Here is a 72,089-nt window from a genome sequence, read left to right as displayed (position 1 = left end):
TTTGGATTAGTAAAGATGTAGGCTAAGCTGTTATAGAAAAAGATACCAAAATAGAAATTTATTTTTTTTCTAAGATAATATTCCAAATAAATACCAAAATAGAAATTTATTTTGTTCTGAGCTAATATTCCAAATAAATTAGACTCTAAGAAACAACCCAAGGTCATAGGCTGGCAGAGTAGAGCTCTTATCCTTAATACATGACTATAGCTTCTTTTTCTGTGTCCAAGTTGTTATGAATTCCTTACTAGCTATAAGTCCACAGTGAGTAGTGAGTATGCCGTCTTTAAGGAGGTATCACAGAAGGTACACACATTACTTTTACATATATTTCATTGACCCAAATTTTGTCACGTCTGCACCTAGCTTCAGGGGAGTTTAGAAACATGGTGTGTAGCTAACTGGTCATGTCCCCATTGTAAAACTCTACTACTGAAGGAGGAAAGAGAGAATGAAATCCTGGAGATAATCAGTCACATTAATTCATTATTTTATATTGAGTGTGAAGTATTGGGATGAAGTTACTTTGCCCTTTATTTTTTCATAAGTAAACTACAAGAAGATAAGAGGAGAGAAATAGGCATCATACAGATAACCTGAATTTTGAACCAGCTGCATTAACAGAATGGGGCTTTGGGTTATAAGGGAAGAGTTTTGCTGGGGAGTAGGGGAGTGGGGGAGGGGGAAGAAATGCATGAAAACCTAGATGCCATAAAGGGAAAACTCAAGTATACAAGGGAAAATGTACAAAGATATTCATCATAGCATTATTTGGTGACAGGATGTAGAAGTAAATCTAAGTGTTAATCTCTGGGAGAATAAATACATAAATGTGGTAGATGTATATAAGGTTTACTATGTAGCAAACAGAGAGCAGCAGTAGATTAGATAAGTGGGAATATGGATGCATCTTAATGACAGTGCTAAGTACAAAAAAAGCAATTTATACCTTAATACAATTTATATAAATGTAAATGTACTTTAAAATCTAACAATACATATATGCCAGATTCCAACAAAAATATACAAATTAGCTTGTTACAATGGTTACCTATAGTGGGGGAAAGAAGTAAGAGTAGGGATCAAAAGAAAAATGTGGAAAATTAAAATAAGCAAAGAGCCTTATGTATATCCATGTCATTTTCTGACATAAACTGCAAAGGATTAACCATGCTCTGAAGCTGAAGTCTGGGGAAAAAAAAAAAAGCGACCATGGTGTTCTCAGAAGTGAAGGGTTTGGAAACATAGCCCCATCTGAGATAAAATTTTGGGGGGAGATGCCACCTGGCAGGCGTGGACACAGACAGTGTAGAAGTAGGGAGTGAACAGAAGCCTGAGACAAAGGAGGGGTGCTTGATTGCTGGTTGGTGAGAGCACAGAGTTCCTATGCCAGAGACTAGGAAGCTGGGTGACACCATTTTCACTTCTCCCGTGCATATATGTGTGTGTGTGTGTGTGTGTGTGTGTGTGTGCACGTGCGCACACACGGCCACATCCATCCACCCCAGTAAGCTAAGCAGCGCCAACTAGTGGAGAATGGAACCATTACACCAACCCTGCCCAACTGTGCCCTCCAAGCACATGCCTTAGAGGACCAGCACAAGTCTCTCCATTGGCTTAGTGTATGGACTATAAAGTGCTTCATAGTTTGAGTTCTAGGGGAAATTGGATGTAACTTCATTCAGGTTTCATTCTGTTTGGTGGTTCATCTATTTGTGTGTTTTTTTGGTTTTTTGTTTTTGTTTTTTTTTTTTTTGCTTTACTTTAAGTTGGTTTTCTTTTCTTTCTCCTTTCTTTTTCTTGGATACAAAAAGAGAAAAAATTATTTTTATGTTTCTTTTTTACAAATTTTTAAATTGTTTTTACTATTATTTTTTGTAAACTTTTTAATTCTATTTCATTTTCTTCATTTCATTTTATTCTATTTTATTGTATACATTTTTTTAAATTTTTAAACCTTTTCTTTCTTTTTTTTTCTTTTTTTCTTTTCTTTCCTTTTTCTCTATTCTATCAAGCTTCTCTCAGCTACCAGACCAAAACACACCCAGGATCTAGCTTCCTATGATATTTTGTGTTATTTTTTAATTTTTTAATATTTTAAATTTTATTTTTAATTTAATTTTATTAATTATTTTCCTTCCTTCTAAAGGAAAAAATGAAGGAATTCACCCCAAAAGAAAGAATAGGAAGAGACAACAACGAGGGGCTTAACTGACACAGATATAAGCAAGATTTCTGAACTAGAATTTAGAATCATGATAATAAGAATACTAGCTGGGCTGAAAAAAACATAGAATCCCTTTTTGCGGAGATAAAAGGAAGTAAAATCTAGTCAGGACAATATTAAAAATGCTATAAACAAGATATAATATCTAATAGATGCCTTGTTGGCAAGGATGGATGAAGCAGAACAGCAAACTTTTTTCCCCAGCAGGAAAACTTTCGTAACCTGGGGAAAGACACAGACATCAAAATCCAAGAAGCACAGAGAATTCCCATTAGGCTGAACAAAAAACAACCATCAAAAAGCATATAATACTCAAATTCATAAAATACACAAACAAGAAAAGAATTATGAAAGAAGCAAGGGAAAAAAATCCTTAATCTATATGTGAATACAGATCAGGTTCATAGCAGAACTATCCACAGAAACTTCTCAGGCAAGAAAGGAGTGGCAGGATATATTCAATGTGCTGAATCAGAAAAATATGCAGCCAAAAATTCTTTATCCAGAAGCACTGTCATTCAAAGTAGAAGGAGAGATGTTTCCCAGACAAACAAAACTAAAGGAGTTCATGACCACTAAAACAGCCCTGCAAAAAAATGTAAGGGGTACTCTCTGAGGGGAGAAAAGATGAAACAAAACAAAAAAGACCAAAAGCCACAAATACTAGAAAGGACCAAAGATCAGAAACTCCAACTCTACAGGCAACACAATGCCAATAAATTCATATCCTTCAGTACTCACTCTAAATGTTAATGGGTTAAACGCTCCAATCAAGACAGAGGGCATCATAATAGATAAGAAAACAAGATCCATCCATAATGGATAAGAAAACAAGACCCATTTTATAACTAAAGATGGCTTCAGATTGAAAGTAAGGGGATGGAGAACCATCTATCATGCTAATGGTCACCAAAAGTAAGCTGGAGTAGCCATATTTATAACAGAAAAACTAAATTTTAAAAAAAGACTGTAACAAGAGATGAATAAGGGCATTATTTCATAATTAAGAGGTTTATCCACCAAGAAGACCTAACAATTATAATCATTTATGCCCCCAATATGAAGTACCCAAATATATAAATCAATCATAAACATAAAGAAATTCATTGATAATAATACCATAATAGTAAGGGACTTTAACACCCCACCTACAGCAATCGACAGATCATCTAAAGAGAAAATGAACAAGGAAACAATGGCTTTGAATGACACAGTGGACTGGAAGGACTTAATAGATATATTCAGAACATTTCATCCTAAAGCAGCAGAATAAATATTCTTCTCGAGTGCACATGAAACATTCTCCAGAATGGATCACACACTGGGACACAAATCAGCCCTCAACAAGTACAAAAAGATCAAGTTCATACCAACAAGTACAAAAAGATCAAGATCAGACCACAACACTGTTGAAACTCAAAGTCAAACACAATAAAAAATTTGGAAAGACCACGAATACTTAGAGATTAAAGAATATCCTACTAAAGAATGAATGGGTTAACCAAGAAATTAAAGGATAAATTAAAAAGTATATGGAAACCAATGAAAATAACACAACAGCCCAAAGCCTTTGGGATATAGCAAAGGTGGTCATAAGAGGGACATATATAACAATCTGGGCCTTCCTAAAGAAAGAGGAAAGGTCTCAGATACACAACCTAACCTTACACCTTAAAAAGCTAGAAAAGGAACAGTAGATAAAGCCCCAAACCAGCAGAAGACAGGAAATGATAAATATTAAAGCAGAAATCAATGCTATTGAAATAAAAAAACAAACAAACAAACAAAACCAGTAGAACGGATGAATGAAACCAGGAGCTGGTTCTTTGAAAGAATTAACAAAATTGATAAACTCCTAGCCAGATTTATCAAAAAGAAAAAGGAAAGGAACCAAATAAATAAAATCAAGAATGAAAGAGGAGAGATCACAACCAACACTGAAGAAATACAAATAATAAGAGAATATTACGAACAATTATATGCCAATAAATTGGGCAATCTGGAAGAAATGGACAAATCCCTAGAAACATATAAACTACCAAAACTGAAACAGGAAGAAATAGAGAATTTGAACAGACCCATAACCAGTAAAGAAATTAAATTAATAACCAAAGTTCTCCCAAAAAACAAGAAGTCTATGGAGGGATGGCTTTCCAGGAGAATTCTATCAAACATTTAAAGAAGCGTTAACACTTTTGAAGCTGCTCCAAAAAATAGAAATGGAAGGAAAATTTCCAATCTCATTCTACGAGGCCAACATTACCTTAATTTCAAAACCAGAAAAAGATCCCCCTAAAAAGAACTACAGACCAATTTCCTTGATGAACATGAATGCAAAACTTCTCAACGAGATACTAGCCAACCACATCTAACATACATTAAAAGAATTATTCACCACTATCAAGTGAGATATATACCTGGGGTGCAAAGCTGGTTCAATATCTGCGAATAAATCAATGTGATACATCACATTAATAAAAGAAAGAATAAGAAACACATGATCCTCTCAATAGATGAGGAGAAAGCACTTGACAACATACAACATCCTTTCTTGATAAAAAAAAAAAAACCTCAAGAAAGTAGGGATATATGGATCATAACATAAGATCATAAAAGCCATACATGAAAGACCCACTGCTAATATCATCCTCAATGGGGAAAAGCTGAAAGCTTTCCCCTTAAGATCAGGAAAACAACAAGAATGCCCACTCTCACCACTGTTATTTAACATAGCGTTGGAAGTCCTAGCCTCAGCAATCAAACAACACAAAGAAATAAAAGGCATCCAGATCAGCAACGAAAAATCAAACTTTCCCTCTTCACAGAGAATGTGATACTCTATGTGGACAACTCAAAAGATTCCACCAAAAAACTGCTAGAACTGGTCCATGAATTCAGCAAAGTTGCAGGATATAAAATCAAAGCACCGAATTTGGTTGTATTTCTATAGACAAATAATGCAGAGAAAGAGAAATCAAGGAACTAATCCCATTTACAATTGCACCAAAGCCCATAAAATATCTAGGAATAAACCTAATCAAAGAGGTAAAAAATCTATACACTGAAAACTATGGAAAGCTTATGAAAGAAATTGAAGAAGACACAAAAAAAATGGGAAAATATTCCATGTTCATGAATTGGAAGAACAAATAGTGTTAAAATGTCAATACTAACCAAATCAATCTACATATTCAATGCAATCCCTATCAAAATAACACCAGAATTCTTCACAGAGCTGAAACAAACAATCCTAAAATTGTATGGGACCAGAAAAGACCCTGAATAGCCAAAGCAATCCTGGAAAAAAAAAAAAAAAAAACAACTGGAGGCATCACAATTCCAGACTTCACGATGTATTACAAAGCTGTAATCATCAAGACAGTATGGTACTGGCACAAACACAGACACATAGATCAATGGAACAAAATAGAGAACACAGAAATGAACCCACAAACATATGGCCGCCTAATCTTTGACAAAGCAGGAAAGAATACCCAATGGGAAAAAAAAAAGCAGTCAAATGGTGACTTCAGCAAATCATGTTGGGAAAACTGGACAGTGGCATACAGAATTAACCTGGACCACTCTTATACTATAAACAAAAATAAACTCAAAGTGGATGAAAGACCTAAACATAAGACAGGAAGCCATCAAAATCCTAGAGAAGAAAGCAAGCAAAAACCTCTTTGACCTTGGCTGCAGCAAGTTCTTACTCAACAAGGAAAACAACAGCAAAAATAAACTATTGAGACCTCATCAAGATAAAAAGCTTCTGTACAGCAAAGGAAACAATCAGCAAAACTAAAAGGCAACCAATGGAATAGGAGAAGATATTTGCAAATGACTTAATGGATCAAGGGTTAGTATCCAAAATCTATAAAGAACTTATCAAACTCAACATCCAAAAAACAAATAATCCAGTGAAAAAAATGGGCAAAAGACATGAATAGACACTTTTCTGAAGAAGATATCCACACAGCTAACAGACACATGGAAAATATGTTCAACATCACACATCATCCGAGAAATACAAATCAAAACCACAATGAAACACCACCTCACACTTGTGAGAATGGCTAAAATTAACAACTCAGGCAATAACAGTTGTTGGTGAGGATGCAGAGAAAGAGGAACCCTTTTGCACTGTTGGTGGGAATGCAAAATGGCACAGGCACTCTGGAAAACAATATGGAGGTTTCTCAAAAAATTAAAAATAGAAGCACCCTACAACCCAGCAATTGCACTACTAGGTATTTATCCAAATGATACAGGTGTGCTGTTTTGCAGGAGCACTTGCACGACAATGTTTATAGCTGCACTATCAACAATAGCCAAAGTATGGAAAGGGCCCAAATGTCCACCAACTGATGAATGGATAAAGAAGATGTGGTATATATACATATACATATATATGTACATATATATGTGTATACACACACACACACACACACACACACACATATGCATATGTGGAATATTACTAGGCAATCAAAAAGAATGAAATGTTGGGGCGCCTGGGTGGCGCAGTCGGTTAAGCGTCCGACTTCAGCCAGGTCACGATCTCGCGGTCCGTGAGTTCGAGCCCCGCCTCAGGCTCTGGGCTGATGGCTCAGAGCCTGGAGCCTGTTTCCGATTCTGTGTCTCCCTCTCTCTCTGCCCCTCCCCCGTTCATGCTATGTCTCTCTCTGTCCCAAAAATAAATAAAAAACGTTGAAAAAAAATTTAAAAAAAAAAAAAAAAAAAGAATGAAATGTTGCCATTTGCGACTAGAGTGTATTATGTTAAGTGAAATTAGCCAGAGAAAGACAAATGTATGACTTCACTCATATGTGGAATTTAAGATACAAAACAGGTGAACATAAAATAATATAAAAACAGGGAGGAGGACAAAACATAAAAGACTCTTTTTTTTAATGTTTATTTTTGAGGGAATGAGAGACAGAGCAAGAGCAGGGGAGAGGCAGAGTGAGACAGACACACAGAATCTGAAGCAGGCTCTAGGCTGTGAACTGTCTGCACAGAGCCCGACATGGGGCTCAAACTCACGGACCATGAGATAACGTCCTGAGCCAAAATCAGATGCTTAACTGACTGAGTCACCCAGGCACCCCAAAACATAAGAGACTCTTAAATACAGAGAACAAACTGAGGGTTGTTGGAGAGGTTGTGAGTGGGGAGATGGGCTAAAGGGTGAGGAGCATTAAGGAGGACACTTGTTGGGATGAGCACTGGGTGTTATATATAGGAGATGAATCACTGGATTCTACTCCTGAAATCATTATTGCACTATATGCTAACTAACTTGGATGTAAATTTTTAAAAGTTAAAAAGTAAAATAAAATAAGAGGATAAAAAGTACAGCATAGGGCATATAGTCAATAATATTATAATAATTGTGTATGATGACAGGTGGTAACTGCACTTACTATGGTGAGCATTTCATGTTGTACACATACCTGAAGCTAATGTAACATTGTATTGTGTCAGCTATAGTTTAATAAAAAAAATTTTTAAATTGAAATTACCAGGCATGCAAAGAAGTAGGAAAATATACTAAATATAATGAAGAAAAATGAATCTCAATAAAAACCAACCCATAAATTATATAGACAATAAGATTAGTAGATGAGGACATTATCATAACTATATTCTATATGTTCCAGAAACTAGAAAAATATTTAACATGTCAGAGATGGTGAAAAGTTTTTTTTTTAATTCCAAAATGGAACTTCAAGAGATGATAACTACAATGTCTGAAGTAGAAAATACAATGGGTAGGATTAACAATATATTCGACATCGCAAAAGAAAATATTAGTGAATTTGAAGAAACTATATAACAAAAAACATGGAAAGGAAAAAGATTTTCAAAATAAGCAGAGCATCAATGAACTGTCTGGTGATTTCAAGATGCCTAACATGTATTTTTTAGCCTGAAGAAAGGAAAAAGAGCAGAAATATTGAAAATTTGAAAAAAATAGCCAAAATTTTTCCAAAACTGATAAAAATTTAGTAAATACACAAGTCTAGGCACCTCAATCAACCTAAGCACAAGAAACATCAAAGAAACTCCAAAAAGACACATCATAATTAAATTACTTAAAACCAGAACTTAAGAAAAAATTTCAAAGGAGCAAGAGATAAAAGGCATATTTCATACGGAGCAACAAGATGAGGATGAGAGCAATTTCTCATCAGAAACAATGAAAGTCAAAAGAAAGTGAAGCAATATTTTTAAAGTATTGGAAAAAGGAAAAAACTGTCAAACAACCTTGAATTCAATACCCAGAAAATATATCCTGCAAAAGTGAAATAAAGACTTTTTCAAGCATAAAAAACTTTTAAAACTTTTATTACCTGCAGAATGTTGCCACACACACAGACACACAAACACACAGCCACACACACACACACACACACACACACACACGTACACACACACACGTTAAGGAACTCCTTTGGGCAGAATAAAAAGATACCAGAAAGAAATATGAATGCACACAAAGAAAGAAGAGCATCAGGTCTGGTAACTACATGCATAAATACAAAATACATTTTTATTACTTACATCTCTTTAAAAGACAGTTTACTCTTTGGCTAAAATGAACAAATCAGACTATAGATGCTGGAGAGGATGTGGAGAAATAGGAACCCTCTTGCACTGTTGGTGGGAATGCAAACTGGTGCAGCCGCTCTGGAAAACAGTGTGGAAGTTCCTCAAAAAATTAAAAATAAATCTACCCTAGGACCCAGCAATAGCACTGCTAGGAATTTACCCAAGGGATACAGGAGTGCTGATGCATAGGGGCACTTGTACCCCAATGTTTATAGCAGCGCTTTCAACAATAGCCAAATTATGGAAAGAGCTTAAATGTCCATCAACTGACAAATGGATAAAGAAGTTGTGGTTTATATATACAATGGAATACTATTTGGCAATGAGAAAGAATGAAATCTGGCCTTTTGTAGCAACGTGGATGGAACTGGAGAGTGTTATACTAAGTGAAATAAGTTATACAGAGAAAGACAGATATCATGTTTTCACTCATATGTGGATCCTGAGAAACTCAACAGAAGACCAGGGGGAGGGGAAGGGGAAAAAAGAAAAAGTTACAGAGAGGGAAGGAGGCAAACCATGAGACTCTTAAATACTGAGAACAAACTGAGGGTTGATGGGGGATGAGGAGAGAGGAAAGCGGGTGATGGGCATTGAGGAGGGCACCTGTTGGGATGAGCACTGGGTGGTGTTTGGAAACCAATTCGACAATAAATTATATATATAGATAAAAAGACAGTTCACTCTTTAAAGCAAAAGCAAAAATACTGAAATGTATGTCAGGGTTTACAAAATATGCTGAAATTAAATGTATGACAATATCACAATGATCAGAAATAGAAAAATAAAAGTATGTTTTTGTAATATTCTTAAACTATATATAAAGTGGTATAATTCTAAATATTTTTTTATTTTATTTTGTTTTTTTAAACATATTTATTTATTATTGAGAGACAGAGAGAGACAGAACATGAGCAGGGGAGGGGCAGAGAGAGAGGGAGACACAGAATCCAAAGCAGGCTCCAGGCTCTGAGCTGTCAGCGCAGAGCCCGATGTGGGGCTTGAACCCACAAACCGCGAGATCATGACCTAAGCCAAAGTCAGACGCTTAACCAACTGAGCCACCCAGGTGCCCCAAATATTTTTTTATTTTAATTTCAGTATAATTAATATACAATGTTATATTAGTTTCGGGTGTACAATATAGTTATTCAACAATTCTATACATTATAAAGTGGTATAATATTACCTGAAGCTAGACTGTACTACATTACAGATGTGTACCATAAACCTTAAATGAAACACAAAAAGATCATTGCAGATGAGGCAACAAAGAAGAAAACATGGTATCATTAAAATGTTCCATTAATCCAAAAGAAAGGAAAAAAACAGCTAAAAGAAAACAAAGAATAGGATGGCCCAAATGAAAAACAAACAGCAAGATGATAGATTAAAATTCAACCATATAAATAGTCATATTAAATAGAGGTGGTCTAAACACCCACATGGTTAAAAAAAAAAGCAATAACTAACTAAAAGCTACCTACAAGAAACCCACTTTAAACACAACACATTGTTAGAAGTAAATGCATAAAAACTACATATTATTCTAACACTGATCAGAAGAAACCTGGAACACAGCTTGAAAGGGATCTTGTTAGCCAAATTTGTGGCAGGGCATTAAAAAGAATAATGGCAGAACGTGGAAAATGAGGGACTTCTTTCCAATTCATTCTATAAGGTCACCATTTCTCTGATACCCAAACCTAAGACATTATAAGGAAAAAAAAAAAAAGAACATCTTTCTTTCCTTCTCTTTCTCTCTACATACATATACACACATATATGTGTGTGTATGTATATCTCTCATAAATATTGATGCAAAACGCTCAACAAAATTTTATTCAATCAAATCTAATAATAGTTTTTTAAAATGTTTTTTAATATTTTATTTATTTTGAGAGACAGAGAGAGACAGAGAGGGAGAGTATGGGCCGGGAGGGGCAGAGAGACAGGGAGACACAGAATCCAAAGCAGGCTCCAGGCTCCAAGCTGTCAGCATAGAGCCCAACATGGTACTCAAACCCACAAAATGCGAGATCATGAACGGAGCTGAAGTCCAACGCTTAACCGGCTGAGCCATCCAGGTGCCCCTCTAATCATATGTTTTTTAAAAATAATACATAATGACCAAATGGGGTATGTTCCAAAAATTCATGTTTGGATTAGCATGAGAACATTAGTTAATGAAACTAATATTAACAGACTATATGATTCTCTTAGTAAATATAGAAAATGTATTTGATGATGTCAATGTTAGTTTTATGCATCAACTTGGCTAGGCTACAGTACCCAAGTGTTTAATCAAACACTAATCTAGGTGTTACTGTGAAGGTATTTTGTAAGTGTGGTGAACATCTACAATCAATTGGCTTTGAGTAAAGGAGATTGCCCTTGATAAGACAGTGGGGGCAGGGGCCTCATCCACTCAGTTGAAAAGCCTTCAGAGTAAAAACAGATTTTCCAGATAACAAATTCTGCCTCAAGACTGCAGTATTAATTCCTGCCTGAGCCTACCCTACAGATTTTAGACAGGCCAGCCCCTATGATTGCATGAGGCAATTCCTTAAAACAAATCTCCTGATATTTATATAGATAATTTATGAATATAAATATATATTTATTATTTACTTAATACATTCAAAAATATACATTATTTATAAAAATGTATATTATTATTCAAATTCCATCTATATATAAGATATAGATAGATAAACAGAATATTAAGGATAAGTTTCTGAATTGGTTTGTGGGTTTCTGGAGTTGGTTCTCTAATCTTACTAAATTTAAAGGTAATAATGACTTTATTTCTAGTGGTAAAGACAGTGATAGTCTATGGCATGATGCGACCATAAAGATATATAAAATATCCTTACTGGATACTCCTCATCAAATACTTACAAAAGACAAGGCTCTGGGTGACCATCTGTTTGATACCTAGTTTATTTAGACTAATAAGTATAATGAGATAGACTAGTTGCTCCTAAGTGCACTGGAGAAAGTAGGAAAATAAGCAGTTGAGCTCAAGGCTTCAAGTTCCTAGCTCAAGCTCAGCATAAATCAACAGAAAGTGTCTATGCCATGCTACAAAAAAAGTCTTATGTCCTATAGCAGCAGAACTGAGACTTCTGAAAAACAAACTCGGAGTCTCATCCCCCAAGTAGCTGAATTACAAAACAAATAGAATTCTCAATTTCATAAGGTATATTTTGCTAAACGAAGGACATTGTCTAGGAAGGAATAGGATCCTGAAAACTAGAATGAGAAGATGTGGGCAGATCCTGATGAAGCTGGAGTTATTGAACCCCGAATCTTCTTTGCCAGCAGACTGCTTTGCTATCCCTGTCCGAAGAGATGACCCCACTTTGCCTGAGAGAACTGTAATAGCCTTTCCTGAGGTAGTTGACTTGCAAGACACTACTTATTCTTCTCAGGATCTACCCTCACATGACCTCTAATTGCTTCTAGACCCATAGCAAGATTCAAGTCCCAGCAGATCCTCAAGGATGAGATACAAAATGTGACCCATTAGGAAATGCATACACTCTAAAACACTGTGTAGTTTTTCCAATTCATACAGGGATAAATCTGGGGAATATGTGTGGTAATAGATATTAGTGGTGTGAGAAAATGGTAGAAGGAACATAAAATTGGATCAGATCAAGTTCATTGGCATGGTCCACTAAGCAGAGATTCTCATTTCAATGTTATAGCTCCAGGGGTTAGAAAGAGATCTAATAGTTTGTCTGGTTTGTTAGCTGAAACATGGACCAAAAATTGGCCAACACTAACTGAAATTGACATGCCAGAACTGCCTTGGTATACCATAGGGTAACATATCCCAAAGCTTAGGAAGATTTGAATGTTACAGGGATTTTATCAGGTAAGAACTGCTTTACTTCTGTGTCCAAGTGACTTGCCTTTCACCACAACTCTGTGAAATAAACTGTGAGGTGAGCCCTAACATTCTTAACTGTGGTCGCTTTTCTCCTTAGGCTAGAAATTCCAATGGGATCTGCTGCTCCAAACTAGGATACTTAAAAGAATGGATATAATTGGATCCAAAGGTAGCTGGGGGTCCAGTGGAGGCACTTAATCATCAAATACAAGGTGGGTGTGGTTACAAATGGACAGCATGATCAAGACAGCAATCAGAATAATCTGACACAGACACCTATGCTATTGGTTATTTGATCATTGTCCCTGGAAGAGAAATAGATGGGCAATCTACTAAATCAAGCAAAAGTGTTTTAGGTCAAGAGAACAGAAGTCTAATTTGAATCACGAAAACAAAAAGTATTGCCCCTTCAATCAATATTAAGACTTGATCAAGTTTTACCAGGGAGATTGTACATCACAGAAAAGAAAAATAATTATACTTTTGAGGGGTTATTGAAACATTGGCTCTGAACTGTCACTAACTTTAGAAGACCCAAAATGTCACTGTGGCCCACTAGTAAGAGCAGGAGCTTAAGGGGCTTATGCAGGTCAGATTATCAATATGGTTTTAATTCAAGTCCATTCCGCAGGGGGTACAAAGGGTCACCAAACACATCCTGTGGTTATTTTCACAGTTCAGAATGCATAATTGGAATAGACTTACTGAGCAACTGGCAGAATCCCCACAATATCTTCCCTAACCTGTAGAGGAAGGGCTACTGTCATAGACTGTAAGTCTAAAGTTCTCTTTTTGCCAGGAAGAGTGGATGCAGGATTAAAACGAGAGATGGCTTATGTCCAGGGAAAAGACAAGAGCCCATAATAAGGATCCTTGCCCCATATTTATTCAGATCAGAAGGCTTAAAAACGTGATGGGCGTGCACAAAGAGACAAAGAAACTGTAAACATTAACTTGGGGATGTGAGGGGGAAAAGGGGGTTTTGGAGATATACAATGTTTGGGGTTTGGGTCAGTGTAAAACAAAATCCTGGTGCTGGGCAGATGGGTAGATGGTTGTTAACAGCAGACAGGAGGAACCATCCCTGTTTATCTTTGCTAACCTAAGGGATGAGACAGACAGGGGAAATAACCTCAGGGTAAACAAGACACCTTTTCTTTTGTTAGCCATCTCAGCTCCAGGCTGCTTTGCCTGCAGCGCAGAGGTCCATAGCCCAATTCACCAATTTACCTAACCTGGCCCTCTTCTCCTATGAAAGCAGCCTTCTGCTATAGTACTAAATTTGGGGTGCTTTCACCCTGAATATCTAATCTTGTTATTCCTATGTATTGGCCACCTTTGTGCTGTTTCAGTTCCAGGCCTTTGCCTCTCCATTTTGGGGGCTCTGCACCCCCTCTATATTTTGAGGGTGCCTTTGCACCTCCATATTCCTGGCACCTTTATGCCTCCCTATTCTCAGGGTGTCTTTGCACCCCCCTATTCTTGGAGTGCCAATCTGGTTTACCCAAACTCAGGTGTGAACATTTTATGAGTTTGTATTTCTTTATGCCTCGTTAACCCATTGGTGTAAGCCCAAGAGATTGCTAAACTTATCCCCCACAGGCTACTATGGTGGGAAAGGCCAAGTGAAAGCCACTAAAACTGCTTCTACCTGGGAAAAGAGTAACCCAAAAGCAATAGCATACTCCCAGATGGATTTCAGAAATTGGTGCCAGCATCAAGAACTTGAAGGACACAGGGGCAGTAATTCTATCATACTCCGATTCAACTCCCTAGTTTGCCTGTGTGGAAAACAGATGGATCCTGGAGACTGACAGTGGATTATCATAAACTTAATCAGGTAATGATTCCAATTACACCTGCTGTTCCAGATGTGATTTCAGTGCTTGAACAAATTGACACATCCCTGATACCTAGTATGTAGCTATTGATCTGGAAAATCCGTTCTTTTCTTGATACCTATTAATAAAGACCACCAGAATCAATTTGCCTTGAGCTAGAATATACTTTCACTGTCTTAATTTAGGAGTATATCAGTGCTCCAGCCTTATGTCATAATTCAATCCACAGAAACTTGATTGCCTTTCCCTTCCACAAGATCTCACACTGTACCATTACATTGATGACACTGACATGCTAGTAAGCTCAAATTGGCAACTATTCTAGACTTATTGGTAAGAAATTTGCATGTCATAGGGTGGGAAATAAATACAACAAAAATTCAGATGTTTTCCAGTTCAGTGAAATTTCTAGAAGTCCAGCGTTGTCATACATATTGAGGTGCTCCTGTATCTCCTACACACAATGCCTAATGACCCTCTGGATTTTAGAGGAAACATATTCCTCATTTGGGCATGTTATTCTGGCTCATATACTAAGTGACCCAAAAAGCTGTTTTGAGTGGGGTCCAGAACAAGAAAATACTCTGTAACACGTCCAGGCTGACATGAAGGTGCCCTGGCAGTTGGGCTATATGCTCCATCAGGTCAGTGGTGTTTGAAGGATCAGTGGCAGAAAGGGATGCTGTTTAGAGCCTTTGGCAGGCCCTTATAGGTATTTTCCCAAGACAGGAAAAAAAAGGAATATCTCCATATAGAGAATTGCACACAAAGGTTCACAAGAGTTTTATTTCATATAGTCGTAAACATTAAAAAATCCAATGTCCATCAACAAATGAATGAATAAGCACATTATGACATATCCATACAATGGAATACTACTCACCTATAAAAAGAATGGATCAATTGTTAATTGACCCATGCAACAATATGAATGAGCCTCAAAACAATTATGCCGGGTTGCCTGGGTGGTTCAGTCATTTAAGCATCGGACTCTTGATTTCGGCTGAGGTCACAATCTTACCGTTCATGAGTTTGAGCCCCTCATCGGCCTCTGTGCTGATAGCCTGGAAGCTGCTTGGGATTCTGTCTCCCTCTCTCTCTCTCTCTGCCCCACCCCTGTTCTCTCTCTCTCTCTCTCTCTCTCTCTCTCTCAAAATAAATAAATAAATAAAAACTTTTTAAAATTAAAAATAAATTTGAAAAAAAGACAATTATGTTGAGTAAGAGAAGCCAGACACAAAAAAGTCTATGGTGTATGATTTCATTTATACACAATTCTGGAAAATACAAACTAATCTAAAGTGAAAGAAAACAAATCAGTGGTTGCCTGGGGGAAGGGGCAGGACAATGTTGAGTGCACAGAGGGAAAGTTTTGAATATGACAGATATGTTAGTTATTACTGTGGTAGTGGTTCCATATGTCAAAACTTAATCAACTTGCACACTTTCAGTATGTGCAATTCATTTTATGTGAACTAAACCTCAATCAAGTTGTTAAAAATATTTAAATATAAAAAATTAGTGACATGGGGAAAATGCTTCTCTGTTTCCCATTCAAAATGATACCGTTGCCCTCTTACCATAGTTCGTTTTGAGGGATGTTTTTATTTTATTTTATTTTATTTTATTTTACTTTACTTTTAGCCTCTTAAGACGTTTATATATTATATATATTTGGAATGACTATATTACATTTGGAATTGGTTTGGTAGAATTGGCTGGTAAAACTCTCCAGTGTTTTCTTTGTGGTAAACTTTAAAAATAGTATTAAGTTTCTTGATAGAGTAGATTTATCCAGACATTTTATTTCCTCCTGAAATTATTTTGTAATTTACATTTTTCTAAAAATTTTTTCCATTTTATCTTAGAGTTTAAGTTGGCTGTCATAAAAATTGTCTAGCCTTGTTCTCCCCTATATCTGTAATTATGTCTCCTTTTTCTGACTCAATATTGTTATTGTGTTTCTCTTTTTTGTTCTCAATTTATTTCACTTGATTTTTTCTTCTTTCTTATTACAATCAACTTTTGACTTTCTTACAATCAACTTTTGACCTTGTTGATCTACTTTATATTATTGATGCTTCCTGAATCTATGTGTGGATTTATGTTTTCATTCCAGTTTTAGAAAATTCTGTGCCAATATCTCTTTGATTCATCTTCTCCATTCTATTTTCTATACATTATCATATCTCCTTGCTCTCTGTGATATAGTCTAAGTAATATATTTAACCATATATTCCAGGTCATTAATTTTCTCTTTGGCTATGTATAATCAACAATTAAAGACATATATTAAGATGTTTATTTCAGTAGTGTGATGGAGGAAAAACTTTTCCTCTACCCTCCTGGGTTCTGTGACTAATTTAAGAATTACATTGACATAAAACAGATTAACAGGGAAAAAAACATTTTAATTATTCTTATGTGCATCAGAATTTCAAAAAAACATGAGACTCAAGGAGGCAGCCAGATGATTGAGACTTTATATACCATCCTGAGCTAAGGAAAATGGGGAGGGGTTTCAGGCTTCTGCAGGTGGGGAGGGGCAAAAAGGGGGAAGGAGAGAAGAGGAAATACATGGTAAATTAAAGTTGCCTTCTTATGCAGTTAAGAGTCCCTCAGATGGGAAAAAGTTAACTCTGGAAGTAGCTCTCTTCCTGGTACATACACATTTATTAATGGAAATTTCATTCATAAGTGTAAGTTTCCTTTATACAGGGGAAAAATTAAACTTTATTTGAAGCTTTTTTTTTTCCTTTAGCTCAAAATAATCCATATGCCAAAGTGACATATTTTGGGAACTTCTGAACTTCTGCAATAGATTTTTTCACTTATAAAAATTCCATTTGGCTATTTTTAAAAAATCCATATAGTCATATTGTATTATCTGTAATTGCTAGGTCATATTTATGTTTCATTCCTTTGGAGTTCATACACAGATAAGTATCAGTTAATTTCCATTTCTACAGCCCTGTTCGTCTAAATTTGATCTGTTTATTATTTCTTCTGATTGTCACTCAAGGTGGCTTGCCTTCTCATATACCTGATGACTTTGGATTTAGAATTCATATTCAGTCTATATTAAATGTGATTAATTTGGGGGGTTTAAAATGAGTATATTTTCTTCCAGAAAGGATTTTCATCTTTGTCCTCCAGAAGCTAGGGAGTACCACTGGCCTGGAATCTCTTCAAGTTCCCCTGAAGGATTGCGGGTAAGGCAGGAGTCAGGGGCTGAGTTTTACCTCCTTCTGCTGATACAAGGCTCAGAACCTGGATTACAGTCCTGCTGAGGACATCTGTCCTTACGGCCACCCCGCCCACTACTCCTAGTTCTGGTTTCATTTCAGAGTTCATTTTTTGTTCTTTTGTTTTGGGAGAGGGACAGGATAGCACAGCTTGAACTTATTACCTATTTGTTTCCTCTTATGGATCCATCAATTCACCAAAAAGTATTTGCATTTGGGATCTAGTTGTTCTGCAGTGGAAAAGCACTTAATATTATGTGCAGTCAGATGACATATTTAAGTCTGGGTCTCTTTGAATTGTAGTTCAATGTTATTTTCATTTTTGTATGCCATGAAAGCAAATCCTGACAACTATTAAAACTATCATCCTTCTTTTCAGTATCCTGATCATCAAATTGTGACCATCCAGATAAGCCACAGACAAAAAGGAGCTCTTATGAGCTGAATTGTGTGTCTCCAGAATTCATATGTTGAAGTCTTAGCCCCCAATACACCTCATAATGTGACTGCATTTAGAAATAAAGCCTTGTGGTAGTTAGTTTTACATGTCACTTCGACTGACCATGGGATGCCACATTAAACATTATTTCTGCATGTGTCTGTGAGGGTGTTTCTGGAAAAGATTAACATATCAATCAGTGGACATAGTAGATTGCCTTTTCAAATAAGAGTGGTCATCAACCAATCCATTGAGGGTCTGAATAGTACCAGAGGTGGAGGAAGAAGACATTCACCATTTTTACTGCCTCACAGATAGAGTTAGGACATATCATCTCATCTTCTCCAGCCTTTAGACTGGGATTTACATCATCAACTCCCCTGGTTCTCAAGCCTTTAGACTTGTACTGAATAATACCTGGATATCCAGGTTGCCAATGGCAGATCATGGGACTTCTCAGCCTCACTGGCAGGAGCCAGGTCCTCGTAACGAATCTACGTGTGTGTGTGTGTGTGTGTGTGTGTGTGTACACATATATACTTGTTCTGTTTCTCTGGAGATCCAGACTTAGACTAAGAACTTAGTCTAACTAAGACTAACTAACTTAGACTAACAGACTTAGACTAGCTAAGAATGGACTAAGTTCTCCTGACAAAGAGAACTTTAAAACAGTGAGTAAAATAAAATGAAACTATATAGGTGAGCCTTAATTCAAATGAGTGGTGTATTTATTTTTATTTATTTTTGAGAGACAGAGACAGAGCATGAGTAAGGGAGGGGCAGAGAGAGAGGGAGACATGAATCTGAAGCAGGGTCCAGACTTCAAGCTGTCAGCACAGAGCCAGACATGGGGCTCAAACCCATGAACAGTGAGATCATGACCTGGTCTGAAGTCAGACACTTAACCAACTGAGGCACCCAGGCGCCCCTGAGTGGTGTCTTTAAAAAGGAGAGAGAGAGGTACCAGGGAGGCACACACACACAAAGGAAAGACCATGTGTAGACACAGTAAGAAGGCAGACATCTGCAAGCCAATGAGAGAGGCTTCAGGAGAAACCAAGCCCGCCAACATCTTAACCTTGGACTTTCAGCCTCCAGAACTGTGAGAAAATGAATTTCTATTATTTAACCCATCCAATTTGTGATATTTTATTATAACAGTTCTAGCAAATACAGGAGCTTACTCGGTGTTCCTCATGTTTTCCTTACTCCTGGAATGACTTGTTCTTCTTGTCTTCATGAGAAATTTAACCCATCTTTCAAGGCTAACACAAATGTCACTTCTTCTATGAAACTTTCCCTAATTCTCTGTGTTCTGGTATTTTGACATATTTCTTTGATAGCACTCTTAACATTGTGTCAATGCCTGTATCTTGTAAAAGATTGTGAATTATTTAAGAAGAGCAGCCACACAAAGTCCATCTTTGAATTCCCAATACCTAGCTTAATGCTAATGAATGGATACATGAAAGGAAGAATGAAGGAGTAAAGGAGATAGAATTTCCCGTTAAGATGCCATTCTCCCTTCTGCCCTCTGGTGGCTATTTATTCTCCAATGCTACATTTGAGACAGCTCTTTGTAACTTCTTCCAGATAACTTGTTTTCCACTTTATGAAAAACTCCCTCCTCCTATTTTGATATTACCATACACCACTCTTCTTATTACATCACCCATAAACCTCTGGTCATCCTCCTCATTTTTGTACCAAACCCCCAGTCCTCGCTACCCTAACATCAGTACCTTCCAATGCCATGTAGATCATCCTTCTCAAAAACAGTTTCAAAATTTCTTCCTCAGAAGAAAATTTCTTCCTCAGAAGAAAATTTCTTCTTTATCCTACTTCAGAATCTCATTAATTGGATACACCCAGACTTTATCATCACAAATATTTTCACCTCTGGATATTTTGGCTCTGTAAATTAAATAATGACCCCCCCAAAGATGTCCACATCCTAATCCCTAGAATCTGTGACTGTGTTACCTTTTATAGCAAAAGAGATTTGCAGATGTGATTAAGTTAAGAATCTTGAGATCAGAAGATAACGTTAGATTATCTGGGAGGGCTCAATACAATCACAAAGATCCTTATAAGAAACACTTAGAAGGGTTAGAGTGAGGGGAGAAGTGACAACAGAGGCAGAACTCAATGTAATGTGATGTCATGAGCAACAGAAGGCAGGCAACCTCTAGAATCTGGAAAGGGCAAGAAAACAGATTCTCCCCTAGAGCCTCCATAAGGAACACAGCCCTGACAGCTGAGTTTAGATTTTTGACTTTCAGAACTTTCAGAGAAAAAAACTTACATTGCTGTAACCACTAAGTTTATGGAAACTTGATAGAGTAGCAATGGAAACTAACACAGGCTCCAACAAACCAATCTCTAACCACAAGCTTTGGTTCTTCTGGCTCACTCAGTCTCTTTCAATACAACTAACCCTATCTCATAATTGATGATCTCTCTCCTGGTTTCATTTCTTTCCTTAGACACATAGACATGATGATTTTAAGTTTTAACAACTCTCTTTTCAATACCTCAAGGTCCTAACCCGAGTTAGGTCCTCAGTCCCTCTTTATTCTTTACATGAACTTCAATACCTCCTTCTGTTTCTCACAGCAATAATTCCAAACCAAATCACTTGCCCCATCACTACTTCTCTCTTTAGTAAGTTACCTTGACTTCCATTTTTCAGAGAAAATTGAGGTGTGGCATGAGCTGCTTTCAGCATGCCCCCTTGGTGCAGCCCCCCTTGTTCTCATTGTCAATGCCTATTTCTCTCTGCTGTCTCTGCCTAACAGACTTTCCCTCTCTCTTCCGCTTGCTCTCTCTATCCTACACTCACCTAAAATAATTTACTTCTTTTTCTTTTTCCAACATTTTTCCAACTTTCTATGAAGACTTTATTGGCACCACCCAATTCCCCAGTTGGCCACCCTTCCTTCGTGTTCCCATTTTATTGTACATACCTCTACTGCAACTATCATACCACACACGATAATATTTTGTTGCATTTATTTATGTGTCTTTCTTCTATAATTAGACTAAGAATCCCTTGAGGTGAATCACTATGTCTTATTTGTCTTGTTATCTCCAACAATCTAGCACTCTGCCTACAATGTTTTAAGAAATAGTAAGAAGGAAAGGAAGACCCTACTGAGATGGTGAGTGATGTGGCCAAACAGCCAGCCTCCTCCCACCACATATACACAGCATCACTACCACCAAACATCAGTTCTGCCTCTCACCTCCTCCCTGTGATTAATCTGTTTGGAGACTAAGGCTGGCCCCAGATCTCTAGGCAGAAACTCATTCCAGTCAAAATGACAAGTGGACTGGCATGTTCATCTGAGAGTCCTGTTTCATCAAATCCATTTCAGAATCAGGAAGGCACTCTTGGCTACCTCCATGCTCCAGACCATCTGGTCAGGTGGCACAGCGCCCACTTACAAGGTCAGTTTCTTACTACCCTGAACACTCCAGATTATGCTGCAGAGTAAACTTTCTCTCTGAACTGTCATTTAAAACTCTTCAAGATCACATTAGTTTCTTCCTCATCCACTTCTTTTAGTTCTTGGCTAAGTGGCAAGGATATTTCTCCAGAGCATCATTGTGATCTTTTAAGGACAATGAAGTGGTCTGGGTGGATAAAGGCAGCAGCACCCGCTTCTTATCTTCCTTTTCTGTGGGAAGAAGGGCAGCAGAGAAGTAGTCTGTGCCGTGGAAATACTGAACCACATTCTAGGATCTCAGGGATGTGCTCAGTCTGCTTTGTGGACATTCTGATATTAAATCAAATATTTGCATTAGAATTGATAGGCATTAACTACGATGGTTCCTTTCATTTTCAAAAGAAATCTTTGCCCGAACAATAGAAATGAGAGAAGCTACAATACATTTTCTTCTTGTCAGCACAAATTTTGGTTGGAGTTTGCCTGATGATTCCTCTAAGCATCTGGGAACTAATAATGATGAAGGCTGCTAACACCATTGAGAAACCTGAAGAAGAACAATCATAAATAGCACTATACAAATGATATACATCCTGTGTAAAAATAAAAAGGATAGCCACATTGCAGGCAGAGCTCCTAGGGACCAAGACGGTGAAGAAAGCTAGCTTCTAATGACACTGGCACAAACATTCTTACACATGGTCAGTACTACTGTTAGGTATTCAATCTTATAGGTAATTTGGTCTGTGTAGATAACTGAAGGCAAATTTACTAAAACAAAACAACCAAACATAGAGCACATTTCAAAACAAATATATTTGATGATTGTCTCTAACTTCATCTCTACTTCTGCCTTCTTTTCTCATATATTTGGGGAAGAAAGGGGAAGAAAACATGGAGTGGGTAGAAACAAACTCACCCGCTTTAAGATTCAACATAAAGGCTACTTTCTCTGTGAGCTTTCCCTTACACCACTGCAACCCACAGTGATCTGTCCTTCCCCTGAACACCTATAAGATTTTGCATTTTACTATACACCATACTGACTTGTGTTGTTATCCATCATGATCCAAGAACTTGTCGTCTCCCCCATTAGCCACAAGGTTCTTGAGGACAAGGACTGCTTCTATTCCTCCACAGTACCCATTCACAGTGATTAACTATAGCAGATGCTCAAAGTGTCTAATAGCTTGGGTAATGCCACCAGCAAATAACTCCCAAATCACAAATAGGATTTTGTAACACAGTATATGAAATTTAAGGAATAAATCCATCCCTTAATAATGTTTTATGCCTTGTGTTCTGCAATTGCTCAGAACAAGGTAGGTGAGCTGTGTATTGGGGATTCGATGGGGGGCTCTGGGGGGAAGCAGGGTAAATGTTGAAATGTATCATGACAACGAAAACATTTCCATATGGGATTGAAACAAACTGGGTTACTGAGACTTTGCCTAAGCAGGAAGAGATGTCAGCGAACTTTATTTAATAATTAAACCTAGAAGTCTCAGTCCTTCGGGGGTGGGGGTGGGGGGTTCTGCCTGCAAGGCCGCTCTGCGTTCCACGCGTCTTTGGTCACACCCTTGAACACTGGCTCTGCAGGCAGTTTGGAAAACCGGTGTCCGCAGGTGCTGTCACGGCCGTTCCTCACCACCAGGGGGCAGTGCGCAGCGCCGCGCCTAGGGGTGCGCTAACGCTCTCCCAGCATGCCCTGTTCCGCAGACGTCGACCCGGAAGCTGTCGCCGGCGGCCGCCGGCCGGCAGCCGTGACAGAAGTCGGGCTGCGGAGCGCAGTCGTCCGGGACCGCAAACCGGCGGAGGGTCTCTCCGAGGGCGGCGGCGAAGACACCGTTGAGTCCCTCGAACATCGGGGCTCGGTCTGGGCGCGCCCTCCAGCGGTATGTGACCCGGTGCACGGCGTCTGTAAGTGTCAGGTGAGGGCCGCTGAACGCCCTGCCCCGCCCTCCCCAGGCTGCGCGGAGGCTCTCCGACCCCGCATTATGAAGGCAGCCGAGTCTTTGAGAGCAGCTTCTCCGCTGGAAGGGGCTGGAGCGAGGGGGAGAAGCAGAGCCGCCTCTGTCGCTTTGCATTGCCTCTAGGACGTGGAGGGCCCAGAGCCCCGCCGGGTCCTGAATAGCACTCCACATAACCTCGTCTCCGTACACAATTAATGCCCCATTCCCTAACTCAGGTGAGATAAGAGAGCGGTTGTCTGGGTAGCCACCTGCCCCTTTCAGCCATGAAGGCAGAGACAGTGTCCTCGTTGCAAGAGACTCCAGCTGAGTCCAGCTGGAGCCTCAGTAACCTGCTGAGTAGCCGGAAGCTGATGACTGTGGGGATCGTGCTCGGCTGGCTCATGGTCATCCACTTTCTGGTCAATGTGTGGCTTCTCTGCCTTCTGTCTGCATTGCTAGCGGTGCTGGGAGGATGGCTGGGCTCAAACGCCATTGTGGGGGCTTCAGGTCGACTGCATCTGGAACGCTTCATCCCAGTGGCCACCTGTCCTCCAAACCCTGAGGCAGAGAGGCAATTGGAACAGGAGATCAACCGCACCATCCAGATGATTATTCGGGACTTTGTGTCTTCCTGGTATCGCTCAGTGAGCCAGGAGCCAGCCTTTGAGGAAGAAATGGAGGCCGCCATGAGAGGCTTGGTCCAGGAGCTCCGGAGGAGGATGGGCATGGTGGACAGTCATGCTCTTGTTCAGAGGGTTCTGACTCTGTGCGGTTGTCACCTGCAGAGCTATATTCAGGCAAAGGAGGCCACAGCTGAGAAGCAGAGTGGTACAGTCGAGCCCTCCCAGCTCTGGGAGGCTTACTGCCGAGCTACTGCCCCACATCCTGCTGTACAGAGCCCCAGCACTGAGGTCACCTATACACGTGGCATTGTAAATTTGTTACTGCAAGGACTCGTGCCAAAGCCCCACTTGGAGACCCGGACCGGGCGCCATGTTGTGGTGGAACTCATTACTTGCAATGTAATCTTACCACTAATCAGCAAGCTTTCAGATCCCGACTGGATCCACCTTGTACTTGTGGGCATCTTTTCCAAGGCCAGAAATAATCCTACAGGAGTGGTTAAACCAACCTCCCCAGCCAGTGCTCTGGAAAAGCCCTCAGTGCCCACATCTCTGCCTCTGATTGTTGAGGTACAGAGTCTGCCAGAAGTGAGAGCCCCGTCTCCAGCAGCAGCACCAGTGCTACTAAACTGTAGCGAGCCAGAGGGGCCTTCCCACCACTCGCCAGAAGTTGAAGAAGGCCATGAAGCAATAGAGGGAGAATTGGGTGGAATGCCAGAAGAAAGAAAAGTAGGAAACAACTCATCTCATTTCCTACAGCCAGATATTCGAGGCCCTTTGTTCTTATGTGAAGAGCTGGAGTCTCCATTGTCTGAACTGAGTAAAGAAACCATCATGCTCATGACCCCAGGCAACTTCCTCTCTGACAGGATCCAGGATGCCCTGTGTGCCCTAGAGGGTCCCCAGTCTCTGGAGTCTAAGAATGTTGAGGCATCTGAAGGAATCGAAGGAGCAGAGGCCGAGGAGGGTCCAGGAACAGAAACAGAGGCAGGCCTGCTGGTCTCCATGCTGACTTCCTGCCCAGAGATCCACATTGACACAGCAGACAAGGAAGTAGAGCAAGGAGATGTCACCTCTCTTACAGCTTTGCTGACAGATCCGGAGAGGACCTGCCCCCGACGACCCTCAAGCTTAGAGAAGGATCTCACCAATGGCGTGAGCTCCTTAGATCCTAGTCTCCCACAGGTTCTGCTGTCCTCCTCTCCAACCGGTCCTGTCAGCTCAGCCACCTTCAGCTTTGAGCCCCTGAGCAGTCCAGATGGCCCAGTTGTTATCCAGAACCTTCGTATCACTGGTACCATTACTGCTCGAGAGCACAGTGGCACTGGATTCCACCCATACACACTCTACACGGTGAAGGTAACAGGATTAGAATTTGGTCACCCCCACTGGGCTGGGAATGGGTTTGGAAAGCAGAGTCAGCGAAGCTAGGAATCTAAGGGAGAGAGGGTACTCTTCACTTATTATGTTTAATTGAACAAGAATCTATATGTGAATGGTCTGAAGATCATTTGTAAAGCAGAGTTGGCCTCTGTTTTGTACCCATGCAGACAATCCTAGAATCTCAGGATTCTTAGGATACTGAGGGTCATATTTTTCATTGGTTCCCAATGTATAGAGTTTTGTCCAGAAATTCTCTTTCTACTGTTCATTTCTTTCTTTCCTTTTTTAATTACTAGTATTTTTTGTACTTTGTTTAGGAAGGAAGTTTATTTACCTATATACATCTCAGAAGGTAGCAAGTTCCTCATTCCTAGAGATGTTTAAGCACAGAAGTAGGAACTACTTGGCAAAGATGATATGAAGGGGTTCATGTATCAGATGGGTTCAGTTATAGCAGAGTCTCCCTTTAACTGGCTGTAGGATAGGCTGCTTCCAGATTACCTGAAGAGGGTATTTTTGGAAATTCTCATTCCAAATCTATCAGAATCTGAATATTTAAAAAGCAGCCCAAGTGATTTTTGACGTGCAGCCAGGTTTGGGAATGTATGAGTATTGACTAGTGTCCCTCACGGAGAAAAATCCACAAAAAACATCCTAATTCGCAGGTGTTCCAAGTTTGAGAGCCCCACCCTGAATTCCATCTGTCTCATAGCTAGGCCTTCTCAGTGCTAGTGTGAGGGACTACTACTTTGCTCATGTCAGTTCATAATGAATAGTTCTCTCTGGCTCTAGAGAATTTTAAAATAGCTTTAAGTCCCACCAACAAAGAGATCGTTTCTTCCATCACTTGCCTCACACTATAATACCTCCTCCAAATAATAATGGTAACCTACTCCTAATGACAAGTGCATACATAGTTCTTCCACATAATTTCATTATATCTTAACTACTCTGTCAAAAAGTCTACCCTGTACTAAGTCACAGCTTCCATGCTGTTCAGGGTGTTCACTCTGGGGGAACATCCAGTACAAGTTGTCTTTTCCCACATACTGGCCCTCCACGCATATTAAGACAGCAAACCTTGACCCCTTACGACATCTCCAGTCTTCATGTGACTTCCAATCATACAGATGATATGTACTTAGGAAAACAAATTTCACTTGAGCTCCAAGAATAATAATTAATCTGCCCAAAGCAAAATAAAAACACATGGTTCTTTAATGCATTCCAGGCAAACAAATGGTTTTATTCATCAGCTGTTCTGGATTATTTGTTCTTCTCCCAACTAACATAAATAATCACTGGTTGAGTATAATAGCAAATGGTTATCCTCTTATAACGTCCAAACCCATTATTTAGGAGTGAAAGAGGCAGTGTCACTTTTATTGCTGTTTTATCTTCTGTTTTATACAATGAGATTTGAAAATTAGCCAATTTGATAAGTCAAAGTGTTTGCAGGAGGGAGTTTTGAGATGGAGGAAGAGAATGGAGAACAGCAAAACTCTTCTTTTTCTGGGGCACATGTGTTAGGAAATGCATCTCATTCCTTAATTCAGCTGCCCTGGGAATTTGAGTTACTCATTACAACTCAGGGCAGCAATCAGCTCTAATAGGTTCAGAAACAATAGGAACATCTTTCTCCCTCTACCCCTACTCTGCTCTTACTCTGTGGCCAATGAGCTGCTGCACTAAACAAATTTGTTCATTCAACAGTATGAGACAGCTCTGGACGGTGAGAACAGCAGTGGCCTGCAGCAGCTGGCCTACCACACTGTGAATCGCCGCTACCGCGAGTTCCTCAATCTGCAGACACGTCTGGAGGAGAAATCAGATCTACGGAAGTTCATCAAAAGTCAGAGTTTCCCCAGGCTGGACTGCCTGCTTGCTTTACATATCTAGCCACCTGATCTAAGAGGCTAGAGGCCTACTAGTTTGTGAGGAGGGATGGTGGAGGAGAACACAGCATCAAGGAGCCTGTGCTTCCCCCATTTGTTTTCAGATGCTTTTTAGTGCAGGATGGCACTGATCACATTGTTTCTGAGGAATTTCTTTGCCACTGAATGCTCTGTTCTGGGGCCTATCTAGTTTAAGCTTAAGAAGCTTTCACATTTGCTCCTGTGTCTGTGAGGTAGCATGAGGCATTAAATTAACTTTTCCAGAGGCATCGATGGATTGCTCTTAAATATTAAAATAGTATCCAGAAATGTTTGCCATCCTTCAAAAATCAGGCTTTTGTGTCTGTGTTGTTTGATACCCATAAGGCGTAGGAACAGTACAAAAAGATAATAAAATTTAAATCTAAATAAAAGCTGGTAAGCAGCTACTTTGTTTAAAAAAAAAAAAATTACTGATGATCACCCAAATAAAGTTTAGGCATAAGTTATGGATTTCAGTTGTGTATTTTCTTTCTTAATAACAATAGCTACTACTGAGTTAAACTTGAAAATATATTCCAGTTTCTCTTCTGAGTACTTTACATATATTAGCTCATTTTATTCTAACAGCTTATGGAACAGATATTATCATTATACAGAAAAAAAAAGTCAAAGGAAGATTAAACAACTTGCCTTAGGTCATTCTCACAGTAGGGACTGGAGCAAAACTTTAAACTTGCAGAAGAAAGGGACGTCTGGGTGGCTCAGTCGGTTAAGCATCCGACTTCAGCTCAGGTCATGATCTCGCAGTTTGAGTTCAAGACCTGCGTTGGGCTCTGTGCTGACAGCTCAGAGCCTGGAGCCTGCTTCAGATTCTGTGTCTCCTCTCTCTGCCCCTCCCCTGCTTGCACTCTGTCTCTCTCTCCTCTCTAAATAAACATTTAAAAAACTAAAATAAATAAACTTGAAAAAAATTTAACTTGGGCAACTGGAGTTCAGAGCCTTCATCTATAACCATTGTAGTGTATGGCCTCATATACCTTAGTACGAGAGTAGATTGTAAGTATTATTTCCTTAAGATATATTTGGAACTCCTGAAATTAAAAAAATCCTAGGAATGTATTCAGTAGTTCTGTTTTCCTTACATATATGATATGTTTTATATGGAATACCTCAGTAAATGTTAAGTGAATGAGTTTGTGTTTTTGTTTTTTGTTTTTTTTAAGATGTAAAGGGTCCTAAAAAGCTCTTTCCAGATCTTCCATTTGGAAACATGGATAGTGACAGAGTAGAAGCCCGTAAGAGCCTCCTGGAATCCTTTCTAAAGGTCAGTATCCTTCTGTTTTGGTTGTGCTCTCATTCTGATTACCAGATACCCAAGCCAAGCTGGAGAGACCTGGGGACAGGAATTTCTCTTTGAAGTCTTTCTTGTGTCTTTTGCAGCAACTCTGTGCCATTCCAGAGATCGCTAACAGTGAGGAGATACAGGAGTTCCTTGCTCTGAACACAGATGCTCGTATTGCCTTTGTCAAGAAACCATTCATGGTGTCCAGAATAGACAAGGTACCTGCAGGGCCACTGTGCTCAGCTTTAGTGTCCCATCAGAGCATAGGCAGGGACTAAAAAATAAAGGAGATTGGGGATGGGGAGAGACAGCAGAAAGGAGTCAGTAGAATGTGGACTAGAATTTTTAAGACCTCTTGCAAATATTGCTTGGATCATCACCTTCCTGAATTACAGTAAGCAACTATGAGGATACACTCACCCTGACACTATACATGTACACATATCTCCTGGGGGATATTATGACATTGTTATTCTAGTGGAAGGAGGTAAGGATAGATCTGTACCTCCATAAATAGGTGAGGTCAGAAAAGTTTTTTCTGGAGGAGATCATTCTTGGTATTGGTCACTCAAGTAAAAGAGCCCCAAGACCACACACTCAGCTGGACTTAGACTGGTGTGGTGATTCTCTGCTAGGGAACAGAGAGTGGAGAGAATTGTACTTTCAAGAGGGGATCTCAGAACCTTTGGAGATGGTAGGAGAAGGATATTTCTGTAGTACATTATATCCTATAGATAGTGATTACCAGCTGATTTTAGAGTCCCCAGGGCACAAGTCTGAGACTTATGTTTATCAAAAGATGGGATATGTTTTAAAAGGTTAGAAAACACTGACTCATTAGCAGAAGGTGGGGCATCACTCTAGACTTAAGAGGATAAAATGTTAAAGTGGAATTTCATGTGGTAGGAATTAGGAGAAATTCACTGCTGTGAGGAAAAACCTGCAAACTGGAAAGGGATGAATGAGGTAGAATCCCCAAAGTTCCATGCAGATGTGTCCATCCACACAGATGTGTTCACTCACTGACTCACCATCCAGTTACTGCTTGCCTCCTCAAAGCCATGAATAGTATTAGCTGCTGGTGACACAACAATGACAAAGCAGATAAAGACCCTCCCCAGAGATCTACAATTTTGTGAGCCTTGAGAGCAAGGTGCCATTATCTATTCATACTGTCCTCTGTGTTCTTTCCTTGGTTTGTTATGCCCTATGCTTTACTGTAGTCTTAGCCACTCCAGCCTTGTCTCAGCTGTGCTAGCTGTGCTCCTTATAGAGGATGAACACAGGCATGAATTCAGGAAGGCATGACACTACTCTTAGCCAGCAGTGTTAATTAGCAAGGAGCACCAAAGGAAAAGTAAAGATTTCTTTTCATTTCTTGAGTATTGTAGGGTTTCATTTGTTTGTGCATTTTCCTTTTTAGCAAATATCTATATGCCATTTTCCCATTCTGAGAAATACAGACAACTCTTACTCTTCAGTGAGGATTGCTTTATTTGGTCTTTATGACCAAATATTTGGTGTTTATGAGTAGAAAAGTTGATATCAACTCAAGATTCCTTAATTTTGACATGAGTGATTTTTGTTATTCTTTCTGTAAAGAAGAGAAATTGTTTGAATTAACTGGAAAAACCAGTTCTTTACTCTGTGAATTACTCTGAGCATGTTAATATGTATGCTACCAGACTGCATTTCTTATTTGATAATCTTTACTCTTTCTTTTTTCCATATATCCCTGCCTATGTTACTTCCATTTATTTACATCTTGGTGAAAGTATTATTGATTTACAAACTAAAAATTATTCCTTTATATACAAGGAAAGAAATTGAGAAATGAAAAGTATTTCACCAGCCTGTAGAACTCTCAAGGTTTTTATTTATCTCATTGTTTGTTTTGACTTATTTTCCCATGGTATTGTTTGTCTTAACTCTGTGAGGAAGAAGATTTTTATGGCCATAGAGAAAAGGGAGAATAGTTGATAGTAAATCTGCCTGATACCTGACTGTGCTGATGAGTAAGACTCCACTAGCTAGCCTAGCTATCTGCGCATCCTAATTGCATAAAGCAGCGTGAGACAACTGCTCATTTGGTGGTTCCTGTCTGACCCTGCACCTCTGACCCCTGCAGATGGTGGTGAGTGCTATCGTGGACACCTTGAAGACAGCATTTCCTCGCTCTGAACCCCAGAGTCCCACAGAAGAGCTGAGTGAGGCCGAGACAGAAAGCAAGCCCCAGACAGAAGGCAAGAAGACTAGCAAGTGAGAAACCCTTCAGTTATCCAGGGACCCTTTCCAGTTCTCAAGTTGATTGCCAGTCTTCAGCCAAATCCCATCTCCACTTTCAATCCCTAGGAGAGAGGAGATGGGTAACACATACCAGTTATTATACAAAACCAGGCTCCACCAACCTAAAGGAGCCTAAGATCCAGCATAGGCATCCCTGATGAATGTTTGTCTCGCCATAGGATCCCAGGACTTAAACTGATCAGGAATTTTTAATTAGAAGGAAAACTCTAGAATGGAGATAGTGTCCTTTTCTATTTTCCTGTAAAATTGAGATGTTTCTTTTCTATGAAGAATTAAGGCTGATAACTGATCTCTGTTTGCCATCGTTTCTGCAACTCTTAGCTCCAAAGATGCATATACTAGCAATAAACAGGAAGGGGCCAGCTATTGTTTCCTGCACTAGGGTCCCAAATATACCCTTTCAAAGCCAACATGTGGAAGGGAATGGCACCACTCTTAACCTTTAGTGCAAATTTCATATCTGTATCTGGGCCATTATGAAGAGACAGAGAGAAAGACTGAGAGAGAGAGAGAGAGAAGGTGTGTTTATGTGTGTGTTGGAGTGGGGAGAGGGAAGGATAGAGTTTGTATGTTTATGTCTGTACGTCTGACTGTCTTTGTGTACATGTGTACAGCAATAACACTCATAATTTTTAGCCTTTTTTTTTTTTTTTTTTTTACCGAGCCCATATTTTGAAAGGTGACCATGATATCTGTGCTTATAAGATCCTTGAAACATTGAGGTTAGCACTTGTGGTCCCTCCCCTGGTTTTATTTGGAATACAAGGAGAATAAATGGATGTGCAAATAGGGTACCAACAGTAACAACTAAAGCCTTGGTTTATTCCACACGTCTCTTTAATCTTTGACAAATTTTTAATGAGAATATAGTATATGCTAGCCATTCTTCTAGCTTATGGGAATACAGCCATGATAGACTGGTCCCTGTTTTACATTAGCAAAAGCCCTTTCACAAATGCGTTGTGCACATAGCTTAGTGCAGTGGTTGCACTATGTATTGAGAATTGCCTGACTGTCTGTCACTTGGGGAATTTCAGGGCCAGGTCTCTCCTGGCAACTCTGACCACAGTAAGATCCCTAGAATAAGTATGAGTGTTCTTGTTTTAAGGTATTAATACTTGTCAGTCCTTCATATAGGAATCAAAATCATGCATTACATTCTGTTTCTGCTCGTTGTGTCAATACCAGGTCCAGGCTGAGGTTCTCATCCAGTAAGATTGCTCCAGCACTGAATATAACTGAAGCACCTGAGAAGATTCTCTATTGTTTCCAGGAAGGCAGTGTGGTAAGATAACCAGATGACTCCTGGAATTAATCACTGGGAGGTTGACCCTGCAGTTATAGACAATTGAGACATTCTCTAAAGTTAGGAGGGATGTAGGTGCCTTGCTGAAGGACCTAACCAGCATCTGTGTCTCTTTTATTCTTTTTTTTTTTTAAGTCTTTTTTTTTAATGTTTATTTCTTTTTGAGACAGAGAGAGACAGAGTGTGAGCTGGGGAAGGGGCAAAGAGAGAGGGAGACACAGAATCTGAAGCAGGCTCCAGGCTCTGAGCACAGAGCCTGATGCAGGGCTTGAACTCATGAACCGCGAGATCATGACCTGAGCTGAAGTCGGACGCTTAACCAACTGAGCCACCCGGGCACCCCTCTAACTTTTATTCTAAAAGTATTTTCTCTGGGTAGTTTGTAATTCCTACTGGCTCTGGGTCAGCAGTTTGACTTCTCAAGCACCATGGGTTTGGAATAAAAGGTGGCAGAATGAGAAGGAAAGCCAGTTCCTGGAAAAGAATAGATAACCCAAATGTGTTTGCAGCAAGTGCAAATACAAAGGCATTGTTTGACTTGCAGTTTTGGTAGAAGCTAAAGACTTTCCTGAGGTAGTCACAGAGTCATTTGGGTTCTGTACTCATGATACTTTTGCAGAGAAGGAACAGGGAAACTCAAGTGCCACAGTTGCTCTCGTATATTCCTCATACTTTATGTGATGTGCCACTGGCTCTTTCCTCAGGAGTCAGAGATCCTATCCATGTCTGGGATGGAGTCCTTTATTGAAAAACAGACAAAGTTACTAGAAATGCAGCCAGCAGAAGTCCCAGAAAAAGACCGTGAACAAATCCCCAAAGGTTGTGTGGATGGTTACTTGTCAGATCCAGCCGTGCCAGCCCAAGACCTCAGCACCAGTGATCCGGGTAAGCGACAGGGTCCCTGCTCCTACAGAGAAGGGAGCCATGGTATAATATACTTGGGACTTGTGACAGTTGGGATTTGTCCATTTAATTTCTCTTCTGTTTAGCTAAGCAAACCATGTGTTAAAAACCAGTGCTTGAGGTGCTCTGCCGAGCCTGGCATACAAAGAAGAATCCGACACAGTCCCCAGAGCTGAGTCAAACAGGGGAACAGGGCACAAAAACAGGGAGCTCTGATCCAGCAAGATGAGATCCATGCTTATCATATCATTATCTTATGTATGTTATTTATGGCATGCTTTGGCATCTTTGGACTACTCCCTTTATCTGCAAAACTTCCTTCCTTCATGTCTGTGGTCCCCCTCTCCTGGTTTTCTTTCTGCCTCTCATGTAGTTAGTCTCTTAGTCCCATTTGTTGGTTCTCTTACTAGCCTTCCAGAGCTTTATTTTTGGCTCTCTATTCTTACTCTGCATGGTCCCCCTGAGGGATCTCATTTGTACTATTGATTTCAAATCTAACACATGTGCTGATGATGCCTAAATGTTGGATGTTGTCTTTCCACTTGCCTACTAGAAATCTTCACTTAGATATAGCACAGGGCAGCTGAAGTGCAACCTGTGTGAAATGGAATTCTTCCTCTCCCTGGAGCTTTTCTTTCTGTTTTATTTACTGCCATGGCAAGTGATACCACCCAGTGCCCCACCATAGAGCAGGAAAGAAGAGGTGAGGATAGGGCAGGTTTGCTTCCTAGAAAAAGTGCAGATGTTTTCTACATGAGCAAAAATGGGAGCCCAGGATATTAGTATGTTTGCTGAGCTACAATTTATAAAAAAGGTTTTCAGTTCCACCAAGACAAAGTTTCCCACAAAGTCTCTTCAAGAAGAGATCATAAAATCTTTAGTTCAGAAGGAAAAAAAAAACAAAAAAGCCGATTTCAACATTGTTTCTTGGATGCCCATGAATAGTCACTTGACCTCACTCTATGGGACCTCTGCTTAACTGTGAGGAAGAAAAAATGAAATTTACAACCCCACCTCTTCACACATGTCTCACTGGGTAAGTAAATAAAGTGTTATAATGGCAAAAGCATCAGAACTGTAAGAAAGATGAAATGGGTAAAACAGTATAAACAACCAAAATCAAGGCTGTAAATTTTCAATATCATAACTCTAAAGATATAGTTTATGCCTGAGCTTTTCTTTTAGCCTTAAGAAACTCAAAATTCTCACATGAGAGGAAATTCACCATTTTGTTCCAGAGGACTTGGTGCCTTGTTTTCCTTTTTCTTATATTTTCTGCTATGACTAACTGTCACCACATGGTGGCAGCTCTAGGTAAACACTAAACCTGAGAAAATAGAATTGAGAAGGGTGACAGATGCTCAGAATGATGCTGTTTCCCAAGGACCTAAATATCCTGTCTTTGAGCAAATGACTGGAAAGTAAACATACAAGTTCTAATTTCCCCTTGAAATGCAGTGCAGAAAAAATATATATATTGGGTGGGATTAAGAAAAAAGTAGAATTCAGTTCTAACAGATTCATCTAAATCTGAAGTCATTAATGTTCTAAAGAACCCTTTAGGGAGAAGAGCTTGGGCAAACTGGCCCAGACAATACCTATTTGTCCTAGACCAACAAAATTATTGTTGATGATTAATTGTAATATTAATCACAGCAATAGCATCAGATTGCTGAGATTCATTCATTCATTCATTCATTCATTCATTCATATATTCCTAGGGATGTCTCTTGGGAGGCAAATCACAGATGACATGGGACCCCTGAACAGGGTTAGAGAACAGATGCTTCCATCCATGAAATACATCTGTTCAGGAGACTTCAGCTTAGCACGGATGTGAACTCATTTGTGGTCCTCTTTCCAGTCTTTGAAATAGGAAAGAAATCAATAATTGTCATGGCCTATTTTACCAAAGGTATAGTGCTCTTTCTAGAACTGCATGTTATCTCAGAACCAAACTGAAGCCTCCTGGATCCCAACCCAACAGCTCTGTGTAATGGAGACGCTTTCAAAGCAACTTGTTTACAGGAGAATGAATCCTAAATCTTTCCCCAGATCTGCTGCCCACAACATTTCCATGATGCTTTGTGGAGGCCAGTGGAATATAAGGATGGAAGAGACTGGGCCTTGCCAATTCCAGTTAGTCACTAGTTGGGAGCAATTACTTGGAACAGAATGTATTCAGCTCCCTGGAGAGAATACAGAAGAAACAGAAGCTAGGTGGGAAAAATATTTATATGCAAAATCTTTTAGAAAGGCAAACAATATTTACTGAGTGACTGAGGAACATAAACAAAAGAATTATAAAGAAATACAGAGCCTATCACTGAACTTCTTAGATATAAACTAAACGTCTCTTGATTTGAGTAAAGAAGAATTACAGAAATACAAGATGATTGATATAAAGGTGAAGATCCAGTTCATTGAAATATGTTCCACCTGAATGGGTCTCTTCTCAGTTACTTTTGATGCCTTTCATTCCCCAGGAACAGAGACAGAGCTAGCTGACACAGCCCTGGATCTGGTCCTCTTGCTGCTAATGGAACAGTGGAGATGGCTGTGTACAGAAAACATGCAAAAAGTTCTTCGTCTTGTCTTTGGGACCCTAATTCAGAGGTAAGGCTGCAGAGTTCTCTATCGTATTAGAGTCTCAAGTTGGACAGGGCTTGGGTGTGAATTCTGAATTCTGCACTGGAGAGGGAAAGTGTCGAGTCCAGGAAACCTGTGGCCATAACGGAAGACAGAGACTCTGTTGCAGAGGTACAGGGATGAAGACTGCCTGAAGTGTACCAAAAGGCTTGTATTAATCACCTCATTGTCTAAAGAGTGAATGGGTCTGCTTCTATAGGACTTCTGGCATAATCCACCGAGTTACAGACATTGCCTGTGATCTTAAAATACTTCAACTCTTACTACTGGGGGATCCATTCTCCACCCAGTTAAACCCCAAGCCCTACACTGCTCACCTTGTTACAGTGAACATTTCACTGACAGTATGTATTCACTGTGATGATAAATAATGAGAAAGACAAGACGAAAACAGATCAGTGCTCTGAAAATAAAGATTGTTTTCTCCAAAAGGTGTGTAAATAGTCAACAACTGAGCAAGTACTTCCACAGGATGGTAAGGAATAGAAGTATACTTGGACTTAAAATGTGGATTGTGATCCCAACACCACTTATATCTCTTAAAAGATCTGTGAAAAGATGTATTCTGTGGAACTTTTTGTGGTATCCTCTCCCACCTTCCCCCAGAACTGAGGAGCCCTCTTGTCTACCCTTAGAGTTGTGATAATACTGATCACACAGCGTATTAGAGAAATAATGTTCTTTCCCTAAACTAGTGGTCCTCAAGTGAGGGCCAGTTTTCTCCCAGAGGTAGTTGGCAATATCAGGAGACATTTTGAGTTGTCACAACTGGGAAGGGAGATAGGAGACTATTTAATCTAGTGGGTAGAGGCCAGGGATGCTATTACACTACACAGGACAGCACTCTCCCCACTCCCAATGCCCCAAACAACACTGAATCATCCTACCCAAAATAACAGTAGTACAGAGGTTGAGAAACCATGTTCTAGACTACCAGTTCTTTAGGGAGTACACCTGACTTTATATCCCCAGCAACTTACACAGGACCCAGGACACAGAAGATGCTCACTAAATGCCAAATCAAAGATAAACATTTCCTTTCTCATCACCTTCATACTTGAAAGCAGAGTCTGTCTGTGTTGTTTTCAGTCACTTGTGGATGTTGTTAATTGAGCCTTTGTTTCTCTTCTTCCTCTGTTAAGCTTTCCCTTGCTGATCTTCCAAAATCTTCCAAAATGCTGATCTTTCAAAAAATTGGAAGATCCTAAAACTAGCTAGTATGTGATAATTGATTACCCTCGTCCTTGAAAGCATTTACATGACAAATTGGTTTCAAAACACAAGAAAGTATTCAAAGATAAGGATTCATATATGAAAAAGGTAGGAAGAAGTTTACCTGAAGTGTAAATAACTCAGAATATTAAAGGGCTTGAGCCAGTACCAGATAAGGAGAGAGAAATATATTTGGCGATTACAGGCTGATCACTGAAAAAGTAGTATTTTACATAGTCAGGGTTCTTAGAGATCTAAACCAGGGAGATTAAATACAAGGGAATTTCAAACTTGAGAATTCTAAGCCAGATTGCATTTACCTCAGTGGGCAATGATTATAAATTCTCTCGGGATAGGGAAGAGAGAAGAGTAAAGTGGAGTGGATGGGATGTGCAGAAGTAAATATCTTGTGCCCTCTGATCTGAGCAGTTTCTGGGTTTGACTGGTAGACAGTTGTCCAAGCTGTTTGTAGCATTCATCCACTTCACCTTGAAATACTCTTACCTGTCTATCTAGCTGGGAAATTGTTTTGGTCTTACTCCTTAATTCACCAGGCTGATCAGTAGTGAACAAAACAGATAGTCTCTACTTTTCATATTTTGTACAGTTTAATGGGGGTTAGAACAGAGGGCCTTATCCACGATCACAAAGCTAATGCATGGTGGAGCCAGAAATCAAATCCAGAAATTCCAAAGCCCAAGTTCTTATCCACACAATATACTACTACTCTGCTATGATTAATTTCTCTGAGCTTTGGTTTCCTTATCTGGAAAATAGGAATAATAATAGTGTCAATCTCAGGTGCGTAGAAGGTATCCAGTAGATGTTAGGTCTTAATTATTTACACTTCAGAAAAAGGAAAGGATAAAAAAAAATTCTTTCTCTTTCTAATTCCTCCAGCTGGTGACCCCAGATTTGTTCTACTTTTACGTCTTCAGGTTGCTCTACCCTATACCCATCTCCTGTAGCAACTGCTATCCCCACTGTGCCTGTGTCTCTGAGTTTTGCAGAATAGAGCTCCTAAACAATAAAGGCTTTGTAAGGGGTTTCTAGGTGACTTTGTGCCAATGGGTTCCTTTGTTAAAGTAACAACTAGAGTATTTCCATGTCTGACATCATGAAGCAGACCACCCAGGTATCTTTCCAGCACAGACAAGTGTAGGTTAAGTACAGAATTCAGTAGTATTTTCCAGGTGCTCCTGGTTACATGGGTGGGGAGAGCTGCTAGACTCAAGTAATGCCTTCATGAGAAGAACTTTGAATCAGGCTTGCTCACCTTTTCGTCCCCAGCCCTTGACACTTCTACTAGAACTACACCTCTAGTTAGCTGGATAGATAGCTATCTGGTGAATGAGTATGAGCAAAACCCACATGGAGCTCACACCATAAACAAAATCAGGGAGAGGGCTTACAACTAAATTTCCCTTGACATTCCTTTAACTTTTTCTGTTTTAATGGAGTGGCATCTCTGTTTGTTAAAGGAGGGAAATTCTGGATGTCTTTAGTGAATTTGAATGAAGCCAAGATGAATCTTGTGCAAGAACAGAATTTTGTGGCTAGTTACTTCTGGAAAACTCTTTGTAACTGTGGTCTGTTATCTTTGTTCATCAAAGATTTTTCCAGGCGATGATATTTTGTCCTTATTCACTTGTCTCATATCCCTTCCTATCAAAAAGTTCCCACTTCTATCAAATGTTATTGTTAGGTCCATTTTGTTTTGTGTTAGCTACAGTGGAAATGGGAACATAGCCAGTTGACACCCTTCACACCCTAAGTCTCCACAGACTAGAATTAAGAGTTTCATCCTTCCCTATTCAAGGCCTTTCATCCTTCCCTAGAAATCATTCCCATCTTTTAAATGATGCACATGGCCCCCTTCTCAAATAGCTGGTGCTGGGTTCACAGTGTCCTTGAAGCGTTTTAAAGGGAGTCAAGGAGTACCTGGGGGGCTGTCAGTTAAGCGTCCAACTTCGGCTCAGGTCATGATCTCATGGTCATGGGTTCGAACCCTGCGTCAGGCTCTGTGCTGACAGCTCAGAGCCTGGAGCCTGCTTTGGATTCTGTGTCTCCCCACTCTCTCTCACTCTCTGCCCCTCCCCCATTCATGCTCTGTCTCTCAAGAATGAATAAATGTTTAAATAAATACATACATACATACATACATAAATAAATAAAAGATGGGAGTCAAGAGGCAACCATGGATATCTGGGGAAAGAATTACAATTCCCCTTCCAGAAGTTCAAAGTATCTGTGGTCTTACACCAGCAAGTTCCCCTGTGCATGGTAGACAGGGAATAGACAGGGCTTACTTCAGGACTCAAAGTGTAGATACTTTGTAGATAACAATGTAGATAACACAATGTAGTTAACATTGTTACCTTCAGCGTATTTAGTGCCCAGCAAACCTTTGTTGAGAGTTTACTTTGTGCAGACACTATACTGAACACACAAGCACATTATATCATTTAATCCCCTCAAAGCCCTGTAGAACAGCTATGATCCCCGTTTCAAAGATGAGGAAGCTAAGGCTTACAAAGAAGTGTGGTTATTTAATCCAGATCACAGAGCTAATAAGTATACCACAGGCAGAATCTGAACCCATGTTTGTCTAATTTTCAGCTTAATGACTTTATCTTTTCTGATCAGTTTTGTTCTGGGATTTGAAGGGATTAAAAACCAACAAAATTATTTTGCCTCAGAGTAGTCTACATTCCCCAAGAGAAAATTTTCAGTCATTTTGTAAAATCCAAACCACATTTCCCTATGCACATTCTCATGTAACACAAAGGGCCCTGCAGCATCCTAATCCTAAGGTCATCCCACGTTACATGTCCTCTGAATGGCTTACGCTTCTTTTTATTTTTAAGATGCAGTTTATACAGTGCTACATTCTTGGGCTTTATTTGCTTTGGTAAGCAAATAAGTTGGAATTTGATATCCCCCCAAAGCTACAGCACCTCCCCCACCTCCCCACCACTCCACATACCTTTGTTACTATTACAAGAGGTACAGTGTGGTCCCTGCCTGCGTCAGTGTTGGCCTCTCTGAGACTGTCCCCAGGAAGCACCATGGCTGTTCAGTCTCTGAAACCATAAGTATCTGAGCTGTATCCTTTTGCAGCATACTTGGGCTGTCTTTAGTTCTGCACTTTAAAGGTAGTTGGTATTGATGGCACTGATAGCTATTGCCACTTCTCTAGTCATCGTGAACACACTGCAGTTCAGCCATCAGGGACAGAACTGCCATCTAGATTTACATTCATTACCTTAAAATGTCATAATTTTCCAGCCTCCAGCATTATCATCTCTAAGAAAATAAGTTAGCTTCGGCTTTCAACTTTGTTTACTCCCCTTGCTCCCTTAAAAGATCTATATACGTAACTGCCTTGGATGCCAAGGACTCCTGCCAAATCATGAACAGTCACTCCCTCAGTCTCTCTCTAGCCTGCAAAAAAAAAAAAGGAGAGTAAATTCAACCTCATGACCCCTCCTTCTAAGCCAGGGTTGGAAGAGTTCTGGTCTGAGCCAGGCTTCATAAATCTCCCTTGATTGTTGATGTTGTTGATGGTGTGGAGAGAGTGGGGGAAGGGAGCTAAAGAGAAGTTAGATGCCCAAAAAAGGCATTGTTAAGTCAAAGGGAAGTCTTGCACGCATGCGCGCCTGACCTCGTATGTCAGCTTCCGTGCTGGGAACATCCAATTATGTAAGAAGGAGCACTCCTTGTTTGGAATTAGAGACAAAGGGAGGGGAAGAGGAGTGGGGGTAGCAGTCTAAGCCAAGAAGTGAATCCAGCTTGTGCAGACTGCTCATGTCCGAAAACAGAAGAAACTTAACAGTATCCCTGCATGCATCAGAATCAGGGTTAAGAAATTGGACAAGTACTCAGATATGACTAGGCTGGAGGGAAAGAGGAGAGATGTACTGTGCTCCATTGATGGTAGAAGGTTTGGGGCAGGAAGACCCAGCCAAGGTAAGGGGTGAGATTATTATGGAGTCCTGATGTAGAGCAAAGGAATGAGAAGAAGCTGGACTGGTTCCCTGCTTGGATGCCCAGAGCAGTGATCTGATAAAAATATGAGGCAGGCTAGCAGTAGAGTACACGAATGCCACGTCTCGTGGCTCTGCCCTCCCCATGGCCCCGAAGATGGCATCAGACTCTGTGTCAAAAGGGCAGCAGACACATTCTTGGCATCTACATCAGGATTTCTTAAAGAGTGAGTGAGTGAATGTGTTTGTGTGTGTATGTTGAGGGGCACGTGGGAATGGAATAGTGTGGTAAAAAGAGTAGGGAAAAGGGAAGAAGGTTCTGTGATCTGTGGGCAAAGAGACTAAAGTATGTTAAGTCAGGAATTATATGGAGATGAAGAAGAAAAGAAAGAATGTGTCAGGTTTAAGGAGTCCAACAAGCAGTGCACTTGAAAATTAAACGGATGAAAAAATTAAATGGCAGGCACTGGACTTTATGCCAGGCCATGGACATATTTTCTTAGAAAAGCAATCTCTATAGATTATCTCCAGGGAAAATCAGAAGGTGTATGGGGAGAGAGTAGGGGAGCATTGGAGAGGCTGTGCTGCCAGGCAAGAATGTGCATTTTCCAGAAAGACAATTATGAATGGCTGACCGTGTACTCTTTTGCCTCCACTAATTCTCTTAGGTCACTCCAGAGTCTTAGGTGCTAAGAGGAATCTATTCAAGGGCCTCTTTCTCAGTGGGCATGTCTAGGTAGCAGATGGATAAAGGGTCTTTCTGACATTGGTTATATCTTAAGGGGGGAACATCAGGCCTGCCACCAAAGGGTACAAGTAAGTACAACAGGAAAGGAGCTAACATTTGTTAAATACTAACTATACCGGGTAAGCAGCCATGTACTTCAGGTACTAATGTGCAGTGCAGTTCTGTGAAATAGACATATATTTACACATTTTACAAGTGAGGAAAATGATATTTGGGTTAAATAACCTTCCCAGAATTATAGAGCTAGTAAGTATCACACCCAGGATTCCACTTCAGTCATCCTGGCCTCAAAGCCTATGAAATTGCTGCTGCTCCATACTGCCTCCCAACTCTGCAAGCTTCCTCACCAAGGCGTGACCACTAGAATTGACCTTGCAAGTTCCTATGCCTTATTTCCATCTAATCTCTCTTGCTTTCCATCTGACTAGACTGAGGGACACATGCACATGATGGTAGTATATAAATTCATTTCCATCTGCATATTTCTGATTTTATTCTTAAAACACTCCTGGATCAGAGATTGCATAGTTTCCCTTAGGGTCCCTGTTCTACATCCTATTCCCAGTCAGAAAAAGATTTTCAGAGTTAAGATTCAGAGTTTCTCAAGAAACGCAAATTACAGCTTTCTCCTTTGCTCCATAAACTTCTCTTTTGATTCAGCTTTGGTGCCTTGTGGTTTCTTACACTTGATCTCTTTCTACGCACAATTTCTGTAGAAAATAGCATACTTTTGTAAGAGCCCCAGATATAAAATTATCTCAGACTAAGTCTTCAAATTTTCCTGTCAGATTATTTTCTGGCCCTCTCATTATTGACTCAGGCAGTTTTTAGAGTTGCTGAAAATAATTTTTTGCACTGATGGCTTTGGATTAGGTTGTATTGTGCTTCCTTGGGGAAAAGGAACATCGTTTGTCTTACGCTTCTTCCACTAGACCTTGACAAAGGTCTCAACTTCTATAGATTGTGCCAGGATGGGCCACAGCAGTCTCTCCTATTATGAGTGGCCTCCCTGTCAGATTTCTTAGGTGCCACTTACCCTACACCCATCTTAGGATAAAGACTTCATGCCTTTTCTATTATATACCGACAGTTTCTACTTGAATACCCCTTTAAAGTTGTAACAGATAGGTGGTACCTGACTGGCTATGTGCCTATGCCTGTGGGTTTTTGCACTTCTGTATATAAATTCTCATACACTGAAACACAGAGGCAGAACTGATCATTGCATCAGTTATGAATAAAACTATCATGAGGTATTTCAACCTCAAAACCTTCTTTCAAGGCACATTACTTGTATCTCTTGTCCATCTATAACTACAAATTGGAACCCAGGGCACCTGGGTGGCTCAGTTGGTTAAGCGTCCAACTTCAGCTCAGGTCACGATCTCACAGTTTGTGAGTTCAAGCCCCACATCAGGCTCTGTGCTGATAGCTCAGATCCTGGAGTCTGCTCCAGATTCTGTGTCTCCCTCTCTCTCTGCCCCTTCCCCACTCCTGTTCATTGTCTCTCTCTCCTTGTCTCTCTCTCCCTCTCTCTCTCTCTCTCTCTTTCTCTCAAAAATAAATCAACATTTAAAAAAAATTAAAAAAACAAATACGAACCCAAGACAGTTTTGAAGGACAGTTTCAGACTGTCTGTATCCTGAGAGTGGGGACTCTGTCTTATTCATCATTCTGTCATAAGCACCTAGCTATATATGTGGAAAGCACTTAACAAATTTATGTCAAATGAACATCTTCTTACCACTAGTGAGAATTGCAGGGATTCCTCAGTAGTGCTAGGGGACAAGAAACACAAACGTGAACTGAGCCTCTATTATATCCCTCCCCCACAGCTCTAAGTGAGCAACTTGAATTCCCATAGCCATGGTTGAGCCTGAAAAGAGGGTTTTCCTTTGGGCCTTTCAGGCCTTCTCCTATCCTAGTGGCACTCTCCTTTCCGAAAGAACATAGTGCCCTCTCTGCCCTGGGCCTCCCACTGTAAGACCCATACAGGCTTGACCTCTCTGGAAGCGTCTCCTGCTGTTGTACCTTCTCAGCCCCTTTCCTTCCACACAGGGAAGTAAGAATATGTGCTTTGAAGTCAGACAGATCTGAATTCAAATTCTACTACTTTGTGTCTTACTGTCTATGTGACTTAGACAAGTCACATAACCTCCCTCTGCCTCAGTTACTCTCCAAATGGAAATAAGAGTTCCTAACTCATGAAGTTAGTTGGAGAATAAGAGATGATAATGAAAGCCTCTTGATGTGAGCCTGGCACAGGGCAGCATCACCCATGACTTCTCACCCATCTTTATAAGGTCCATGTTCCATTTCCTTGGGGATTTTGACTTGCTGGGGCAGTAACATATCTGAGGTAGAGAATATGTTTACATTTCAACATCTTTCTGGAGAGGTCTTTCTACTGTGCTTGCTTTGTGATCTGCAGGGCCTCTTTCTTCATATGATCTATCTATGCACTCCATGCTACCTTACATACTTAAAGTCTCCCCCAGTCATATCCAGAGCAGAACCTCAGAGTTTCTTCAGAACCAGGGGACTGCCCTGTAATGTAGATGCTCCTAACTCTCTTCACTTGCTTTCTAGGAAACTAACTTTATGTTCTTGTTATGGTGACCTCTTTACAAATAATTTTTGAAAAGTCTAAGATTTGATACCTCTGTGCTAGCCCTTCAGATCTAATGTGTGACTGTTTCTACTTTAAGGTCCTTTCAGCCTAAGAGAAGAAATAACCCATATGAAACAATTAGAAATATTGAATAATGTGAGGCCAAATGACACTGGATATAGACTGTAAACATAGTACAAAACAAATTAGGATTCTTGGAGCTAAAGGCTTTATAAAGGAAAGTAAGTGTTTAAAGCTGTATGTGAGATGGGTGTCAGTTAGGTTTAGCATAAAGAATAGTACAGACACTGAACATTTTAAGGAGAAGAGGGGCATTATTTCTACTTTAAATAAAAAGTAAACTTTAAACTTATTTTGAATATCTTCATTCAGTCCCTCTCTGAGAGAGACAGAGACAGATACAGAGGAAGTGTTTGGGTGAGAGAATCTTCATGTGCACAGAAGACAGAAAGATCATTTTGACAAAAACATCTTGGAAAGCCCAGCAAGAAGCTGAGGGAATTAGAGCAGGAATTCTCCCTCTAGGCACCAGGTGGCACTGCAAGTTAAATTGTGCCCATTTGCCTTCCTTGAGGGAGGGTTTATTTTGCAACTGCAGGTCCTTGTCTTGGTGGTGATAGGAACAGAAACCATTCCCTGCCTTGCTCCATGATTCAGAAGCTACTTATCTTCCCTCTACTCTGGGCCACTGACTTTTAGATGAGCCCATTTCTTTTATCTTTCACCCTCTCCCCTCTCTCTGATCGGTCTTCAGTGTACACTTGCTTCTCTGAGCAGTATGTACTGCCAGAAGTTGCCCGTTTGAGTGCATTCCACCCCTCAAGGATTCAGTGCTGGAGCTGATTCATCAAGAACAGTTTTAACTCAGAAACCCAGAGTAAACCAGACAGCCTACAGTGATTAAACCAGCTGGACATCTGAAGTTGAAAAAATCTGTTGCTACTCTCTATAAGCTAGTTGGTCCTATACTCAAGGCCTTTTAAGATACCAGAATCCTAGATATATATGTCACTAAGGTAGATATTGTCAATGCTATATTGCACTGATATTGGGAATCTTATAAACCTCTTAAATGATCAAGGGTATTTCGTTTTGCTTTCAGCCATGGATGGAGATCATTTGTCTCTTTCCTGTTGACTTGGTATTGGAACACAGCCATATGTTAACACTTCAGGTTTGATCTTTACCTCTGTCTTTAGACAGAGACTTCACCAAGTGCCCTGTGGAGGAATAGACCTGTATGGTACTAGAGTAGGGAGGTAGTAGGGGTGACCCGGTGGGAAATATACCTTAGTCTAGTGCTGTAATTATGGCACCGGAGATTTTCTTTGGGGGAATTTAGCCCTTCCTCAGTAAATATATAATCTCTATAACATGGTATGCTTGGTATGGAAATGCAGCTTCAAGGTAAGCCCCTTGACCACCTCCTCCTCTCTCCCCCTTGTTTTCTAACCACAAGTGGTGCCCCCAAAATCCCTACTATGTGGACATCTGGAGTCACCACAGCTCTATTCCATATCCTTAGGATCAGAATGGATAACCTTCTATTTGGAAAGGTTTTAAAATTCAGCCTATAGACAAGAAACTGAAAACAACTACCTTTGGGTTACTCTTCTACCCCTTGTTCTTTTTAGCCTTTTCCAGCTTCCTCCACCCATTTTCACAGTATAATTTGGAACCCTACTATGTCTACTTATTTAAATCCAATCCCTAATTCTCTTCCAGATCATGGCTAAGCATACTTTAACCTGAGATCTAGTAGAAGTTGGGAGCCAGTCGCATCATGTAGAGCACACACTTACCACTTTTCCATCCTTCAGTTCTCCCTCCTTCTTCCTCTCCAATAGTGGTGGGGTTTGCTCAGAGCAGAACCTGGGCATCCTTCTGTGAGGTAAACTCAACCAGGAACAACAGGGGTTTAGTTGTCAAGACAACAGTGAAATTCCTGCCTTCTGCCCTCCTTTGTGCCCTTGCCTTTCTTTCCAGGGCTCCAGTTCTAAGCATTCCTCTCCGTCTACCTGTCCTTTCCCATCCATAGACTCAGTATTCTTCTGAATGGGTGCCCATTTTAATCAGTCTTCCCTTTCCCTGCCTTCCTGCCTTACGTGCTGAGAAAGAAAGGCTCAGCTGCCTGGTGACTGAGAATGACCCAAGCTTGCTGTTCACATGGGAGTGAGGAAAGAAGGAAAGAGAGATTTTGGATCCTGCAGTCCAGTCCTTGCAGTGAAAGTTGCATTGTTTAGTATTATTGAGGTCTTGCTTTAGGAAGGATTCCAAAATATAATCTTCAAATTACCCATAAGCCCCTGTGGTTTCTCTCCAATCTTCTTAAACACACAGGACAAAAGTGGTTCACTGTTCTAATATTTATATGCCTAAGCCTGCCAGGAGGAGAGTCAGTTTGCAAAAGGGAAAAAACTAAGGCATGAAATGCAAAGCTCACTCAGGACTTTACCATCATTAACTTTGTGAAGAAGGTAAGGCAAGAATTAGCCCATTTTATTAAGAAGGAAGCCAGAACTCTGGTCATTCAAGTGGTCAAGGCAGGTTCAAAACTGTGGCTTTCTAGTGTTATTTCCAGTCATTATAGCACACTGCTTGTGTGAAGCCTTTGTAGCTGTGGCCACTGAATGTGTCTTTTCCATAGAAGAGTATGAGCTAGTTTATACTCAGTATTGCCTTGAAAACTGTGGTGACAGGGGAATCTCTTGGGCTTGGAGAAAAGACATGGACTGTTCTAGAGACGCTAAGGAGGCTGCTGGTTGTGAGGCAGATGTTCTGCTGCTGCTTTTACATGGATCAAACAAAGAGCACAGGCAATTGTCCAAGAAGCATGACTTTGATTTTGCCTAGCCTTAGAATCTATCAGCTGTGACTTTTCAGGGCTGGATTATGGTGCATTAGCAACATTATATGCGGCTGAGAAAAGTTGATGGGAAGGTCTTCAGAGGTTTACTAGATTTGTGTAACCAACTTTCAAACTGGAATCCTAAGGGTGTCAAAATCCTCAAATCTAGAACAAATTTCTAGAGCTCTCCCTTTGCAATTAGTCTCATTTATCCCATGAACACAGAACCCCTCAAGTGTCTTCCTCTCATTCTGTATTTGTTAGAAAGGTAACCTGACCCTTGCTTTTGGTCACTTTTTACCCAGACGTTCTGCTATTTTCTTCTTCTTACTAGTTTCAAATAATGGGCTGGAATCAGTTTGATGCTACTCCATCCATCAGGGGCAGTTCCCAAAATACAAGTGTGACTCACAGTCCTCTTAACCCCTTTGCTTTTGTTTGACTTTCAGTTTCTTCCATCCTCTGGGCCTATTTGCCAGGAAAAGTGACAAAACATAGACTGCTGGCAGGTGTCTCTCTTCTCTAGGCTTTATAGAGTGTGCCACATACGAAGCATGGCTGACCCAGTCCCTTCCTTCTACCTCTCTTGCCTTCCAGAGGAATACATAACCAGAGGTGAATTGCATGGATTATTCATGGTTTTTTTGTTTGTTTTTGTTTTTGAGAGAGAGCACACAAGCAGGGGAGGCACAGGGGGAGAGAGAGAGAAAGAAAGAGAAGGAGGGAGAGAATCTTAAGCAGGCTCCATGCCCAGCACAGATCTTGACATGGGGCTTATCTTGCAACCATGAAATCATGACCTGAGCCAAAATCAAGAATCAGACACTTAATTGACTAAGCCACCCAGGCGCCCCTCATGATGAACTCTTAATTCTAGCTCAGCTGACTTACTACCTGGGATACTTACAACATTTACCCTATACCTGGTGTGTTGGAACACAGTTTAATTTTAATGTTAACCTAAATAAAAGATTATTAGGAAAATAAATCTGCCTAATATTTATGTAAATACATATAAAATGCCAAATACAAAGGATTTCTAGATTGTCCACAATTTTTTTAATCTCTTACTGTCTTCTTCCATAAGCATGAATAATGAGGAGCTTACTGTTCTTTTCTACTCTTACTATTCTTTTCCTGCTTTAAGTTTTGGGATATTTGCCTTTTCCAAAGCTTATTTTGAGCAGTGTGCCATGCTTTTAGACCATTGTCCCGTAGAGAGCATTAATTCCCTTAGTAACTAACATTTATTGATTACCCTCTGTGCTAGACACTTCATTAAGTGATCAAAATACAAAAAATACCCCAAATTCCTACCCTACAAAATTTAATATCCAGTTGGAGGTGCAATATTATAAATTAGGAATTAGAGTACAAAGTTAGGACTTTAACAAGGACCCTGTAGGTGATTAAGAGAAGTGATAAAGTAATGAACAATGAGAGGCCCAGAGCAGGCTCACAGGAGGATGGCTTCTGAGGCAGGATTGAAACGAGTAGGGAAATGGAGAGCAGACACTGGAGAACAGAGTATTGATGGCAGAGCAGTAAACAGCCTGGTGTATTTATGGTACTCAAAGAAGTCAGGTATGATTAGGAATATATGACGTGCAACGAGAGTGGCCAGATTACATTGAAGAGTCTGATGGGTGCCAACTCATACAGAGCTTTGTGAGCCATTCAGAGAACGTCAAGTTTGTCCCCCATTTGTGGGGAAGCTTCTTACAAAATGTAAACAGGTGATGACATGATTGACTTTGTAACTTAGAAAAATCACCTAAATAGCGCTGCAGAGGATCAGTTGAAGGAGGCAAAGTTAGCACCAGGGAGACAAATTAGGAAAGGGTTGTACTGACAGCAATGAAAGGTGATGAGGAATTGTGATAGAGATGGGAAAGGTTGAAGAATTCGTGAGATGGAGGAGGTAGGATCACCTAGATTTACTAATTGTTTAAATCCTTGGTGTTGCAGGGTCTATGTGGATTCAGAACAGGGAAAAGGAGAAAGAATAACTCTGTTTTCCAGTGTGTAGATTGAGAAGCATGACTGATAGGACAGTATGACATCTTTCCATACAGCACATCTGACTTGTGCTTAAAAAAGTCTGCGGCTGCTCATTAAATCAATAGATTTTTATCTCCTTTTGTGTAAAAATAAGTGATGATATATGAGGAAACATGGACTATATCCCTAGTCATTTTGAGATTTTTAATAGAATACTTAGAGACCCAAGAGCCCAGATTATATTTTCGTCTTTTCTTCTGTCTATAAGTTCTTTTGTCTTTGGAAGACAAAGGGAAATGTGGAATGTATAGCTGGTACAAAGGGAAGATTTTCAGATTTTCTGTTCTTTGGCACATGATACTCACATGGTGGACTCCTGACTATCAAATAGAGCATAACTCAAGGATAATAGAATGTACATGGCAGGAGACCTGTCAATTCAGTGAAGAGCAAGAAGGTAAGAAAAAATTTGTTTAGATAAAGCTAACACTGGATATGAGAACAGACAGAGAATGAGATAAGGAATATTACTGTTTTATATGCCATAATAATGAGTTAACTCAAAAATTTAACACTCAAAGTTACCATGAGAATCGTGGAATAAAATTGATTCAGTATTTGATGGCTTGTTGTATGACTTGCACTATTATAGTAAATGCTGAGGAAGATATCAAAATGAATTCAGTAAGATCCCTTTCCGCAGAACCTTACAGTCTATTCTTTTGGCACCTACAAGAAGCTCAACCAATTTGTGTGGAATAAATGGAATAAACAAACTAAACACAGAATTCCAGTGAGGAAAGAAAAGAATCAAAATCAGATGAAACCAGCTTCGTTAACTGAGATCAGATTCTAGAAGTATGCATATATTTAAAAAGGGGGCAGAAGGGAGGACACACACTGAGTAATGCAAAATAGTAGCAATAGAACTAATAAGAATGTGTCCAGTAAGCTTAAACTCGGAGTTGAATTTGTGGATAAATGTTAGGGGTAAAGGCTTTAAAAAACAACAGGAAAAACAAGAAAAGCAAAGAAAGTAAGTTAAATTGTTTGAAACAGATGCTGTAGTATTCACTGGCTACCTTGAGAAAGCATTTATTCATCTGTTCAACAGTAAATTGGCCTGCTGTATGCTAAGCTGTTTAATTTCTGTTTGTTTGTTATTTTTTTCTTGTCAAGGAAAATGGTTTGACAAGAATTGGACAGACATGATTAAACTAGAAGACTAAAATAGAAATGCAGATAAAAGAGCACTTAACCTATTTTGAAGCTCCCATACCTGACCCAGATGAATTATATTCTGTGGAACTGAACATTTGTATTTATCATTGAAGACCTAAGTTCATTAAGAAAATTGGCATATAGGATGTGGTGGGTTGGAGGTGGACAAATATGTTGCCTTTTAAAAAATGGATACAGGTCATTAACCCTGATATTTACCTCTAGAAATTTCTGAAGCAGATTATTAAATAGATGTTTTGTGAACATGCTTGGAGGGAGAAATGGCAAGCCCCAGAAACCAGTATGCGTTCAGTGGGAACATGCCCTGCCTTATTAGCATAGTTTCTGTCTTTCTTTAGCAGGATTATTAAACCATTAAATTGCATTGGTTAGTAAATTGTAGGTGGATTTCCACAAGCTTTGGCCATATTCTTATAATATCCATGTGGAAAAAATGGGCATATGTGGCCTGAACTATAGTACTTTTAAGTGATTCACGGCTAGTTGAGTTTCTCTAGCCCAAGATATCTATCTAACAAACTGACGGCCTCCTGGAGGGAAATTTTTAGTGATAGAGCATTTTTCTTGTTCTTATCCTGGTCAATTTTTTCATCAGTAAATTTGCAAGTAATTGTAATCTTAGAGGTATAATTAATACTCTGGATGACAAAAATCAAGTTTCAAAAGGTTAGAGTAATAGGTCAAAACCAACAAGGTGTATTTAATAGAAATAAATGTTATAAATTAGAATTTAGATTCAAAAATTGCACAAGTACAGAAGGGCAAGACTAGGCTTAACAGAGAAGCATGTGATTTTTTGTTAAAGTACATATGTGGAACTAGGGTCCTAGTTGACTACAAAACTCAGTATGAGTCAGTGCTTTGATGTGTGTGCCCAAAAAGCCAACACAGTCTTTGTATTAATAGAAGTATAGTATATGGATCAAGGAAGGCACTAATCCTCTGCATTCTTTCATTCTTTGCTGGTCAGGGCACATCTGGAGGTTGTGTTTTGTTCTGGGTACTCCATTTTAAGAGAGAATAGAAAGCGGCACACACCCAGAGGTTGGAACCAGGATGAGGAATCGTTCATTTCTCTCCTCCATTCTTTAGACCTTTGTTGAGTGTATTCTGTGTGCTCAACTTTGAGGTTATCAGAATCGTGGATATATAACTTGTAACAGAGACTTAGGGGAGAAATAGCAGTTGAGTTTAAAAATACAAAGTGTTTGTTCAGGAACTCTGCCCATTTTTAATTGGATTACTTAGGTTTTTTTGGTGTAGAGCTGTGTAAGTTCTTTATGTACTTTGGATATTAACCCCTTATTGGATATATCACTTGCAAATATCTTCTCTTATTCAGTGTTGTTTGTCATTTTGTTGATGGTTTTCTTCACTGTGTGCAAAGGCCTTTTTTATTTTGGTGTATTACTGATAGTTTAATTTTGCTTTTATTTCCCTTGCCTGAGGAGACATATCTAGAAAAATGTTTCCATGACCAATGTCAGAGAAGTGACTGCCTGTGTTTTTTTCTAGGGTTTTATGGTTTCAAGTCTCACATGTAAGTCTTTGAAACATTTTGAAAGAGATATGACCTGGTAACTTTAAAATTCCTGTTTTTAACTCCAGAGGGTAGAAGCAAGAACAATGACCAGAAGTTACAACGAGGCAGTTTTTGGTTGCCAATATTTAAGAAGCATCTCTAATAAATTGCAGTTATCCTTTTCAGGAATTAAGCAACTTCCCCAAAGTCACATTCCTAATTGGTGGCAGAGCTAAGATGAAAGCCCAGCTTTCTGGATTCACGGACCAGAACCCTTGGGCTCTGCCATGATGTTACACAGGAGATTTCTACTCTGGGAGGAGGTGAGGTAGGGATTGCCTGTTTCCTTCCAGCTATGAAGTTGTATGTTCTTATTATAAACCTTTTGCTATGCAGTAGTCCTTTTTGGTTCTCTGTTTTCATGTGTGAATTGGTTAGATTATTGGAATAGATCACCTCCAAGGTTAAACAGATGATTTCTTTAATTTCCTTCCTTGATTCAAAATGCTTCAGTTTGTAATGCATAATAGTCTTATAACTGTAACTTGTTCATTTCTAATCAAAAACAAAAACTGTGGCTAGATACAGAAGTGTGGAACTCAGGATTCTCAAATCGTGGTGTTTAGGCCATATGTAGTCTTCCCTTGAAGCACGTGTTTTAAAGATGTGGATCCATTATTTAAAACATGAAAGCAAAAATCAAAGAAGAAATTGTGTAGACTCCATGGCCATTTTAGATTTCACAATAGTCACTGGAAAAAAGAAACAGGAGTTTCTGGCCCTCAAAGTTCATTTCCTCCCCATTCTTCTTCCAACACAGAGCAGGAAAAGATGGTGACCTAGATACACAGTCAGAGAGCAACAATGCTGAACTTTCTCAGACACAACTGAGTAACCTGGGTCTGGCCAGTTCTAGGACCAAGAAGGCTAGTGAGAGCTGACACGGAGGAACTGTCTGTAAACAAAAGAAGGGGCAATGGCAGGAAGGCAGAGGCCTGGGAAAGGAATCAGAGGGAAGAGAAGTGTTACTTTTATCAGGTGTGATGCTGGCAAAAATAACTTGTTTAATGGGAAATGCCCTGAATCCACACCATCACCCTCAAGATCTCCTTTCTCTCCACTCTGTACGTTGGGGCTACTGAATTAATGAGCAAATACTCATAGGACTGTGGATACAGAACACAATGTTCATGGTTTATGCCATTGTAAACATTTTACAGGGTACTTGGGGGATGGGTGGAGGGTGGGGAGTGTTTCCAGGAGGCTAAAAATGTAGCTTGGGCTTTTTCCCCCATTTCTTGGAACTCCTCATTCCTTATACTATATCAATGTTTTTCTAACTATTTTTAAACTTCAACCCACAGTAAAAAATGCATTTTACAACAGGACCCACTGTGAACACAACACATGCATGCACACACATCAGTAGGTCCATGTATGAAACAAAAGAGTCCCAAAGCAGGAAATACACTTCTATGTATTCTAAGCTGTTTCTACTTAGATGTTTTTAAATTTTTTTTTAACCTTTGTTTATTTTTGAGACAGAGAGAGACAGAGCATGAATGGGGGAGGGTCAGAGAGAGGGAGATACAGAATCTGAAACAGGCTCCAGGCTCCGAGCTGTCAGCACAGAGCCCAACGCGGGGCTCGAACTCACGGACCGCGAGATCATGACCTGAGCCGAAGTCAGACGCTTAACCGACTGAGCCACCCAGGCGCCCCTACTTAGATGTTTTTAAATGTTGTCACAAACCAGAGTTGAGTACATGGCCACCTCTAATGCTATTCAGAATTTGAGAAATACCGTGCCACAGCCACCAGAGTTGAAATGACTTTGGAAGTAGCCTGACACATGGCAGCCAAGACCCTAGGTCTAAGTCAGTGATTCCCAACTGGGGAAGATTTTGTCCCTCAGAGGAGATGTGGCAATGTCTGGAAATGTTTGTGATTGTCACACAAGAGGTATCTGGGAGGGCAGAAATGCTTCTAAGTGTTTGATAACGCACAGGACAGCCCTTCACAACAAGGATTTAGCCTAAAATGTCAGTAGTGTCAGAGTTGGAAAACCTGGCTCTGAAGGTAATTGAAATGAGCTGACACTTCTAATCTACTATAGATCTTTTACAACGGCAGAAGCTTTAACCTGATCTTCTTTTACTCTTTTACTTTGAACTGTATTTGGTACATTAAGGAGTTGGAGTATAATCACCCTTGGATTGTCTACAGAGGTAGCCCAGTTGAAAAAAAGGATGAGAGGAATGATTCTGCTGTATCTTTCATTTAGGCTATACCAAGCATTTTTTGTTAGAATGTTGTTACTGCTGTTAAGAATATTTCCTCTTTTTTTAATGTTTGTTTATTTTTGAGAGGCAGAGAGAGAGAACACAAGCCAGGGAGAGGCAGAGAGAGAGAGGGAGACAGAGGATACAAAGCAGGCTCTGAGCTGTCAGCGCAGAGCCCAAATCGGGGTTTGCACTCACAAACCATGAGATCGTGATTGGAGCTGAAGTCGGACACTTAACCAACTGAGCCACCAAGCACCCCAAGAATATTTTCTATGTTATGATTTCACTCTCCTTCTCCCCCTGTCCTCCCCATTAAGCTCACTTACCCACGGCCCCTCCTCACTCAGCCATAGAAGCTCTTAGCAGAGAAGAGAAGGGAATTTGGCTAATTAGATTAGACATGGTCCCTTAAGCTTTCTCCCCTTACTTGTGAGAGTTGATTCTGTTGTTTTGATGGGAAATGACCTTGTGCTAACCTTGAGGTGCTGTCTTAAGCCCTAGTATTAAACTGTCTCCTTTTTAGCCACTGCTCCATTCCTCTATCTGTAGCTATTTCAGACCAGGTTCTTGTGAACACAGATAGACTTGCACTCCCAGTGTAATGAAAAGCCCTAATCTCCACATCCTCCCTCCTTCCATGTCTGGCATCAGAGAAGCTCATGAATATCTCAGTGTCAATCTGTTGTTGCTTCTTTCTCACTTTATTGGCTATTTCTGGGCCCACTAGTAAGGCTGCCATGTGCTCTGAATCATTCAGAGATGGCCTCATAGAGCAGACCTGGTTTGGCTTTTTTTCTTCTTCTTATTGGGGAAAAGGTAGGATGGTAGGAGGAGATATCTCTAAACCAAATAACAGAACTGGAATAGTAGTAGAAAATAAAACCAATGCTATTTGTGGATGTTCGCTACCATATTTATTTTAGCATATTTACCTCATGCATCTTGAATTACATAAACAATAACATTTGTATTTAGTAAATGAATTCTTATAAATAATTTATAATAAATAGACTGAGAGATATGTGTTTGTGTCCACCTTGAAACTTCAGATTTCTGTTAGCATAATAGTAAGTGGTACCAGCAGATTCCAGAAACTGATACTGGAAAAGCTCCTGTGGTACCTTGGACTTCAGACACATGCATTCCATTCCTTTTGCTTCAAGAGAACTACCGGGATACAGATTTCTTTTTAACTTTCCCACTTGTAAGTTAGGAATAGAAAGACAGCATGTGGAATAGAGAGATGAAGGGAACTAATAAGCTAAGGCATTAGTCTCTCTTTTAATTTTCCAGTGCTTAATCTCTTCACCTTCTCTAGCCCGGTTTCAGAGTGAACAGACCAATATGAAGGGAATCAGTAAGACTAGATAAAGCACTGTGGTGGTATGTGTGGAGCTCTACTCTGGAGAAGGATGATGGAATAAGAGGAAGGGAAAAGGGGGATGGAAAGGGGAGAAGAGATCATTGGATGAAGAAACCCCTGCCTTCTTTGTTGTCATCAGTTGTTGGTTCTGTGCTAGGTGTTAGGCAAGGTAAATAATACAGAATCCCTGAATCTGGTCATTTACAACTTAAGAAAGGCATTTTGTGTAATAATAAAACATGCCTTAGAAATTGTTCTAAAGCTCACAGATTTTTTCTGTTCTGTCTGAGGCGCAGGGCAATTTGGGTGGTGGTAGTAGTCGGCACTGGTCATTTTCTTGGTTTTGGCTTTATGATTTTTTTTCCTTCTACCTTGGGATGCTCATCATTCACGATAAGATACCATATCTCAGGAGTTCTGTGAGCACGAAAGGTTTTGCTGCCCTGCCTCTTTTCCATGGGCTGTCTGGGGCTAGGAAATGAAACATGGCTAACCCTAGATGTCCAGGAGAAAGCCTGTTTTCTTAGAGGAAGAGAGGTAGGAGGAACCTGGGCAAGAGGAGAATCTTGAAAAGGGTGAATGTTTAAATCTGCGTGGTACAAGTGTGTGTGGTTGGTGTCTTTTACCTTCAGGGTATGAAGAAGCCTGAGGGTAAGAGAAACCACAGCACCTTGCAGGTAGAAGCCACTTTGTACATTACATTCCTCTTTTTAGACATGCAGTTTGTTTCGTTTCCACCAATTTGTACAAGTCCTATACTTTCTCATATTCCTTACATTCCTGGGAATAACTTGTTGATCACTTCTGTGCCTCAGGGTTTATAGTGCTTGACAGTTTCTTTATCAGCAGTTGACATTTACTTGGAGACCTTAGTTCTCTTTGTCAGTTCCACTTAGCTCCCACAACTTGAGTTGACTCACTGACTCATCCTCATCATCAAGGGCCTTATTTTTACTTTTCCCTACTTTGTTTCTCCTTCCCAACATTCCCATTTAGGGTTTGATAAGTTGTAGTTCTATAGATTTGCATACATTTATACACTCATATTTTGCTATGTGCCAAAATTTGTTTTGCACCCAGCTGGTATGCTTGAGTCACGAAGTCACAATGGAAGAGAACAAAAAGGACATCCTTGCCATAATGCAGTGGTGCAAGGGCCTGTTCCTATCAGGTGAATTAAGGTTAATTCAAAACAATCAGACTCCTATATTGTAAGACGTGCCCAGAAGATGACCGAGGTCCCCAGATTTACTGTTCAGTATTCTGCTCTAAGAAGGGTTGAGCAGATGCTGAGATAGATACCTTTGAAGAGTGGAGTCACAGGCATCACTGGCCCCAGAGAACAAGAATAAGGGTACACTGGCTTATGTGCAAATGGGAATGAGAAGCTGAGCTAGAACTAATTCCAGGCAAAGGTTTCTGGTTTAAGATTCTCCTGGCTTTTTTGGAGGACTTCAAGATTTTGGTTTTCACTCCAATGAAACCAGTTGCTCAGATGAGACCCTAGTGCACATCATTCACCTTAGCAGAAGTCACACAAGTATTTGTGGCCTGAGGTGAAGAACGAGAGTTGGGTCACTTGATTCCCTGCAGATAATCTGATCAGGCCATTGCATACACCTCCCTTTGCTGACCCTTTTCTATAAACAGGAACAGAAATTCTTGCTACTGGATCCCTTTCATCAGGCGTCTTAGGCTCGCTGAATGAAAAGCCCTATAAAAAGGAGATGCAGCCCTAATAATATCAAATACGATCGTGATGGCTATTTTGGGCAAGAGCAGCTTTGTGCCGCTCTTGATCTCCATCGGTGTCTGCCATTCCTGCCCTGCCATTACCTTTCAGACTTCCTATTCTTAGAATCATTTGTGAGCCCTCGGCTTGGGGGATTGTAGCCCCCAAGGCTGGAATGCCTAGCTTGAGTGGAATGCAGACTGTCTGGCAGAGTGGAGGTTAAATAAAGTTTGCCTTGGCAGCCCCCTCTGCTCTTGGATGGGCGACAAGTAACTCGGGTATAGGAGCAATGGCATGAGCTGCCATGTGGTGCAGGACCAAATAGAGTAGAAGTGGTTGATGGTCCATCCGTTATAACCATAGCCTTGTCAGGCTCAGCCCTGCTCCATACTGAGGAGACTTGGCAGGCTTGACCCTCAGCTAGTAACCATATTGCTCTGAAGAAATGCAGGAACAAATAAAGAATAAGGGTGAAATGACTGCAAGAACTGCAGATTTAGTAAGTTTGCCCCCTCAGAGTTATTGCCTCATTTTTGAATGTGAGATAAAGGGGGAAATTTTCATTGTAATAAGAACTATCGCTAGTCAATCAGCAGGCCTTTCTTGAGCACCAGGGCACTGCGGGAAACTTTTTAAAAGTATAAGACATATAGAAATCTTGTGGTGCTTATACTTTAGTTGGAAAAGTAAAGCTGTAAGCACATGAGAAAATAATTTATATTCTAGAGTAAATTATTAGTTCCAAATCTATACTGTAGAACTAAGTGCTGAAGGAAGTCTAAGAGGAAAGAGAACACTTCTAGCTGGAATGGTCAAGCAGAATTTTGTGGAGGAGGTGGGGCTAAGCAGGTCTTGCTAGGATGGCAGACTTGTACTGGAAATAAGAGGGCCTTGTCAGTGAGCAGACTGTTACAAGCAAAAGATGGATGTAGGACACTCTTAGAACAGCTTATGGGTCCATGAAGAGCCTGGATGTGCCACACCCTGGATGTGGACAGGGTGGCAAAGGAGAGGGATTTATCTAAAATCACCAAACCCTTAGCTGGAAAGGCAGCATGTGCACCTTGCTGAGAAATGACAGAACTTCCCACTAGAAGACAGTTGGAAAGCTCCAGCCCTGCCAGATACTGGGGCCCTCCTAGTGCTCTGTTCTGTGCAACCTCTAATACAACATGCAGTTCCTATCGGACACACAGTAAATAACAGTATTATTACTATTACTCATCTTCAAAGTCTGTGGTGCCGAGTTATTAAATTGGCTGGGTTTCATTTGTGAGAGTTGCCACTGCCTTCACTTTGCTCTGTGCTGATTGCTCACATGATTCACACCTTTCTGCAGTCCTTCCTTCAGATTTATCTGACCATTCTCTCTTCCACCACAGGTGGCTGGAGGTGCAAGTGGCTAATCTAACATGTCCACAACGCTGGGTGCAGTACCTCCGACTTCTTCAGGAGTCCATCTGGCCTGGTGGGGTTTTGCCTAAGTATCCACGGCCTGTAAGGACCCAGGAGCAGAAAGTGGCTGCTGAAAAACAGGCTTTGCAGAGCCTGATGGGAATCCTGCCAGGTAATTGGATGATGAAATAAGTTATACTGATGATTAGTCCTTTCTCATCTGGCTTTGCCACCATTACCCCACACCCCTTCCCATTTTTAAAAGGGCTTAAATGTGATTAGACTGTTGACCCACCATTTCTCAGGCCAACAGGAAAATGATCGGGGCCACAATTCTTTTATCCCTGATTCAAGTGATGCTGAGGGAATAGAAGGAATCACTGAGACCACACCGTAAATAGTAGGTGAGAATCCTGCAGATACTTGAGATAATAACAGCTCTTCCTACACCACAGAGGCAGGTCTCAGAACTATTCCCACCAGATGAAGACCTCAGGTTCTCTGCCAATTCATGGTTTTTGGACCAGGGAAGAAAATGATATGTGCCATAGAAGCTTGGCCTTGATAAATTGGGGTCATTCAATAAAGTACCTGGTTATTAGCAGTAGATAAAAACAAACTCTGGAGAGGACTTTTTTTCCTTTACTTTCTATAGACTTTTAGAAGGCAGGAAAGGCAATTTGTTGCCTGTCGCTGTGCTATGGTAACCAGGGTACAGTAGTAAACTCTTAACTCTTAAAACAATTTTATATACTCTTATTAACCTCTACTCTCCACCCTAAACTGTTACATCAGAAGTACCTGCACTTTAGGGGTGCCTGGGTGGCTCAGTAGTTTGAGTGTCTGCCTGTTGATTTCGGCACAGGTTATGATCCCAGGGTCGTGGGATCAAGCCCCACATCGGGCTCCATGCTGAGAGTGGAGCCTGCTTAAGATTCTCTCTCTCTCTCTCTCTCTCTCTCTCTCTCTCTCTCTCCCCCTCCCCTACTCATGCATATGCTCTATCTCTCTCTCTTAAAAGAAAAAAAAAATCCTGCACTTTAATGACTGGTTACAGAATTATTTCTTGAGGCCCATTCTTATTTAAACACTTGAGAAACATTTCTCTTAGCTTTTCCCTGTTTTAGTTTGACTATGTAGTTCAGAAGTTTGCCAGAAATACCTCCTTGAATAAAGATGGCAGATATCATGAGATAATCTCCTTAGAATCTAAGGCTTCCACGGTAGCACTGAAACCACATCTGCTTTTTCCTCTTCAGATATTGTAGTAGAAATCCTGGGGGTGAACAAATGCCAGCTGAGCTGGAGTCTAGTCTTGGAGTCACTACAGCAACCCGTCATCAACAGGTAGGCTGAAGACGTATGTATACTCAGCATCACCACAGCTGAAGCCATCTCTGGTCTCAGAGGTGTCCACGATTTCTAAGTGTGCAACCCACATTGAGAAGAATAGAACTGCAGTCTTTGTTTGCCCTGGGCCCTGACTGCAGGGTGTGATGTCCAGATCCACACATACTAAGAAAAACCTACACTGACAGCTTCATATGTCACTGACAGGTCATACAATTTCTAGCTCTACATTCAAGGCTGCACAGCAAAGCTGAATAGTATTACAATCAGGAATTGTCTTTGCTTAATATGAAGTAGACAAGATAATAAGGTTTGGCTCTGATAAAGGGACCAGAAATATTGGGTGAATACTCCTGGAATAATCCAGAAGAGGTAGGTATTTCCCTGGCTGGTGCCTTGGGATATAGTGCTTCTGAAAAGTATTTAGGACTTCCAGTCCTTTCTCAAACCCTGTCCCAAAGCAGACTGCATCAATTAACTGTCACTACTTAAGGGCCCTGGCTTTTGCTTCATTGTCTGTAAGGTCACCCATAGATCTATGATGATTAATTATGAGAAACAGCCATAGTCAGAAGCTCTGAAAATTCTTAGTAAGTTGATATCACAAAGATTTTCCCTACTTCACAGTTTTTCAGAGTAGTACTGATCTGCTAATGCAGCTATATAAATAAATGTGGAGTTTCCTAAAATCTAGTCTCAAGTTCTATTTCTACTTCTCTTGTAGTCATAACCTTTATTCGCAAACTTTTATTTCATGGTGGAGGCTTCATCAAGCTATTGAAATTTAGAGTTCACTAAGGATATCAGTAATGGACAAGGAGGGGAAGGGAGAATAAATGTCATAAACAGGGATCTGGTGTCTGTTGACCGAGCCAGACCCTCCTCTAAGTTGTTTTGTCCATTTGTTTCAGGCATTTGATTTACTGCCTTTGGGACATCATCCTGGAATTCTTGGATCTCAGTGCCTCTGTTGAGGAGTCTACCGTAACCACCTCTGCCTCAGATACCCCAGGCAACCCCAGGAGAATGGGTGTCTCCCCTTAGCCATAGGTTATTTGCTCATTCTTTGAAGGCTAGGAAGGGAGAGTTGTTCTCCCACCCCATGACCAGTCAGGAAACCTGTGCTCTCTGAAACTGGGCTGTAACTCAGAAGGGGCACAGTTCTTCCCTAGCTCTACTCCATTTGTAGCAGGTGATGGGAGAAATATGTACCAATCGCATGCGTATCCATTTCCATACCTTTTTTTGTAATGTTTGGATTGTTACTAGTGGAAAAGGAATCCGTGAGGTAGAAGAATGAGCCCCTTTTGCCTCCTCTTTGCCCTCCTTCCTCAGGTTGTTTGACAGGAGCCTGGCCCTGTATATACATGTTCCTAATCCATTAACACAAGTTGAGATAGACCAAGAGAAAACTGGTAACCAGATTTCTTGGAGGAGTAGACAATCTTCTAGAGCTCTCTGTTCCCACTAAGAAACTGAAAATTCATTCAGGTCCACCCTTGAAAGCCAAATCCTCTGAGTTCTATCTAGTTTCTCAACAATTCCAGAAGAAGGAGGGAAAACATTTCTCAAGGGACTTTTTGCTGATGGGCTGTTTCCCAACACATCAGTCCTAGGGAGGATATCATTGAAGGCTGCTTCCATGGGTGGCTGGCTACACGTTTCCTGTTCAGAAGACTTCAAAGTGGACTGCTAAAGCTTCTGGGTAGATCCACCCCACCCTCCACACCCTTTCCTGAAAGGAGTTGCATCAGATTTTATTTATTAGCTTTCCTCCTAACCCCTCTCCAAGAACAGTTGAGTTTTGGTCTTTGTGAACTTCTCTCTGTCTTCCTTCAGCAGAATCATATGGCAAGTTGCTTAGTCAGCCCAGTGCTTCCAAAGGGAAGGGAAAGGCTTGTTCCTGCTCTGTGCCTGGGAATGTGCCCAAAGAGGAGGGAACCCAGGGGAAGTACAGGGCTTCTCTTTTCACAGGTAGGGGACTTTTTCACAGGCAGGGGACTTTTAACTTGAACCGATAATATTAGCAAACCTGTAATGGATTGATTACCACAAAATGCTTTAAACAGGAAGTACTGTTCTTTAAGATTATAATTAGTCTTTAGGAACACTTGAAGATGGAGGCAAAGGTACTATATCAGACACTAGTGTCTTAGAAGAATGGAACAATTAGGAGAAACTGTTGGTAGGAAAGAGGCAGACAGAAAGTCACAAGGGAAGTACTATACATTAAATTCATGTGAGTAGCTGACAGGGTTTAAGGGGGTCACTGGGAGACCTTTGCCCCCCCTCATCCCTTTAGCTTTGCACTTGCCTATTAGTGCCCTGCTGTCACTGAATTATGGATCCTCCCATTTAGAAGGGGATCTTGGGGTAAGACAGCAAGGAGATGGATCTAGAACAAGTGTCAGGTTCCCTTAGACTCTGAAGTAGATGATGTACACAAAATTAAAGTGGTTTATGGGAGAAAGTTGTGTAATCTTTTACTTTTTTTTTTTTTTAAATACCCCTTGGGAGGCTTTTACCTATAAAATGTGTTCTGCTGTAATCAGAAGGCTTTAGTTAGGCTATTATTGCCTAAGGACAAGGAGATGAATGAGATCATGTCTCATGGCACCTTCTAGCCTTAAAGTTTGATTGTTACAGCAACTTTATGGCTCCAAAACTTCTTTCACCCTGGACACTCACAGGCAGAAAGAATTTGGCATTTCTAGCTTTAGTAATTACGTATTTGCAGGATTACAGGGGTTCCAGTCTCCCATATTGAAGTGGATCCTTCACCTTTTTCAACTATGGGGCCGGATGCTCTTTGGGATAGGTACAGGTGGCCAGCTCATTTCTGCTACCCTTCTCTCTTCATACTTTACCCTCACAGGTACTTAGCCACCTATATTGCTTTGAATCTCTGCTACTAGTTCTGGCTCAGATGTCATACAAAGCCAGTCCATAAGCTGACACACCATAAAATCCTTGTGGCTGTAACATCTAAGGAATCTTTTGACACTGCCATTGTATTTCATTTTACGTAAGAGATCCCATCCCTGTTTTCTATGTCCCAAAATATGAATTGTCTTCAGATCCTCCTGCCCAGAAGGGAAATAATGGATATCACCAAGGAAATAATCAAAGCCCATCTGATCTTGAAATAACCTGTCAAGTTTGGGTAGAAGGGACAGACTGCAAGGGAGATCAGCATTTGGGAGAGAGCCACAGGTATCAGGAAAAGATGCTGTTGGCTGAATGATAAAAGGCAATGAAAAATTGGGTCTGCACTAACCCAGAACATTCCTGAATTTTCTTTTGCCCTACCCAGCACGTTCATTTCCAGTTGCTCCTAATACCCAACAACAGTTGTTAGGTTCTGGGTGGAGTAAAATATGTATAAACATGGTCCGTGGCTATATGAGTCAGGATGCTTTGGACTGAAAGGAAACTAATAGGAAAATTTATTTTCTTCCATAAGATCAGTACCTGAGTAGGTAAGCCACAGGGATTGATGGATTCAGCAACTCTGACCCCATAAAGGGCCCAGAATATTCGCATCTTTCTTTTCTGCCATCATAAACATGTTTTTTTCTGTTCTCAGACTGCCTACCTTCATGGTTGCTGCAGTTTGGGGCATCACATTCATACATAAAATGTGAAAGAACAGGGGCACTTCTTCCATCTTTTCTTTTCTTTTCTTTTCTTTTCTTTTCTTTTCTTTTCTTTTCTTTTCTTTTCTTTTCTTTTCTTTTCTTTTCGTTTCTTTTTTTAACATTTACTTATTTTTGAGAGAGCACAAGTCGAGGAGGGGCAGAGAGAGAAGGAGACACAATCCCAAGCAGGCTCCAGGCTCTGAGCTGTCAGCACAGAGCTTGACCAGGGCTCAAACTCACAAACTATGAGATCATGAGCTGAGCCAAGGTTGGATGCTCAACTGTCTGAGCCACCCAGGCGCCCCCATGTTTTCTTTTAAAGAATGAAGAAACCTTTTTCTAGAAGTCCTTCAAGAATGCTCATGACTCACTGGTCAGAACTGTTCACCCTGAGCCAATCCACTGTCACTGAAAATGGCATTACCTGGTTGGCTTGCAATAGTATTTACCCCACCAGAGAGGAGATCACCCCCCCAGGAAAGTTAATACCTAAAAAAACCATTAGATGTTAGCAAGGAAGAAACAGAGAATGTGTGTTAATAGTATTCTATCATCTGTTACAACATCAACAAACCCCCATGGCCCTAAAAATATATGGTACCAGGTAAGAGAGAATATTTGCTGAAGGCACCACTTGGAGCACTTCATCTACATTAACTTATTCAACCTTGTAAAGTAGGTTCTGTCATATGTCCCCATTTTATAGATGAGGAACACAAGGCACAGAGAGATTGTGAGTTGCCCAGTCACTTGAAAGGAAATGGCAGAGCCTAGATACAGATTTTGCCAGTCTACCCTCAACCCTACATGCATAACCATTATACTAGTCTATGTTTCTTCTTACAAAGCAAAATAAGACCAGGTTCTCACTTTTAAGGAGCTTACAATCTAGTAAAGAAGTGCGCAAACTTTTCGGTAAAGGAGCAGAGAATGAATACAGGCTTTGTGGCCATATGGTGGTCTCTTTTGCAACTACTGAGCTCTTCCATTGTAACACAAAAGCAGCCATAGACAATACATACAGAAATGACTGTGGCTATGTTCCAACAAAACTTTATTTACAAAAACAGGTAGCTGACCAGATGTGGCCCATGAGTCATTTGCAGACCTCCTGTCTAATGAGTTAGAACAGTGCTTATCAAACTTCAGTGTCCGTGTGATTCAGCTAGGATCTTGTTAAAGAATATGCTGCATTTTTAACAAGCTCCCCAATGTATGCCATTGAGAATGTGGATCTTCTACCACATGCTGAGTATCAAGGGATTAGAACATGGGCAACTCTTCATCGAGTGTGATTAATCCACTACTAAATATTTAGGAAGGGCACTTAATTGAGAGTGGAGGACCAAGGAAAGCCTGAGATAATAATATCTGAATTGACTCCTGAAAGATTCATGAGAATTAGCCAGTGAAAACATGGGGAAGGTGTCCAGATGGAGGGAACAATGTGTGCAAAGGCAGTCATCACAGGAAGACAAATACCATATGATCCTGTGTATCCAAGGTACCTAGAGTGGTCAGCCTCACAGAAACAGTAGAAATGTGGTTGTTGGGGACTAGAGAGGAGGATGGGGAGTGTGTAATGGGTACGGAGTTTTAGTGTTACAAAATGAAAAAGTCCTGGAGATCTGTTTTACAACAGTATCAATCGATGTGACGCTACTGAGCTGTACACTGAAAGTGGGTAAGATGGTAAATTTTACATTATGTGTGTTTTACTACAATCAAGAAATTTAAAGCCATGGAGAGCTACAAGTGGCACAGCAGAGTGGGAGCGCAGGCTGCGGGGAGGGGGGTGGAGAGGGGGTGCTGGGAGAGGGCCTGTCTAGTGTGACATGCTCAGGAACCTGGTGCTGTTCTCCCTCTACACAGTGGGGAATTGTTGAGGAATCTTCCAGAGGAGTATTTCTCATCAAAATTAACAGTTCCTGCTTACGGGACACATGGTGGTATAAAAGGTAAACAGCCTTTCTTAGTCCTGCCCCTTGGATTTGACCCCTGTCTCCGTCACCTTCTGACCCTCCTTAATTTCTTCGAGTCTGTTCCTACTCTTTCTTACATATAAGGTGGCTTCAGGATCTATAGAGTATAATGAGCTGAAGTGACAACAGCCTGACTGAAACCTAGCTCTGTCACTTAATCAGCTGTGAAGATGTGGTCAGGTAACTTAGCTTCACTGAGACTTAAATTTCTCTCTCAGAAAAAGGGACAAATACAACGATTTTGAGAAATGAATTGTAAGAACAAGCTTTATAAAACACAAGAGCTATGCCATAGAAACATCAGTGGTATTATTATCCTGCTGTCCTGCTGTCTGAGGGACAGTTGGAGATGCCTTGCTTCACATACCATGGAGCCACACTGTCCTCTAGCAAGCCTCAGTTCCCCAGCCCTCTAAGAACCTGCTGTTTATCTCGGTCTTCTTTACACTGGGGCAATATGTGTTTTCCCAGGAGGAGGAAAGGAAGGTTAGCCAACCCTGCTGGATGCAAATGGGAATGGGAACCAACCAGGGGCAGGAGTGGTTAATTGGGGAGGAAAGGAAACCATGATGCTTTTGTAGTTAAAGGCCCAACTGGGCATGCTCTTCCATCACTTGGCATCTCCATTTCCTTTCCACTGAGAGTGCCAGAAATAACAGGGCAGTAGTTGCTTTCACTGCCTTTGTGGACAAGAGAATGAAACCATTGCAGGGGGAATTTCTGCTAACAAACCCCTGCCATTCTGTGGTGTAAAGGATGAGAAATGCTACACACAGCAGTGTTTCTCAGAAGAGAGCCAGTGAGGGGAGACTACCCCAAATACTACTTCCATAGCCTAAGACTTGTCCAGTATTTATTACACAAAGACATCACTGGCCTGTTTAAAAAAGAAAGAAAAAAACAAAAATGTGTCGAGCAAGTGAAAATCATCATAGCTGTTTTCCTGTAGTGACCTAACAGCAACAGGGTTGGAAGCCAGGGCAATGCTGATTTGGCGGAGGAAATGCGGGCACTGACAGCCACCTTGGCAGATACACTGTGCTATTCTCAGACTTGCCAAGCCTTCTTGCCGCCTCCCTACATCTCTCACCTGTCTCTGGTCTGAGAATGCACTTGAACTCTGCTTTCTTGGAAATGAAAAGAAGCATGCAGCTGTATCCAGAGAACTCCTGTCTGATGTCTGTTCCACATGACAAAATCTGTTTTCTCTCCACATCTTGACTCTTCAAACCTTACCTATAAGTGCTTCTGTAGAAGTAACTAGCACACTGTTTCTGGGATGTGGAAGTTTGGGAAGGAAAAAAATAATATCAGTATCAGGATCCAAACTTAGAACTAACATTTCTTTAAGTGACAATTATCTACTCGTTTTAACTCAAAATAGACCTCCTTGTTACCCGAATTTGTTTAGGAACTGCAAGCTAATTGTAGCATTCGGGTGTTGTAATGATTAAGAAGGTAAGTCTGTGTCAGATATCTAAATTCCTACTTTGGCTTTTTTTCCCCCCTTCCCCTTATGTTCCGTATGACTGTTGCAGCCTATTATTATGAACAATGGAGAGCTGTAGCTATAATTGTACTTTCAGACACTTGCATTCATCAATGAGGGCAAAGGCCAACCAAGATTAACCCACAAGTCTGTGATTGCAAAGAAAGGCTTCTAGTCTGCAGAAGCTGTGACTTCTCTGTTCTGGGTTGCCTTGGATTTAGGCATCTTCAAGCTCAGGTGATTGGCCCTTTTGCCTGTGCACCATTGTTGGAGAATCATCCTGCCCCAGTAGCATCAGAAAGATTAGCAAAGATTTAGCAAAATGTCTGCATTTCATATCTTGCCTTTAGGGAGGATTGACCTTATTAAGAAAAAAAAAAAAAAACTTAAAAAGTCCTTCTGGAGTTTACATTCTTTACCAATACTAACATGGAGTCCAAATTCAAACTAATGGCAAGCCAGTTCCTTTCCAGCTTCCTGTACTTGTGGCAAAAGTTTGCCTCCTATCATCTGTAAACACAAATGATTCAAGAATACTGAGGGTACCTTTCATTAAGGCTTCATATGGCTCTGGGAGAGTCACGTGGGCTTGGTTGGCAATAGGACTTCTGCTGGGAGAGAGAATGTATTATGGAGATGGTTTCGCAGAAGGTTGGATGAGATGGTTTCCCAGAAATCTAGGGGCCTGCATCCTGTTCTCTCCAGCTTCTGTGCTTTGGCCCCTGTTCTTTCATCCAGCTGTGCACAGGTGGGCACCCTCTGTCAAGGCCAATTCAAGTTTCACCTTCTCCAAGGAGCTTTATCTGATTGTGCCAATCAAAATTCTCTCTCCTTCTGAATTACTTACACTTCTCAATGTGATCAAGGCCAATGTGCATTTTATGGGGTCCTCAGTAAGAGATGAATTCTTCAAGGGCAAGAAACATATCCATTTTATTCCCATTATATCCCTATGCTTCAGCCTCCCCATAGGTAGTGCATAATAGATACAAAATAATAAAGACTGAGGCTTATTTAACTAAAGAAGATTATGCTTGTAATACTTTTAGAAGGTAAAATATGTTAATAAATTAAAGAGTTTACTGGGCACAGAGATGTGAGAGAGGGACAAGGGGGAAGCACATTTTCATTTTTCTGACCTTATATCTTTATTCAATAGCAAATATAAAATGAAAGAAGTTGGTTTTTATATTTCCCATGCCAAAATCCACACAGTTTTATAACAGTACTGTTTGCAGTCTATGTGGACCATAAGGTGCTAAAACTGTAAGCTTTTTAAAGAAAATTAGTCCTGATTTGAAGATATTTTTAAAATCCTCCAGTCACAAAAGTACAAAACATACCCTGTCTACTTTCTAGTCCCCACCTTCACCTACTGGATCAGAAAGCAAAACAAACAATCACAGGAAATATTCTCAACTCTTTCCTGCCCCAGACACAAATTTGTAAGAAAGCAATTACCATGAGGAGAACGATTGGTTTGCTACCTGACTGCTCTAAAATAATCTTGGAAATCCTTTGGTCCCAGATTTAAAATTCTTTACTTCAGACCTTTTCTAACAGCATATCTAAGCCATGTCTAAGATCCTACAAGGAAAACTCTTCAAAGACAAAGTAATAACCTTGAAGAAAAGAAAGGATAGCATAAATTCCTCCTCGTTCTTACAGGTGTTTGCTATCTTCCCCACCACATTTCCTGCTGCAACTATTTGCCCAAACACAACAGATCAAAACTAGGCAGCTGCCATAGGAATGAAAACTAACGAATCTAAGACATCTGGATTAATGGCAGGACAACGTGTTGGCCCTGAGGGGATAAAATCACCTGCTGTTTTGGGGGCCCCAGAAAGGGCCTCCAGGCCATGATTTGAAAGAGGGCAACAGGTAAAGGAGCACAGGAGGAAGAAGTTCAGTCTGAGAATTAAAACAATGATGTATTTCATGAAAAGAAGGAAACTCTAGACAATATAGTGCTTGGGTCATATATTATCTTAGACTAGGTCTGCATAAAAAGGATCCCATCTGCTATGGAATGAAGTCCATTCTGGTGCCAGTTAACATTTGCACAACACATGATGTGGAATAGTCTCTGGAGCCAAGATTGGTTCTGTATCCACCCAGGGGCAGGTTGGTCACTCTCCAGTGTAAACCTCCTTGGGATTAACCACTTATTCCAGTGTTGTGCACTGCATAATTAATACCAGATCAGTTCCAGACAGCTTTGTACATCCTGCATATGGATGAAGACCCAAAAAAAATTTTTGATCTTTTGGATGAGATAGAGAAAGGTGTTGTTCTAATGTTTGAAGCAGAAGTCATCCCCATGTACAGGGGTTTACCTTGCACAGATGGGGGCTCGTGGGTGGCATGTGACATTTACCAGGAAGGAGCTTGTCTGGACAAGTAAGAGGGGTGATAAGTGTGCATGTGTGGATACGGAAGTAACATCTGAGGCATTAATGCTTGAAGAGCAGGGCTATGTACCTCCTTTTAGCAATCTGGAGAGGACTGAGGCAAGAGCTTGTGTTTCAGCAAGGTTTTGGATATGGAAGAATGCCCACTGTTGGGGTGGAATGACCTGAGTTATAAGATTAGAGTTTCTGTGGATTTTTCCCATGTAATAGAAATTTTTTTTCTTCTAGTTTCGTTCACAGCAGGCAGCATTGGACCAATAGTTTGCCTAAGCCTATTTCTTCTCTATATTATTTCTGAAACCCTTTTCTTAAACACTAAAGTAAATAACAAGAAAAAACAAGAAATCTTTTCAAAAAACTTCATATTTCTGTCATTTCTCTTTATTGTGTGTGCAGCTCCAAAGCTGCTTTTCCTCATGTTTAATTTTTTTTCCTGTGTCAGCTTACCAATCTTCATGGGTTTGACTTGGCTGCCCCACTAGTCCAGTTGTCTTTTTGATAAATTAACATGGACAGCAACTTAAGGTTCCATGGAAATCTTAAACATGATATTTCTTATACTTGACTCACAGTCGATATTCTAGGAGGAAGATTGCCCTACTGTCCCCTCCTGTGAAATCAGAATAACCACCAATCCTTAAATTAAACATTTTGATAAATTCTTTCCATGTCCCAAGCTGTTCGTACAATGTTATGGACTAAATGTTTGTGTCTTCCCAAAATTCGTATGTTGAAGCCCTAGTCCCCAGTGTGATGGTATTAGGAGGTGGAGCCTTTGGGAAGTAATTAGATTTAGATCAGGTAATGAGGGTGGTGCCCCATGATGGGATTAGTGCCCTTACATGAAGAAGAAAAGACAACACAGTTTTCTCTTTCCTCGTGCACATGAAGAACAGGTCATGTGAGCACATAGTGAGAAGATGGGACACCTGCAAACCAAGAGCAGAGGCTTTAGAAGGAAACCCACCTGTGGGCACCTTGATCTTGGACTTCCAGCCTCCAGAACCGTGAGAAATAAATTGCTATTGTTCAAGTCACCCAGTGTGTGGTATTTTCTTATGGCAGCTTGAGCTAAGATACACAACTAAACAGTTTCATGTAAATCTCTTACCCTGATTTTAAGTCCAGATTCTGAGACTCAGAGAATTTAGGGACTTTCTGAGCCCTCCATGGAAAATCTGGTGTAAAAACTGTTCAGGCACTAAAAAATATAAAAACTGCCTCTGAGTATATTGCTAAAGCTCTCCTCTCCCTCAAATTACCTCTATGAGCTTTCCCTCCTGGAGAAACTTTCTGAAAACTAGTGACAAAGTGCTCAGATGGGAAGGAGGATAGGTGAAAGGCAAAACACTATTGCTAATTGCATCTGTTGTTCATAGTACTATATGCCTTTTACCTACCCACACTGATAAGCAATATTTAATAAGCTCCTTTTCAAAAAATAAAATGTAATTAAAAGTTTCTCTTAAGTTGGCTGGACTCAGCACAACTTGCTTGAAACATACCCAGCTAGCTTCATTGAGAAGCACCTAAAATGTCCATTCTAACCTGTGCCTTATCAGATGGCTGCCTGTCTTCCTAACTGAGCTGTAAACCCCTTGAAGCTGATTGTCATGTTTATTACAGTCTCTCCAGCATTAAGCATTACACCATGGCACCTCCCTATTTTCTCCTTACGCTGTCATCTCATAGATTCTCAGAAAGCTTGTCAAGTTCCTCTGTCCTCTCCACATAAGCTTGTGACAGACTTTGCCTGTACACAGTTGCTTGATCCATAAATGAACTTGGCAGCCTTCTTGTGTCAATGGGTAACAGTTTTCTTTCCTTCTGGTAGTCTTGGAATCCTTATTGCCATCTGGCAATTTTCTTTCCATCTTCCTACACACAAAATAGAGCAAAACCCACTTGACTAACCCAAGTTCCATGTAAGCAAAGGTGGGGGCCCTTGGCCTGTGTCTGGCCCCGACCTCCCCTCTGCCATCAAAGTATACCAACTTCTCAGTTTGATACCAGAGAGGGTATCTTGTGTGAATTTTGTAGTGGCAGCAGGCTTCATCTGAACCTTGGGGACTCCTGTGGGCCTGTTGCTATGGTAACCAGCCACCACCTGACTCTAACACTCTTTAAGACTGTCTGATCTGAGGTGGAAATGTCCCAAGAAGCAGACCCCACACTGACAGCTCTTAAACACATG

At 40.5% G+C, this 72,089-nt stretch overlaps 1 protein-coding gene across 10 annotated transcripts; it reads left to right on the top strand.

The window, feature by feature from the left end:
- The first annotated feature begins 23,443 nt into the window (after positions 1 to 23,443).
- SNX19 (sorting nexin 19) lies at positions 23,444 to 70,932 on the top strand. Of its 10 annotated transcripts, XR_009249596.1 has the most exons (13): positions 23,504 to 25,648; positions 27,386 to 27,524; positions 28,773 to 28,873; positions 28,990 to 29,109; positions 31,020 to 31,150; positions 32,387 to 32,483; positions 33,209 to 33,389; positions 35,894 to 36,023; positions 59,010 to 59,194; positions 60,282 to 60,369; positions 61,284 to 61,422; positions 65,883 to 65,968; positions 70,787 to 70,932. XR_009249596.1 is itself a non-coding variant. In XM_058687335.1 (12 exons), the coding sequence occupies exons 1-11, from the start codon at positions 23,951 to 23,953 to the stop codon at positions 61,414 to 61,416; spliced, it is 3,003 nt and encodes a 1,000-aa protein (XP_058543318.1). In that variant the 5' UTR covers positions 23,504 to 23,950; the 3' UTR covers positions 61,417 to 61,422; positions 70,792 to 70,932. The 10 variants fall into 10 exon arrangements, 8 of the variants coding, with proteins under 8 accessions (XP_058543321.1, XP_058543322.1, XP_058543319.1 ...); XM_058687335.1 differs by lacking the exon at positions 65,883 to 65,968 and having other exon boundaries at positions 70,792 to 70,932; XM_058687332.1 differs by lacking the exon at positions 65,883 to 65,968.
- Positions 70,933 to 72,089: the final 1,157 nt, after the last annotated feature.

This window comes from Neofelis nebulosa, chromosome 10 (assembly GCF_028018385.1).
Source record: "Neofelis nebulosa isolate mNeoNeb1 chromosome 10, mNeoNeb1.pri, whole genome shotgun sequence".
In the NCBI taxonomy this organism is placed as follows: domain Eukaryota; kingdom Metazoa; phylum Chordata; class Mammalia; order Carnivora; family Felidae; genus Neofelis; species Neofelis nebulosa.
This window is presented reverse-complemented; position numbering and strand designations above follow the sequence as displayed.

Excerpts from the sequence above, each read along its gene's own strand:
- SNX19 (XM_058687335.1), top strand. The coding sequence starts at position 23,951 with ATGAAGGCAGAGACAGTGTCCTCGTTGCAAGAGACTCCAGCTGAGTCC. Across the intron at positions 27,525-28,772 it reads TCTACGGAAGTTCATCAAAA|ATGTAAAGGGTCCTAAAAAG; the intron begins GTCAGAGTTTCC and ends GTTTTTTTTAAG. Across the intron at positions 36,024-59,009 it reads TTTGGGACCCTAATTCAGAG|GTGGCTGGAGGTGCAAGTGG; the intron begins GTAAGGCTGCAG and ends CTTCCACCACAG.